Here is a 54,093-nt window from a genome sequence, read left to right as displayed (position 1 = left end):
TTGCCTTCTTTGTGATCTCTACCTCTTTCTTCTTAGTGAATCTATGAAACTCAAATCTTAGAGACTCGATTTCTACATTGATTTTCATAAAAATCAAGTCTTTAATACTCAAGTTGCTACAGTAAAATCGAGTCCCACGCACTCGAGATATTAGTTTCCTAAATAGTTTGAAAATTATGCTAGCTAACGAAATTATTTTCAAAATAGGTGTTATTTTGAAGAAAAAAAATCTTGCTAAAAGTGTTCTAGCCGTTAAAAATTCAAAAATATGCCAACGTGTGAAATGGAAAATAAAAGAAAAACGTTATTTTCATTTTTTTTTACTTCCGAAATTACCCTTAATTTAAATATAAGAAATGTCGTTAAAACTGTAAATAGAAAAAAAAAATTAAAAACAAGAAACTTATTGGTTAACTAAGGGCATGTTTGATGGTGGTGCAGTTCAAGTACTCTTGTTCAAAATGATATGAAAACTATAATTTAAAAAGTGTTGTAAAAAAAATACATATTTAAACTTTAAAGTGCTTATAATACAAAAAATTTGTTTCGTACAATATTTCAAATAACATATTTTAAAATAGGAAAAAATATAATTGTACATTTGGCATGTGCATGGTTTTTTTTTTTTTTTTTTGTTAAAAGTAATGAATAGAATGTTATTTTACGAAGAAAAAAAAAAAGAGAGAAGTACAAAGTGGTGGGCCGGTAGGAGAAAAAAAAAAAACTCTAGTCTTGTCAATAGGGTCCCACCATTTTCAACTAAAAAAAAAAAAAAAAAAACCACTCAGCAACGTTAAAAACTGGTATGGTGATTTTCCTATCAAAATAGTAGATTGATACAAAGTTCTTATAATAAAATAAATAAATAAAAAACTTTCCATTGTTATCAAAAGCTGCAAGACTTTAGACAAGTACAAATATCTCATGCATGTAAAACAAGAAGGCAATCAACGGGCTTATATATTGGCATAGTATGCCAAGAATATTTTGAGAAAGATGTCAAAACAATATTTGGGCCTACAAACCCATGTCACAATAAATTTCATTTGATAGACCTATCTCTCGTTCCTAATATAGATATCATCCTGCAAAAATAGAACGAGAAGTTTTGATAAGCAAACCAAATCTGCAATACTCCCAACACATTCTCCTTTAGCAGTTACATCACCAATGTTTTCTCCTTCATTAAAGGCTATGTAAATTGGTGTACGAGTTGACGTTGATATTTTTCAATATCATGAGCCCAAGCAAACTCAACCATGTTTGGATTCCTCTATCCAAGTTACATATGAATCAATATTCTTGGCACACTGCAGCCACATTCTTTACTACATTAGCAGTAGTATGCCAAGAATATTGATTCATATGTAACTTGGCTAGAGGAAAATCCAAGCATGGTTAAGTCTGCTTTGACTCATGATGTATCAATTTTAACTTCGTTTCAATAAAGTTACAATATTCTTATATATAAAAAAAAAAAAAAACTAAACTCTCGCACGTTACTTTTGTTTTTGTTCAAAATTATTAAAAGAAAAAAAAAAGGCAAAACTTTCGGAGCAAAACACCTTATGTTACTTATGTTTTTGTTCAAAATTGAAATAAGCCTATGTTCTAATTTTTTTTTCTTTTTTTTGGTGGAAGCCTGTGTTCCATTTGAACTTACACCTCACGTAAATGAACGTTACTTTTGTTTTTGTTCAAAATTGAAATAAGCATGTGTTCTATTTGAACTCAAATTACTTTTTTGTCTCAATACTTATCTTTATCCCATGTTTCCCATCCCATGCAGTTTTATTTAAAAAAAAAAAAAAAAAACTATTCATCATTCTCAATGAAAATAAAGTGAAGAAAACCTAGGGCTCATTTAGTAAGTGTGTTTAAATAACAGTTTTAAGTTTTTTTGAAAATACATGCGGGTGAAAAAGTGTATGAAAATGCGTGTAATATTGTTTAAAAACAAAAAACATGTATTTAAAATTATGTATCAAACAACCCCCTATGCTCCGTTCTCAATAAAAATAAAGTCAATTATTGCTTTTTTGACTTACAAAAATACCTTTAATTTAATTAACTTATCCTCTCTCTCTCTCTCTCTCTCTCTCTCTCTCTCTCTCTCTCTCTCTCTCTCTCTCTCTCTCTCTCTCTCTCTCTCTCTCTCTCTCTCTCTCTCTCTCTCTCTTGAAAGACTTATCGTTATTCCTAAAATATAAGAAATGGTTAAAACCATGATTTTCAGACCCGGGCCGGACCAAACCGTACGGTCCGACCTGAGTAACTGTTTGTAGACATCAAAATTTTTATGATGTATCCACAACCGTCCAATTGATCATGATTGAGTATCTTTGATCAAATTAATTTCCAATTGATAATGTGGACAACTAGCAAATGAAATCAAGTCATGTGGTAACATCAAATGAAGAAAGCCATGTGGCAACATCTAGGAAAAAAAAAAAGGACTCATATGGAAGGTTCTTTAAAATGGAAAACCAAATTAAATTCATAATTCATAATTAACTCTCAATAAATGCTGAGAGAAAATTCAAAATCAAATGCTATTGAGTTGCTTATGAATAAAGGCTTCTTCTATGAGAAAAGGACATAGAAACAAAGAGAGAAAAACTCTACTAACACTCTACAAAAATAAAGAGTCTTCTCTAAGTCCAAAAGAGCATCCTGGCTCCCTCAAAATCAAGCTCATTCCTACTTCTTCAAATCAAAGTAACTAGGGATTTTCCTTCAATTTTGGTTGAGATCAAGCCAATGGCCCTCAACTTCAAATCAAATACATCCAATCACACATCCAACTTGGAGACATCAAGGTACGATTAAAGATCAAACTTTATAGCCTTTCGGATCGTAAAGTTTCTTGGAGATTGAATCAGAGGAATTTTATTGTATTCTTTTATTGTAAGAGTCATACTAAGGATTGTACTCACATATATACAAATCAATATAAATTGAAAATTTGTTACAATATTTCCTAACTGTGTGATTTATCTTTTTACGAATTTTGTGTGTACAATCTAGATTTTTATTTTTTAGATAAGTGAATAGTAGAGAGTGTAGATAAGGTTAAAAATAAATAAATAAATAAATAAGGCACAATAAAAAATGTATTTACCACTAAGTTATCACTTGAAACCCTACATAAGCTCCTGATTTAAATAAACTTTATTTAACTTGGCTCTTCAAGAAAAATTTCTCACTCTTAATTTATGCTAGACATTAGTAAAATCAATGAATAATAGCTTATCCTATTCTAGGCTCGTGTTTTGCCAAGCTCTGAGAATGAAATTTGAAGTTACAAATACAATTTAGCTCTCTCACTCTTTTTATTTTTTTTATTATATATATATATATATATATGATTTTTTTAATAAGAGTTGCAAACCTTCATACATATACGACATCAAACATGCAATATTTCAATACCATCATAACAAGAAAGAAAGTTCAAAAGAAAAATTAAAGACAATGCAATGACAAAATATATAAGACCGTAATACATTACAAACATGGTAGATTTCCGTAGGTATGTATCTGCTAGAAAAGAAAAGAAAAAAAAAAAAAAAGAACTTCCTGGACGGAAATCTCTGAAGAAAATCTTGGATAAAATCCAGCTACTGCATTGCTTCATTTTCCACCTTTCTTCTTTCACTTTTACTGCTTTCTTCCAAAATTCTTGAGAAACCTCTACAACTTTTTTATGGTTAGGTTATTCCCAATAACAACCCCATTTATTAATCCACTCTCATATTCCATCATTATAACTACCCAATCAAATTTACTTGGGAAATTTGACCCTTCATCTTGTTTGGAATTCGGTGGTGGTTGTGTCAATGTCTTAGAAATTTTGCATTTCTTAGTCAAAGGCATACCACACAAACCTATGTTTCCCAAATATGAATCATTTCCAAAGGTAGAGAATTGTTGACCTTGTGGAATAGGCCCTGTAAGATGGTTATTTGAGGCATTGAAGAATTCAAGAAATGTGAGATGCAACAATTGCGGAGGAATCTCTCCTGATAGCCTATTTTGAGAAAAGTCCAAAGATTCAAGTTCCATTAAGTTCTCTAAGGAAGATGGTATAGGACCAGTGAGCATGTTGTTGGATACGTTGAGCAAATGAAGCCCCTTTAGATTTCCAATGACTTCTAAAATTTCTCCATCAAATTTATTGCTTGAGAGATCAATAGCTACAAGATGATCTTGGATCTTTTGATATAGTGTCTTGATGCCTTTGTTTGTCATTTCCAAGGTGTAACTAAAATCATTTACAAAAATGGAATAAGGTGATGGGGTGCTTGTGTCTGCAACCATATAAGCATTATCCTCGTCAAATGTCAAGTTGGCAACTTTCATGGAGGTCCAACTTTGGAAGTGCTCATATGGTAACTTACCTGTAAAGTTATTGAAAGAGACATCAATGATTTGCAACTTGGGGAAATCAAGACTGCTTTCAGGTTTCCCAATTGCACTATGGAACCCATTAGATTGCAGACTTAGGACCCTCAACCTTGGAAGCTTCCCCAACCAAGAGGGAAAAATGTCAGACAATCGATTGTTACCAAGAAGAAGAATCTCTAGCATTGTGCAGTTGGACAATGATCTTGGTACTTGCCCTTCTAATTGATTATAACTTACATCAATTGCTTTCAATCTACTTTGTTCCATGTAAATTCCAGGAAGAATTCCACGGAAATTGTTGCTTTGTAAATTCAATACTACCAAATCACTCAAATTGCTCAAGCATTTGGGAAGCATGCCCCCCAAGTTGTTGTGTGAGAGATCCAGTATTGCAATTGAGCTAAGATTGCAGAACAATGGTGAGATTTCTCCAGTCAATTTATTGTTTGTGATATTGTATTGGGCGATGGAAGGTGGAGGAATTGGAAGTGATCCTTGCAGCTTGTTGGAAGAGAGATCCAAATCAAGTAAATTGTCCCATGGAAGAATAGGCGGACTGTGGTTGAAAGACTCAAAATTTGTAAGGAAGTTGTGGGATAGATCCAACGAGAAGAGAGTTTGTTTCCCCATGTTGAAAAGCCAGTTTGGTATTTGACCCTGAATTTTATTGTTGGCGAGAGACAAAATCTTCAATTCTTGTTGGGAATGCAAGAAAATTGGAAATTCAGTCAAGTTACATGCATTCAAAGCTAAAATCTTAAGCTTTGGAGTACTGGTGTTGAAAGTCGAATTAATGGGGAATGATAAATGGAACCCTGAAAGTAGGAGTATAGTTAGTTTTTTTTTATTCAGAAGTAAGTCCAATTCTACTCTGCCACTAAGGTATTTGCCTCTTAGACTCACAGTCTCAAGATTCGGAAGTCTACAAATTGACTGTGGAATTGAACCATGGAATTTATTATCACTAAGGTCTATGTCAGTTAGTTGGGTAAGGTTTCCAAGCCAAGGTGGAATTTGACCAGTTAGTTGATTGTTATGTACCAAAAACTGGGTAAGCTGGGTCAGGTTCTTAAGAGACATGGGAATGTCACCATACAATCCGCAGCTGCTCAGGTCAAGAGATTTTAAAGAAGGCAAGTTGGCCAAGATGTGAGGTACCGGGGAAGATAAGTTCACCCTCCTGAGATGAAGAAGTTTGAGGCTGGTAAAGTTCTCAGCAACACTTTTTAGGCCGGGATTTTGGAGTTTCAATGGATTGAATGAGAGATCAAGGGAAACCAAGTTGGAGAGCTCAAAGATTTCTGGTGGAATTTGACCACTGAAGGCAGACATAGAGAGGTTGAGATATGTTAAGTTTGAGAGGTACCTGATGCTTGGGGGAATTTGAGAATAACTGAAGTCATTATCAGCGAGATTGAGCTTTTGAAGGTACACAAGGTGGAAAAGGCTGCTGCTAGAGTTGAAGGAGCCATACAGTTGACTGCTACTGAGGTCAAGGCCAATCACGTAACCTGTACCTCTATCACATAGGACACCATCCCATGAACAACAATCATTCCTTTCTCCAGAGTTCCAAGATGAAATCTTTGGATACGCAAAAGGATCAAAAGAAGCACTCACATCAATTTCAAGGCTTTGCTTTAATTGCAACAAGGCAGAACTCTCAAAATCTTTACACACTGGCTGAGTTGATAAAGAGGAACAACTATTTAGATAATGAAAAATCGACAAGAAGAAGAGCAAGCGCATAGATATCAAGAGACACATGGATGACCCCATATTAATATCTTGAACAAACTCTGTTAGCGCACTGATAATTTTGAAACTAGGAGTGAATTTCTTTTATAGACAAGATTCAGAGCTAGTGCAATTACATCATTGTACATGGATATTTTTTTTACATGTAAGCATTTATAAGTGCAATGGACCACCTAGTTGCCATGTTGACGGTGGTGGTCTCACGTAAAGAAAAAGCCAATATTTCTGTTAAGTCCCTCCAAAGTTAGGAAGATGTAACATATTATCCAACTTGGTTTCGCAATCTTGTCAGTTTTTTGTATTACACTAATAGAATCGTCAATAGTTTTAAAAATTTTAGTATTTAGAATTTTTTTTAAAAAACAATTTTATAGTATTTAACACGTTACTTTACAATAGGCTTAACATGATTTTTTTTTTACCACTTCATTAAAATATTATTTATTTATCATTTTTTATTTATTTTGAAAAAGAGTAGAGAGTGAGATCTGAGGGGAGACTGAAGGGAAAACAAAAATAATAAAAATTATTAGCAACTTCTTATAGTAATTTTATCCTTTTATTCTTTTTTTAGTGGTTTTGTGGCTAAAAAAAGCTTTTAGCATTATCCCACCTTTGAGGGTATGCTTTCACTTGGAAATATGCTACCCAATCTTATCTCAAACTGGTGGTGTTCATATCTCCAAATGAAAACCAACTTGTGGTGTTCTTATTTCAAACTTGAAGACTGGTGGAAGACTTGCAAAACACCACATAACTTGGGTTCTATGCAAAACCATTTTAAACGGAGGTCTAGTTTGAAATGAATATAGTCTTACTCTTAGAAGTAGGATCAACTTGCGTTATTTTAATTATACAACATTATCAGACAGAGAAAGGTCGAATATTATTGGAGTTTCAATTGATTGATAACAACATGAACGAAAAGGAATGCCCGGTTTCATTTTAATTTTTTTTTTCCTAACGCTTTCTTGAACTTTCTAAGCAAACATGCATAGCATTGTTTAAGCAGCCAGAATTCTTTTCACTCTGGACACCATCCCATGAACAATAATCGTTCCTTTCTCCAGACTTCCACGTTGAAATATTTGGCCAAGCAAAAGAGGAGCAACTATGTATGTAAGTGCACAATTGGACCTGGACCCAAAGACGATTACGGGCTCAGGCCCAATGAGCCTTAAACAATAAAATTTGGTAGATTGTGGGCTTGAAATCTAGGTTAGAAGTACTGAGGACTTGATAACAAGCTAAGATCTACAAATACTTGTAAACAACAAACAATAATTGTAAATAGACCTCATCGGACGTAAGCCGAGGACTATCTTTGTATTATTTATCTTTCTTTTCTAAAGATTACAAAAGATCCCCCCTTTCTTTGTTCTAGGTCCCCCCTTAAATACTTTTTTTTTTGATACTTTGTCCACGTGTTGCTCCAACCCCCTCCCCCCTAGATATTTCTTTTCTTAGTGCCTTTGAATAGTGACCAGAAGTTTCGGTTCTACTGTTCAGGGGTCACTTCCCCATTAATGCGGCCAGGGAGGTAGATATAGAGTCTTTAATGTGGAGGTGGCAGCCTTTGCATATGATATTTTCCTAACACTGGTGTGTCTACAACATTCAAGGACTCTCCCCTTTAACCATTAGTCTTTCCAGAGTTGTGCCTTGACCTTCATAATGAAGTTTTGAGTTATCTTGGATCTGTCCGAGAAGAAACTCGCCCTCGACTGTATCCTCGGACCCTCGGCGTATGGGCCAATTCGCAGAGCTAACAAATTCTTAGCTCAAGAACAAGTCGGCCCTCCATGCTACAGTCCAAAGGCCCATATGCTCACTTGGGTCCTTTTACTCCCCACAATGTAGATAATGAAACATCGAAAAAAAGAAGAAGAACGAGCGCATGGATATCTTGAAAACACTTCCTTAGCACTCTAATAATATATATATACATACATATATATATATATATATATATATATATATATATATATATTGGAAATGAACAATATATATATATATAGGTAAAAATACTGATAATTTAGAAACTTGGAATAAACTGTAGACAAAACTCACGGCTATTATGGATATGTGTGACACTCGCATTAATAAAATATCAATCTAAAAATTAAATCAAGTATTTTACTAATAATTAGGAATAAATAATAAATACTTTAAGTTATAGAATAAGAGTACATTGTGTGATGAATTATCGGTGTAAAAAAAGCCTAAATTATTATTAAATGATGAATTGAATTATTTAATTATAATTTAATTATAACACTTCTCCGTCCAATGATTCAAGTAAGTAGGACTCAACATGTGAAAAAAATTTGACTTTCAAATTACGGAGAGCAAATAGTTTGTTAACTCAAGACTACATACTTTAATATCTTGATTAATTATTAATTGTCTTAAAAGCTTAAACTATTAAAATAATAATAATAATTTTATCATGATTCTAAAGCTTGTGTGAGACGAAGTTTTCATCGAAACTAAAAATTATATTAGATTGTTAAAATAATATTATTTTTCCAAGAACAGATAAACTTCATACAACTCAATATTTAAATATCATTAAAAAAACCTTATGTACAATGACCAAAATATTGTACTGAGTTTTAGCCTTTTAAAAGAGTAATTATAATTGGAAATTGTTAGCTTTTGTTTGGGGAGATGTGATGCTACGTATGGAAAAGAAATGAAGCGAATGACATCCATCTGGGCCTACCTTTTCCAAGCAGCCCAATTTCATCGTATATGGAGAGAAATGTGTAACGGAGACTGATGAGACTGAGACCAACCGCCTTTTGTTTTTTACATTTCATTACTCTGAAAAATAAAAATAAAAATAAAAACAAAAACAAACTACATATTTCAGCCTTATTTTTTAGGCGTAAATGCACTTTTAATTTTTACATTTTGATGTTTTTTCAGTTTAGTTCCTACATTTTATTTTTACCACTTTTAGCCCCCTAAACCAATTAACGCGTGTTATTTTTATCCTTTTCGTCAATCAACTTACGGAAATTGCTGAGGTGGATACTAGAGGAATTAAAAAATTATAAAAAATGTCACATCACCATGACACATCAGCATCTTTTTTTTTATATAAATAATTTCTCAATTTTAACTAAAAAAAATAAAAACACAAACTCAAATTTAAAAACACAAAAACACAAACCCAGAAAATCAAACCAAAAACACGAATTCAAAATTAAACCCATTAACAAAATATCACTTCTTTCTCTCTCTTCTTTCAATCACATAGTCACTCTCACTCCTCTCTCTCATTTCTCATCTTCCTTTCTCTCTCCCCTCTCTCTGATTCGGTGGCTCTCTTAGATTGACGTGGACTGGAGATCGAAATCGGCAGCATGGACTGAAGATCGATGGCAACAGCATGGTGGTTTGGAGATCGGCGGTGACGGCATGGTGGTTTGGAGATTGGCAACGACGGCGTGGTGGTTTGGAGCTGCAGTGATGGTGGATTCTCTCTCTTTCTCTCATTCCAATCCTCTCTTTCTCTCACTCTGATTCTCTCTCTCAGATTGGATGTGGGTTTTGGTTTTGCTTTGAATTTTTGTTGTGGGTATTGATGCAAGATTCATGGTAGTGGCGATGGGGGATTGTTGTGTTGTTGGTGGGGATGGGTCACTATGGGTTTAAGGAGGTTGCTATTGATGTGGGTGGTGATTTGGTGGCAATGGGTCTGTGGGTGTTTTGATTCTCTCTCTCAAATTGGGTGTAAGTTTTGGTTCTGCTTTGAATTTTTGTTGTGGGTATCAGTGCATCTATAGGTTCATGGTGGTGGCAGTGGAGGGTTGCTGTGCAAGTTCAACTTTGTATTATTTTATTAAAAACTCAAACAAAACCCATTTTATTTTCACACACTTAATCCCTTGAGTTTTTGGGTTTTTGGGTTTTTAAGTGTTTGAGATTTCTAGGTTTTCTTTGATTTTATGATTTTGGCTATGAATCTTTGGGGAAGAACGAGGAAAACTTATGGGTTTTCAGCATTGGTCTTTGTTCTCTTCTCGAATTGCATTATTGATTTGATTTTAAGTGGGAAAGGAAGTTGATTCAATGAGTTTAATTTTGAATTCGTGTTATTGGGTCTGATTTTCTGGGTTTGTGTTCTCGTGTTTTTAAATTTGAGTTTGTGTTTTTAATTTTTTTTAGTTAAAATTGAGAAATTATTTATAAATATATATATATATATGCTGATGTGTCATGGTGATGTGGCATTTTTTATAATTTTTTAATTCCTCCAGCATCCACCTCAGCAATTTCCGTCGGTTGATTAATGGAAAGGACGAAAATAACATGCGTTAATTGGTTTAGGGATTAAAAGTGGTAAAAATAAAATGTAGGGACTAAAATGGAAAAACGTCAAAATGTAGAGACTAAAAGTGCATTTACGCCTATTCTTTATATCATATTTTAATTTAGTCTCTGACCTTTCAATTGTGTCAATTTAGTTTCTATCCTCTGTCATTATATTTTAAATGAAAATTGCTAACGTAACAAACAGCTAAAATAAAAAATTAGTTTTTGTTGATGTGATAATAAACCTTTTTTTTTTTTTTTACCATTTGTCATATCAGCAATTTTTATCTAATAAATAACGACAATGATTTAATCAATACAACACTATAAGGTTAGGAACTAAAGTAATACAATTAAAAATTTAATGACCAAAATAAAATATGGTATAAAAGATATGAATCAAATAGGTAGTTTACTCAATAAATAATAATAATTTTGCCAATTAGCTTTTTAATCCATTTATGATTTATCTACCACACGTAGGTATGATGGCATAAAAGATTAAAGGTATAAAAAATCTATATTTTTCTTTCCCTTTTTCTACGTTTGCAAACCAAACAAAAACGAAACGTATGGTTCTAAAAAAACAAACAAACAAAAGGAAAAATAAATATTTTTTTCCTTTTCTTTTTCCCTCTCTCCTTATTTTTAAGACATTTGTAAGAGGCTAGTGTGCACTACACATGCAAGGCACGTGCTGCTCCTTCAGTGAGAAAATTAATATAGATTTTTTTTTGTTGAACGATGGTGGTTGTTTTACAAGTCACTAATACTTTAAGAAGGCTGACGGGAGTATTGAACCTGTCAGCCACAGTCATGAGAACACCTCCATTGGACGCTCAAGGCCACACCCCATACATGACGAGGTTAGGCTGAAGTATTAGGTGACGGGGTCAAGACTGAAGGACCTAAGGTGACGGTCTTCCTAGGGACGTACGTAGGGTGACGACTTTAGCAGGTAAAAGCTAAGGTCGTCACCCAACCTTCATCCTTAACCTATTCTGTCCTCTACATACGTGAATATAAGGAAAGTTCTTGTGCTACACGCTCGGCCTTGGTCAAGAAGACTCCTATAAAGAAAAGAGCTCTAGATGATACACAAAATCCACAAACCACTCTCCTAGAAGGAAAGTACTTCCTCACCAAGGTGCTTATTTCGGATTCATACCACTATATATACCCCAAGGACCCTCATAAGCAAAAGTACGCACAATTATCCCAACTCTGGCACTCTAGGGTTGTTGAAAAGACTCTAACTTGACCATCGGAGGGTTTTTGGTCGGCACCACACCGGTGCTCTCTGTTCGGTCCTTTATTTTCTCTTCGCAGATTTTGCTTCGATCTGGAGAATCCTCGCGGCTTTACTGGTGATTTCTTCGGCATCATCAGTTGGCGCCGTCTGTGGGAAAGAACGAGAGCATAGAGAAGATTATTTAGCCTTTGCTCTATTCCTAAGACAAAAAGTTGCATGGTACTCACCAGATCAATGGCAACAACCAACAATCAAGGCGAAGAACCGCATGCCACAGCACTAGAAAGGCAAGTCCAAACGCTCGCGGCGGCAGTTGAGTGCCTCACCAAGCAGAATCATGATTTAGAAGAGCAACTATGACAAAGTAACGCACACCAAAGTGCACCAGAGGAAGACCAGGAAGGCGCTAGTCCGGAGGGGAGGAACGCGGTAGGGCCTGAGGGTAGCAACGCCCCGACTAGACCAGAGCGGCAAGAGACCAACCCGCCGTCTGTCTCAGACACATTACCGCCTCATATCGCAGCTGAGATGCAGCAAATGAGGGAACGTATGGACGTGATGATGAGCGCCCTGAGGGGACGAATCTCTAGCGACCTAGACGACCTAGTCCATAGAACAGATTCGCCCTTCACAGCACTCGTGAATTCATACCCTCTTCCTCCAAAGTTTTGCATGCCACACATCGAGAACTATGACGGATCCAAGGACCCTTTGGATCACTTGGAATCTTTCAGGACCCTAATGCATCTTCAGGGCGTGCCAGACGAAATCATGTGTAGGGCTTTCCTCACCACGCTGAAAGGACCTGCAAGGGACTGGTACAGCCGGCTGGCACCTAACTATATCAGCACTTTTAAGGAATTAGGCGCACAGTTTGTATCACACTTTATCGGGAGTCACCAGCATAAGAAATCTACTGCGTGTCTGTTGAACATCAAGCAGCGAGAGGACGAGACCTTAAGATCATACTTAGACCGAATCAACAAGGAATCCCTCTCGATAGACGAGGCCGATGACAAGATACTTGTGGCAGCATTCACGAACGGGCTACGGAAGGGTAAGTTCCTGTTTTCTCTATACAAGAATGACCCAAAGACTATGTCCGACGTGTTTTACAGGACGACGAAGTATATGAATGCAGAAGACGCGTTACTGGCCCGAGAGGACAAGCCCAGAAAGAGGGAGAGGCAGGAAGATGCACAACCGGACAGGGGACGAAAAATGGCAAGAACCGGAGAACGACGAGATGATCGACGACCCAAGCCGCCTACAGGAAGATTCACGAACTTCACTCCCCTAAACGCGCCCATCGACCAGGTACTAATGTAGATTAAAGATGAAGAAACTTTGGCCTTTCCTGGTAAATTGAAGGGAGATCCCAACAGGAGACCAAGAGACAAATACTGCCGTTTTCATCAAGATCATGGCCATGACACCACTGATTGCTATGACTTGAAACAGCAAATAAAAGCTCTTATTAGGAAAGGAAGGCTGTAGAGGTTCATCAATAAGGAGAGGGTGGACCCGCCACAAAATCAAGCCCCTCGTCGAAACAATGATCGCCTCAGGCAACCTGTAGGAGATATAAGGATGATTATAGGAGGCATCAGGATTGTCGGGTCATCCAAGAAAGCCCGAAAGACATACCTCAGAACGGTTCAGAACGTCCAGATGACAAGTCCCGCACTTGAAAGGTCGCGGATTGACAATCCCCCCATTGAATTTTCAGAAGGAGAAGCGCGGCGCCTTCATCATCCCCATGACGACACTTTGGTTGTCACCATACAAGCAGGAGACTATAACATACACCGAGTCCTCGTAGACAACGGTAGTTCAGCAGATATCCTTCACTATCCCGCTTTCCAATAGATGGGAATTGGAAGGGAACGACTAGTTCCGACTAACGCCCCGCTCGTTGGCTTTGGAGGAGCGAGGGTGCTTCCGCTTGGCGTTGTCACTTTGGCGGTTGCCATTGGAGACTACCCACAGCAAGTCACCTGAAATGTAACATTCCTCGTAGTTGATTGCTCGTCGGCTTACAATGCCATCATAGGACGTCCAACCCTCAACTCATGGAAAGCCGTGACCTCGACATACCATTTAATGATAAAATTCCCTACTGACCATAGAACTGGAGAATTGAGAGGAAATCAAGTATCCGCACGCGAATGTTATGTGGTCATGATGGAAATGGACAATCACATCTAGGCCATGAACATAGAAGAACGTCGGGTGGCGACAGAGCCTGCCAAGAGACTCGAAGACGTGCTTCTCGACGAAGCCCACCTGGAGCGAACGACCAAAATCGGCACCCTAGCTGACCCGACGGTATGTCAAGAACTCACGACCTTCTTGAAAGAAAACAGGGACGTGTTCGCATGGAGCCACGAAGACATGCCAGGAATCGATCCATCAGTCATGGTGCACAGGTTGAATGTGTCGCCATCTTTCCCGCCCGTCTGACAGAAGAAAAGAACCTTTGCCCAAGAAATAGATCAAGCAGTAGCAGAAGAAGTCCGCAAACTGCAAGAGGCGGAATTTATCAGGGAAGTGTACTACCTTGATTGGTTGGCAAACGTCGTGATGGTCAAAAAGAACAACGAAAAATGGAGGATGTGCGTCGACTTCACGGACTTAAACAAAGCATGCCCCAAGGATAGCTACCCCCTCCCGCGGGTTGACATCCTAATGGATTCTACGGCCAAACATCAGCTGCTGAGCTTCATGGATGCATTTTCTAGGTATAACCAAATTCGAATGGATGAAGCTGATCAAGAGAAGACTTCGTTCGTAACGAGCCAAGGCCTCTTTTGCTACAAGGTCATGCCCTTTGGACTGAAAAACGCTGGTGCTACCTATCAGAGGCTCATGAACAAGATGTTTGCACGACAGATCGGAAGAAACGTCCAAGTATATGTCGACGACATGCTGGTCAAAAGTCAAAGGGAAGAAGCTCATTTGGAGGATCTCAAGGAAACATTTGACACTCTTCGCTCCTACAACATGAAGCTCAATCCAAGCAAGTGTGCCTTTGGAGTGACGGTGGGAAAGTTCTTAGGGTACATGGTATCCCAAAGAGGTATCGAGGCCAACCCGGACAAGATTTAGGCCATTATGGGGATGGCCCCTCCTAAAAATATGAAGGAAGTACAAAGCCTCAATGGCAGGGTCACCGCACTTAGTAGATTCGTGTTGAAGGCGGCAGATAGATGTCTACCTTCCTTTCGAACATTGAAAAAATCCTTTGAATGGACGGCCGAATGTCAACAAGCGTTCGAGGATCTGAAGGTCTATCTCTCTTCACCGTCGTTACTAAGTCCCTCACAACCAGGAGAAGAACTGTTCCTCTATCTGGTCGTTTCCCCGGCAGCTGTCAGTGCGGCCTTAATCAGAGAAGACGACATGGTTCAACGGCCCGTGTACTACGCGAGCAAGGCACTGTACGGTGCAAAAGAGAGATACCCCCCCATGGAAAAACTTGCCTTTGCTTTGGTCACGGCGGCCCGCAAACTTAAGCCATATTTCCAAGCCTATACGATAGTCGTCCTAACGGACAAACCTTTGCGACGAGTGATGGGCAGCCTTGCGGCTGCCGGACGAATGGCATTGTGGTCGATAGAACTAAGCGAATTTGACATACAATATCGTCCCCGCACCGCCATCAAGGGACAAGCGGTTGCCGACTTCATTGTGGAGTTCACCAGCGCAGAAGGTGAAGAGGGAAAAAATCCCCAATGGAGCGTTTTCACTGACGGGTCGTCCAACAAAAAGGCTGGAGGGGTAGGGGTCGTACTTAAATCTCCGGAAGGCGACGAGCTCAAATGTATGATTCGCCTCAATTTTCCTACAACTAACAATGAAGCTGAGTATGAAGCCCTGATAGCAGGTTTAGACCTTGCCCAAGTGGTAGAGGCCGCGAACGTAGTTGTTCACTGCGACTCCCAAGTCATTACAAGCCAAGTAAACGGCGAGTACGAGTGTAAGGGCGAAAAAATGAAGAAGTACTGCGAGCAAGCGAAAAAGAGAATAGATGGGTTGCAGGCTAAAATAGTCCAAATTCCAAGAGGAGAAAACGAACATGCCGACCGTCTTTCCAAAGCCGCATCTGCAGAGTCTATGATCACCATTGACGGGGTACTTTCTTTTACTCAGCCCTCACCATTAATAGACATTGTCAACATACAGGAAATTGGTTCCGAGAACAATTGGACCACCCCTTTGATCTCCTACTTAAAAGATGGCACGCTGCCTAATGAGAAGGAGGCTGCAAGGAAGCTAAAGGCCCAGTCAGCGCGGTTTGTCTTGATAAAGGACGTCCTCTACAAGAGGGGCTTCTCTCGACCGTACTTAAGATGTATAGGCCCCGAAGAGGCAGACTATGTTATGAGAGAAGTACATGAGGGGATATGCGGCAACCACTCCGGATCACGGTCATTGGTACATAAGTTAATTCGAGCCGGATACTACTGGCCGACAATGCAAAGTGACGCCCAGGTTTATGTGAGAGCTTGCGACAAATGTCAAAGGTTCAACAATATCATTCGGCAGCCGGCGGAAGAATTGACCCCCATAACCGCCCCATGGCCATTCGCCCAGTGGGGGTTGGATATCATGGGACCATTTCCAATGGCAACAAGGCAGCTGAAGTTCCTCGTCGTCGGCATCGATTACTTCACCAAATGGGTTAAAGCTGAAGCCTTAGCCACAATCACTGAAAAGAATATAAGGAGTTTTGTATGGAAAAACATTATTTGCAGGTATGGAATTCCAAGAGTCTTAATTTCGGACAACGATAAACAATTTGACAACGACTCCTTCCGAGCCTTCTGTTTAGAGTTAGGAATCAAGAACCATTATTCCTCCCCAGCCCATCCTCAAGCAAACGAACAAGTTGAAGTCACCAACCGATCCTTGCTTCGAATCATCAAGACTCGGCTCGAAGGGGCAAAGGGCATATGGCCTGAGATGCTACCCAGCGTGTTATGGGCGTACAGAACGACAGTACGAACACCTACAAGAGAAACCCCTTTCCAGCTAACATACGGAAGTGAAGCGGTCATTCCAGCCGAGATAGGACTCATGAGTTATAGGGTGGACAACCACGACGAGGGAAGAAATGATCAAAAGCTACGTTTACAACTGGATCTAGTTGACGAAGTGAGGGCGGTGGCTAAACAGAGGCTCGTACGATACCAGGACCTCATGGCCAAGCATTACAACTCCCGAGTCAGGCACCGAGACTTCAAGGTCGGAGACCTCGTTTTAAGGAAAGTAATGGGCGCCGCCAGAGATCCCGCACAAGGAAAGCTTGGCCCAAACTGGGAAGGACCCTACAAGATTACATCATGGCTAAGGAAGGACACTTATTACTTAGAAACACTCGACGGGCAGAAGCTGCGACACCCATGGAATGCCGAGCATCTCAGAAAATACTACCAGTAAAAGATGGCAAAGCAAAGCACTACTCCTCATTACCAGTTTATGATCTTTAATTATTTGTCCTAGTTTATTCTTGTCTACAATATATTTTAAGCCCCAGGGGTTAAAAGTTTATCTTTTCTTTTTCGAACAAAGTTTTGCTTATGTATTCGTCATAATAAGAGGAGGTTTATTCAGAAAAGACTAGTGAGCCTATTATATTTTCAAGAAAACACTAAGTCCACAAAGTGGACGGCCTACTACTAAGTCCACACAGTGGACGGCCTTATGGCCAAGACCACAAAGTGGACGACCTACTACTAAGTCCACACAATGGACGCCCTTATGGCCAAGACCACAAAGTGGACGACCTACTACTAAGTCCACAAAATGGACGACCTACTTCCAAGTCCACAAAGTGGACGGCCTTATGGCCAAGTCCACAAAGTGGACAACCTACTTCCAAGTCCATAAAGTGGACAGCCTTATGACCAAGTCCACAAAGTGGACGACCTATTACTAATTCCACAAAGTAGACGACCTTATGGCCAAGTCCACAAAGTGGACGACCCACTACTAAGTCCACAAAGTGACGGTATTGTTGAACCTGTCACCATGTCAGAATGCAGATAAAGGTGACGGTATTGTTGAACCCGTCACCTTGTCATATTCAAAGTGACGGGTATATCGCAATCGCCTTAAAATAAGTTATTAACTAAGCTGACGGTATTGTTCATAAAAATGATGGGCGTATGACAAAATGGATAAATCGAACTAAATCAGCTAAGAAAGCTGACGCCATTAAAAAATGACATGGCATACAACTAAGTTTGATCCAACGACGTCGCCCATGAAACTGACAGAATGATAAAAACGACTCGAAGTTTCAGCTAAAAAGAAGCTGACGCCGTCACTACTTCAACAAAAAATTGAGAAAAACCCCGTCACCCATAAGCTGACGGGCTCATCACGAGCATGTGATTTTAACTTGGAATATATATAATGAAAAAATATATAAAAAAACACACATACTTGGAGTATAAAGTGACATATTAAGATTAACACAAACAATGTCTTTACAAAAGCCCAGAAAAACAAGCGTCAAGTACTACAGTTCGTCTACACTTTTCCTTAAAAAAAAAAGAATTTTTGCTAAGATTCATGAAATAGGGGGGTCTTGGGATCTTCCGTCGTCTTCGGCAGTAAAAGGCTGGGCGCAAGAGATAGAAGGGCTGACGACATTTGGATCATCACCATGAGGGTTTGCTGGAGTTAGAGTGACAGACTGATCTACGGCTGGCTGAGCGAGAACGACGATGTTATCCCTCTGATTATTGTCGTCAGCTTCCTCATTGACGGCATCACCTGCAGGGGTTGATGGGATGGACTCATCCATAGAAATCTTGGATAAATCCAAGTCAGGATGGACGGATTTTACTTGTCTCAAACAGTCTTCGAACCCGTCACCATAGTAGGCAGCGCAAGCGTCTATGAAGGATGACGAATCCTTAAACTCCGTCACAGCGTCGTTCCTAGCTGTCTCCACCTGGACTAGGATGGACTTCAGCTCCTTTTCCGCTGTCAACTTGGCTTCCTCTTCTAGTTTCCGTCGACGGGTTTCCTCCGTCAGTTTCTCCTTGAAATCCTTTAGCTCCGCGCCCAAGATACGGTTCGCATCCTTGTACTGCGCTTGACCGTCAGCCAGATACTTGATGCGCTCATGCAGACGGGCAATCACCCCCTCCTTGGCAGAGCACCTGTCTGACAGAGCCTTCATGCGAACCATAGCCTACATGGAAAAAGACAAAACAACGTTAGGATGTTAAGATTGGTCGGGCACCAAAGTAGAGAGCGAGGCTTACCCTAGTAAGGTCGAAAAGGCCTGACGCCCCTATCTCGTCAGTAGCCTGCTCAGCACAAGGGTCCATTTCTTCATCTTTCAAGATGGACTCCGTCACCTTTACAACATAGTCTTTATGGGTCTGTAGGCGGCGTACAGATCCTTGGGTGATGGGGCCTGACGAGGTCATTGGCCCTTTACCTGCTCCGTGGACGGACCTAGGAGGTGACGGCTTTCGTGAAGACTTGTCCCCGGGAGTTGGGGCAACCTTCTTTCTTGGACAGTCGTCCTTGCTGTCAGGTTTCCTCTTGGCCACAGCCCTCCCGACGGGCTTTGGGGCAGACGGTGGGGTCAACTCGCCCCTAGCCCTCTCTTGCTCTTTTTTCTTAGCCGCAGCGGCAGCTCGAACCCGTTGCTTAGCTGACTCCATTTCTGCAAAAATAAAGGTTAGAAAGAGATAGCGTCAGGATAAAGACAAGAAGTTAAAAGATACTCACGTCGACGGGAATAAGCGTTTAATTTGCAAGCTTCCTCCGTTGGTTCGAGACCACCACAATATAAATGAAGAGTATCTAATGTGATTAAGTCCCGACACTTTCTCTTGTCCAAAGGGATGGTCGTCACTCGACGAATAAAATCCTCTTGCTCCGCGGTAATGCGTGGACGATTGTTAGCTGCAATAAAAGATGACGGGTTAGAATACCAAATAGGTAGACGAAACGAGAAGGCTGACGGGATTAACCTGAATTTCTAACATGTGCCCATGTGTTATCAAAACCGTTGGGCATTGACTCCCATTCCTCCTGACGGCATACCCAATTTGTCCCTTCTACAAAGAAATATTTGCCCTTCCACTTCCTATTGGAATCGGGCATGTCTGACACCAATTTCAACTCCTTTTCCCTTACTGCAAAATGATACACTCCCTTTGATGAGGAGATGTGCTGAGGGTGATAGCACCAAAAGAACTCGTCCAGGGTTAGCTGACGGTTCCCACCACTCAGACGACCCCACAAGATCTCGGCACCAATAAAGGTTTGCCAGGCGTTAGGGGCAATCTAGCTGACGGATATTCCAAGGAAATTAGCTAGCTGACGATGCAACGCCATCAGCGGTAGCCTTAGCCCGGCCGCGAACATGGCATCATACATGCCGACGTCCGCGGTTCGTCCCAAATAACACCTCTCACCTTCCTCAGGAAGACAGATGGGAATGTCGTCTAGTATTTGGTAGCGAGTTCCGCAAACTCTTGAAAACATTCTTCGACATCGTCGGAAGAAACTCGTTGACGGACCATTCTGGGGGTAAGATGAAGGGACAATCATCACCAGAGGTTCCCGAGGTACTCTCTAAGGTTTCCTCGCCGCCGTCACTCTCACCCCCGTCACTGAAACTTCCTTTTTCATTAATCCTCTGGTCTCCGTCATCTATCTTTTCTTCTCCACCGTCGCCACTCACCTCACTTCCTCTAGAACTCCCTACTTCCCCGTCAGAAGGAGTTGATGATTCTCTTTCTAACAACCAGGATAGGCCCTCCGCGGGCTCACAGCCTGATTGGAAAATTTCGTCGTAACCCGCTCCGTCGCGGATCGACGATTGATCACTCGTCGTCTCCCTAGACATCTGACTACCTACAAATGATGGGTTTTTATTCTAAGATCCTAGGCAGACGACTTTACTAAAGGGCATTACTAGAAAAAGTAAAAAGTAAAGCGAGGGGAACTTACGAGTAAAAGGACGGCCTCAAGAAGCTGACGGCTGTATGGTTGACTGCGTGATAAGATCAGCAGTGACGTTCTCTTTCTTTCGGAATGAACAGGATGTGAGAAGTGAGGAAAAGGTGGAAAAATGAAATATATATAGGTGAAAGGGGGCACGAAAGACGAAGCGACACACTCATCCAGACACGGAGCCAATCAGTCCGAGCCATGTGTCCCACCATTTAATGAAGATGGCGCGAATTACCACGCTTAAATCGTTTCTCCAGTAACGTCAACTCCATAACCCGTCAGCCATAGCTGACGGAGTAATGGAGTGGGGGGCAGCTGATGGTGGTTGTTTTACAAGTCACTAATACTTTAAGAAGGCTAACAGGAGTATTGAACCCGTTAGCTACAGTCATGAGAACACCTCCTTTGGACGCTCAAGGCCACACCCCATACATGACGAGGTTAGGCTGAAGTATTAGGTGACAGGGTCAAGACTGAAGGACCTAAGGTGACGACCTTCCCAGGGACGTACGTAGGGTGACGATTGTATAAGAGACGTACGTAGGGTGACGACCTTAGCAGGTAAAAGCTAAGGTCGTCACCCAACCTTCATCCTTAACCTATTTTGTCCTCTACATACGTGAATATAAGGAAAGTTCTTACGCTACACGCTCGGCCTTGGTCAAGAAGACTCCTATAAGGAAAAAAGCTCTAGATGATACAAAAAATCCACAAACCACTCTCCTAGAAGGAAAGTACTTCCTCACCAAGGTGCTTATTTCGGATTCATACCACTATATATACCCCAAGGACCCTCATAAGCGAAGGTACGCACAATTATCCCAACTCTGGCACTCTAGGGTTGTTGAAAAGACTCTAACTTGACCGTCGGAGGGTTTTTGGCCGGAACCACACCGGTGCTCTCTGTTCGGTCCTTTATTTTCTCTTCGCAGGTTTTGCTTCAATCTGGAGAATCCTCGCAGCTTTACTGGTGATTTCTTCGGCATCATCATTGAAGATGTATGAAATCATGTACTTAAATTTAAAATAGTTATTTGAATATCTATTTAATATTTACTATGACAAATTCTTAGAAGCTATTTACTACATGTAATATTTACCCACCAAAAAAATGCTACAAGAAATGATAATGAATGTCATCATCTTTCCACAGTATTTAAATTTTCGTAATGAATGATGATATATGCTATAATTTTTTTGAAGATCTTCATCAAATTAAATGCTTGCAACCATCTACAATGAAGATTTTGTTATTCATACTTCATTCTTTATCATCTTATTTTATGAGTCTAACTACGATGTTTAGCTTACTTATTTTGAATGAACACCCTTTTAAGTTGGAAAAGAAATTTTTTTAAAAAAAGAACAAAATAACAAAAGACATTTGTCATCAAAGTTTCTATTAGATAAAATTATAAGTCAAGAAGATTTAAACCTAATAAATTAGTATTCTCTAGGTAACAAATTGAACACCATATATCATCATTCTAACTTTCCAAGCACGACTACCAGTCTACCACATAATATTCAAAATATAAGAAGAAATTTTTTGGGACATTAAAATTTAGTATGAGCATTTTAGACATTGCATAATGGAATATTTTAGGAATTATAAGATTTTTTTAGGGTTTAACTAAGAGAGTAACAGTAGAAGTATATGCTCAAATATAAAGGAGGAAATTATTCAACTTTAATTTCGGGGGGAATGAAACTACCCCAAACATAAAGGAAAAAAAGTACTACTTCGTCAATTTTTGTGTGTGCGTGTGTGTGTGTGTTTTTTAAACTTGAAACAATGTTTTAAAAAAATCAACCTAAAAAAATTACACATAAAACAATAAATTTTGGTTCAACAAATTGACTAAACCAAAAACGAAATCTAGGAACACAACAAAATATCACAATATTTTTACAATACCTTTATTTCTAGCTATGTGGGTTCTAATATGATATTTTATTATATTATTTTAGAGTAATGTTACATTCACAGCATTTCATAATAAATCGTAGGTGGTAAATTGCTACTAGTTTTAAATTGGGCTAACCACTTTTGACCGTGCATTAAAAAAAACAAATAACAAATAAAAAGTCAATTGAAGAAAATTGTACCTAAAACAATGAATTTTGGCTTACCAAATTTGACTAAACAAAAAAAGAAGCCTAGGAAGACAACAAAATGTCACACAAAAAAGAATCCTAGGAACACAACAAAATGTTACAACATTTTCGCAGTTTTTTTGTTTTATTTCTAGCTATGGAAGGTCTCAGTTTGATATTATTATTTTATTTTTTATATCCACAACATTTTCACAATTAATTTTAGGTGAAAAATTATTACTGGTTTTAAAATTATACATTAAAAAAAAAAAAAAAAAAAGACAACACAAGAAAGTTGTCTATAAAACCGTGAATTTTGGCTCACCCAATTTGACTATATCAAAAAAGAAGTCTAAGAATTAACAAAATATCACACTATTTTCACAATACCTTCATTTTTAGGATCCTAATAGATATTTTTTATTTTATTTGAGAGAAATGTTACATCCATAACATTTTTAGAACAAATTTTAAATGACAAGTTGTTATTGGTTTTGAACTAAGCTCACTACTGATATCACTTTTTTATCCATCAAAAATACCTTGCCGCATAAAATTTTTTGTGAAATTATAGTGAAAATGTTGTGGACATAGCATTGCTCCTTAATTTTAAAATCAAGCTATTTTTTACTTAATATTTTAGAAAATATCAAATATGTCATATTGTTATTCTCTCAATTAAACCTTAATAAAAGCTTATGATTTTTAAAATATTTATTGTGTAATGTCTAAAATACTCCCACTAAATTTTAACATTCCTAAAATTCTCCTCACGTATCTTGAGTTTTAGATGGTAGTAATTCTCAGTCTCTTATTTTATTATTTTATTTTGACCTTTAAAAAATTGACACCTCAATAATTGTGAAAAAGTATTGTAAGAATGTATTGTGTCAGTGTGACTGTGTATGTACATATAAATACTTAAAAGAAAAGACAAAAAGAGCACAAGCAAAATCAGCATACGGTGGAAAAAGAAAAAAGAAAAGAAAAAAAAGAGGCCCACGAACGGTGCAGATTGTCAAATAATTGTGAAAATATTATAAGAATTTGTTAAATCAATGTAATTGAATATATATATATATATATAATAATAATTATTTAAAAGAAAAGGCACAAAACAAACCAGGAAAAAAAAAAAAAGAAGGGGAAAGCCAATGCATAGTGCAAGTTGAACAAACCAAAAAATATTGTAAGAATGTGTTGTGTCAATGTAACTGTGTATACACATATAAGTATTTAAAAGAAAAGACAAAAATAGCACAAGCAAAATCAACATACGGTGAAAAAAGAAAAAGAAAAAGAGAGGCCCATGAATGGTGCAGATTGTCAAATAATTGTGAAATATTGTAAAAATTTGTTAAGACGATGTAATTGAATATATATATATATATATATATATATATATATATATATATATATATATATATAACAAATATTTAAAAGAAAAGACAAAAAAGAAAAAGCACAAAACATACTGGGGAAAAAAAAAGGCCGATGAACGGTGCAAATTGTCAAATAATTGTGAAAATATTGTAAAAATTTGTTAGGTTGATGTAATTGAATATGTACATATAAATAATAAATATTTAAAAACAAAAAACAAAAAACAAAAAGCACAAAACAAACCAGCAAAAAAAAAAAAAAAAAAAAGCCTGATGAATAGTAAGGGTTAAACAAACCAAATGTATAGTGCAAAAACACTGTACGCGCATACGCACTTTTATTGTAAGAATTTGTTAAGTCAATATAATTGAATACGTACATATAAATAATAAATATTTAAAAGAAAAGACAAAAAACAAAAAGCACAAAACAAACTGGCAAAAAAAAAAAGCTGATGAATGGTGCAAATTGTCAAATAATTGTGAAATTATTGTAAAAATTTGTCATGTCGATGTAATTGAATATGTACATATAAATAATAAATATTTAAAAGAAAAGACAAAAAACAAAAAGCACAAAACAAACAGGCAGAAGAAGAAGAGAAAAAAAAAAAAGCCTAAATGAACAATAAGGGTTGAACAAACCAAATGTACAGTGCAAAAACACTGATGCGCATTCATGCTTTTATATATAAGACTAGTTAGGGTAGCACGTGCAAGACACATGCTTACCGTGGAAAAAAAAAAGTAGTAATTAAGATTAATTCTAGATTTTATTTGTATCACAAAACAAAGATATGAATCATTTGATTTTTAAAGTATATAGAGATTTATATTAATCAAAAGAGATATTAATTTTAAGAATTTTGATAATTATATCGTAAAAAGTTAATCTCATTTACTTAAAAATTTTGATCAACCACAAAGTTAGGATAGCTATTTAACATATAAATATTTATTTAACTATAATATTTACTTGCTAAAGACAATATATCTACTCTCTAAAAACTTCTAAGAATGATAACGAATATCATTATCTTCCAACAATAAACAATTGAGTTTTGCTAAAAAATTGATAAAAAGAAAATAAAGATAACAAAAGGCATGTGGCATCGAATTTTTCATTAGATAAATTATAAGTTTTGAAAATTTAAACCTAGAAAATCAACATTCTTTAGAAAACAAATAAAAAACCTAATATCATCATTTTAACTTTCTAAGAATTTTTATCATTTAAAACTCGAAATACGTAAAGAAAATTTTTAGGATGTTAAAATTTAGCGAGAGTAATTTAGACATTACACAATAAAATATTTTAAGAATCATAAATTTTCACTAGGATTTAACTGAGAGAAAAACAATATGACATATTTGCTCTTTTCCAAAATATTAAGGGAAAAATTGATTATTTTAAAGTTTAAGGAAGAATTCTAAACTACCCCAAACATAAAGGATGAAAAATGCTTTTTTCCGAAGTTTTTGTTTTTGTTTTTGTGTGTAAAACTATGTGTTTTTACTTAAAATAGTGTGTAAAGAAAAAAAAATACAAAAAGTCAACTCAAGAAAATTGTATATGGAATAGTGAATTTTGGTTCAGCAAAGTTGATTAAACCAACAAAAAATTTCTAAAAACACAACAGAATGACGCAACATTTTCATAATATTTTTATAATTTTGTTATATTTTATTTTAACTTGTAAAGAATTTACAACTCAGTAGTTTTGAGAATATTGTGACAATATCAAGATGTCTTACCATTTTTCACACAAAAAAATGTTATGTCCATGACATTTTTACAATAAATCATAAGTAGTAGGTTACTACAAGTTTAAAAGTGTATTAGTTCAGCAAAGTATTATACTAGTGAGTCAGTTTGTATAGTTCAATAACTTTATATTTTGTGGAGGATATTAAGTAATTTCCATGATTGATTATAGGTTCTATTTAAGAGTGTTTTGAGGCTTTTTGGAGGTTGTTTCGGTTGGATTTTCAGAGTGATTCAAGTGTTGTAAGTAATTATGCATAATATGCACAATTTTGTTCATTAGGTTCTTAGAAGTCAAAGGTTTTCAAAAGTTATGTTTTTAAGCTTACGTTTTCTAAAGTTTATCCAAAGCATTTTTACACTATTGAAAGAGAAACTTCAACTTTTAAACAATGTTTTAAAGAGAAACTTCGAATTTTAAATAATGTTTTGAATATCCAAATCTCATTTAAAAGATGATTTATAAACTAAACTATTTTCCAAAAAGAATTGAGTTTTAATGTAAGTTTTCTAAAAAAGTTCTTGTTCTTTAAATTTGTGTAAAACCAAGTGATTTCAAAGTCATATTCCTATTTTTCAAATGGCATTTAAGACGTTTCTTTTAGCAAATTGAATTTTCAAATTTACCCACGAGTTGTAAAATACTTGTATAAACTTCTCAGTTCCTACTCATTTCCTAAGAGAGTCAAACATCATTTGATTTGTGCTTCAATTTGATATTGTGATATTCGATATGCCTTTATTGTTAGAATAATTTGATATTGTGATATTCTTAAGAGAGTCAAGCATCATTTGATTTGTGCTTCAATTTGATATTGTGATATTCGATATGCCTTTATTGTTAGAATAATTTTTAATATTAAGAAAATTATTCTATTTGTATAAACTTTGTTTTGTGGTATGTGAATAAAAATAAGTGTTTTTAGAATTTATCAGGTATATGTGTAAGCTCGCTCACAGGGTTATATGTAAGAATAAGTGTTGATCCCTCACCTGCAGCGGTTAAATGTTGGTATCCGCTCACAAGATTGTATGTGATATGTGTATATGTGACACTGTGCTCTTATCAATTATGTGTGTGTTTTCGAACGATTTTAAGATGTGATTAAATATGTATTAAGTAATTCATTATATGTTTTGGAATAATTATTTTTGATATCATTGAATGAGTTTGGGAAAAATCAAAATACTCGTGCTTTGCTTGACTCTATTCTGTTGTGTATTATGTATATTGCTTACTAGATGTCTGGCTCACCCTATCAATTATAATTTTTAGATTAAAGTTTAGTTGGAGAACAGAACCTTTGGGTTGCTTCGTAAGGTACAAGGTAGAGTGTTGGAGTTTTTAGGCAAAGTCAATAATACTTGAAGTCTTAAATGATTATTAGTTATTTTTATTCCGCTTTAGATCTCATAGTATTTTGGAGATTATTCTAAATTGTGGATTTTAGTATTGTAAAAGATTTATTAAGAGCATTGGTTATTTGGAATTTTATTGAATTATGTTTAAATTAATTATGTTTATTGAGTTTTGTAAGATAAGCAAGTTAGTTATGCATCTAAATTCATATTCCATGGATTTGGGTCATGACACTAAGAACAATTCAAGAACTCATTAAGAAATCTATTCTAGTTTTGAATTCTAAATGATCCTGCATCACCACTAGTTATTTTATGTTCACTTCCACAACTTTTGGTTTCATCTCCTTGCTAGGATATAAACTTGTCAATCACAAAACTTGAAATTGTCTTCGAAAGTTAAATATGAAAACGCTACGACCAAATAGTCTACCAAATTAGTAAAAATCCCCAATGTATGAGACTTCACATTCGCAAACCCACAATTATTTCCCAAATAGACATTAATAAACACCAAGCTTCCTTTAAATTAGACCGAAATTCACTAAACCCATATATTCATTCTCAATGTTAAATTTCAAACTTGCAGAGCAAACCCCAAACTCTAATCTCAACTTCCCCTAAACTTTCCAATACATAAATCCCAAAGGGCATTGTGATTCAATCCTTTCTACTATGTAAACCCCTTTCATTCACAAAACTTGAAACTATCTTCAAATGTAAAATACCAAACGTTAAGACCAAGTTATTTTTTAATACCAATCCCACCACCAATAGACTGCCAAATCAGTTAAATCTCCAATCTATGATCCCGCATTCACAAACAAATACACATTTAAAAACATCAAGCCACTTCTAAATTAGACCAAATTCCTTGAACTCACAATTCATTCTCAATGATAAATTTCAAAATGCATAGAAAATCTCAAACTCTTAGGGTCTGTTTGGTTATAGGAGTGGAAAAGTGGGAGGATGGAAAATTGTGGGAGGATGGAAAAGTGGGAGGATAGAAAATATTTGGTTTTCCCTCTTGTGTGTTTGGTTGGAGGGGTGGAAAAGTGGGATGGTGGAAAACTCTTTTGTTTGGTTATAGAGAAAAATGAAAGGATGGAAAATGCAATTTATATAAATTGACTATTATACCCTTCTTACATAATATGTGAGGGGTAAGTGAGAGGGTATTTGTATAAAATGGATTTCTTATCTCTTTTCTCTTCTTATTTTCCTCTCAATTTGGGAGGATAAAAAAAGTGGACCCAGTAAGGAATAAGACAAGAGGAAGGTAAGAAATATCTAAGGGAAAACTGCTACCATCGCATTAAATACTTTGTAGCTAACTTTCTAGCCACATTAATGTGAATGTGATGCCTGAACAGTGATATTCAGCCTTACAACTACCTCTAAAAATTTCAGGAATGTGCTGATGGGACAATGATTAAAGCTAGCCATTTGATCTACACGCGGAGGGCTGAGATGGAGCAAAGGAGGGTAATATAAAGAAGAAAAACCCCATTACAAGGGGATCATCTGAGAATCTATAGAGAAAACATTGTAGTACAAAGAACTAAAATTGTAATCAAGTCTGAAAGTAATATATTCAAGAACTACTTTCCTCGAACTTGGCCGAGGAAGATTTTCTTTGCATAAAACTTATTTTTCTTTGCTTTCTTACCATCCTCAATCCATTGTGGGCGTTGTTTAATTCATTGAAGTCTGATGTTCAGCCCACTCTCTACAAATTCTTTGTACTGGGCTCTTTAGGCCTTAATCCTTTCACCTTTTGGGCTTAGGATCCAAAACTTGCCCTTACAATATATATATATATATATATATATATATATATATATATATATATATATATATATATATATATATATATATATATATATATAACTAAAGTTTTTGACTTTTTGTTAACCTCTCCAGAGCTTGCCACATCATTATCATTTTTTAAAAAACAATTTTCCATATCATTATTCATTTAAAATTCTTTTCACCAATATTTTTTTATTAATTCATCTCCCAAACCTTAAAGCTCACGCAAGTCCTCTCTCTCTTTCTCCGATTTCTTTCTAATAAAACCCTAAACAGCTAAACTGATTGGCTGACCACCACAATCAATGTCTTCCACGATCTCTCTTTACTTTCAATCTCTCTGTATTTTAGCCATAATCACCAAACCATAGAAAGAGGCCTCTTTCTTTAGAAAACCCTAAAGAACTGTATTTGAGCCATGACCACTAAACCATAGAAACTATTATTAAAACTATTAGGGACATATTTATGTAATTGGCTAATCCTTTGACAAAACGTACTTTACTTGTAATTTGGTAGATTTAGGATATGTTTAGTACTTCAAGAAACAAGTGTTCAAGTTAAGTATTGAAGCTATGCAAATCTGACCAAGAAACAAGTGAAAAAAGTGTTGTTCATTAAAATTCAACAGAAGTCTCGACAGATTCATTTCTATCGAGATTTAATGTTGAAGCTTGACACAAGCTTGACACAAGCTATATCTGTCAGGATTTACGAAATTAGACTTTTCAGATTTGATTACACGTATATTCCAATGTATTTGTGTAGGGTTTCTTTTCTCACAACCCTAGATATATGTAAGGATTATTTTAAGGGCTGGCATAGAGTGATGCAAGAATAATACATGCATTGTGTGACCGAAGGCAGAAATGGCTCTAATTCATTATTCTTTCTGTAGAAGCTACTGTATCTTTACGCCAAGGGTTTTGTGACCAATGAGCTTCTTGATCTTCATTGTTGATGAACTGAAGAAGTTTGCCGTTAACAATCTTCTTCAAGTTGGTGAGTTAGTCACGTACTGTGATTCGTGTATCATTGGTTAGTCACGTATTGAGACTCGTGCATTGAACAGAGAGATTGCCGCTACAATACAAGTCCAATTGGATATTGAAGTAAGGGTTCAACTGTAAGTTGGCATTTCGGGATAGGCCAAATGGTTTGGTAAGATTCTTTATACTTGTAACCACTTCTGATTAATAATAGTAGATTTTCAAGAGTGGTGACCTTAAATTCACCCTGTAGGGTTTTGCCTTGGTGATTTTCCCTATTCATAAACAAATCACCTGTGTCAAATTTATTTTCCGCTGCATTTAGTTATTTTGTGATTTGTTTGCGCTGTTATGCCATTGCATGTAATTTGACTAATTAATTAACTTTGGTAATTAATTAATTTGCAAGGGATCAATTTATTTTAACCCAACAAAAGCCTCAATTAGCACACAACGCCAAACTATTACGTGCAAATAGTAGTAGACACACAGAGAGACGGTTGAAAAATGAAATAGTTATTGATGAGTAGCACACACACAGAGTTACTGATCTTTTCTCTCTCTTTAGTCTCTCACATAGTCACTCTCATCTCCTCTCCCTCCCTCCAAAACGTCCCAAGCCCTTCTCTCTCTAGCTTCTCAACAATGCACGGTACCAGATCTCTATCACCACCACTCCCACATGGCAACCTTAAAAACGCTTTGCGCAAGTTCACGTACTGGATCTTTGGCTTCTATGTTGGTACTATTACGCGAGTTCACTTGCGTTATGGAGAAGCTTGAGGTGAGGATCGTTGAACAGCTTTGTATGTAGTGGGGTTTGAGAATCCTATATGGGAGGATCCGACCTGGTTTTGTTTACTTATATGGATTACTGAAGGGGTACCCAGTAGTAAACCGGTGTTATTGGGTGGGTTTTACTCGTATGTTGTAGGGCTACAACATCAAATCAGGTGCTGAATTTACTGGGTATTTCAATGGGTTTACTGGGTATGTTTAATGGATTTTCTGGTTCTTTTTTTTTTTTTTTTTTAATTTGGGTTTTTGGTTCCGATGGGATTTTGGTGGGCAGTGGTAGCGTGGTGGGCATGGTGGTGGTGTGGTGGTGATTGGGTTGTGTGGTTGTTGAGAGAGTGATAGAGAGAGAGAGAGAGAGAGAGAGAGAGAGATGAGAGATAGATAAATTTTTTTTATTGTATAATTTATATTATTTTAATGTGTTGTTTTGTAAAATAAAAGTTGGGATGTTAGGTATATTGTAAAATTGTATGGTATAATAGGTAAAGTAACTTTTGTGATGGTAAAATAGAATAGTTTGAAGATATGAGATGTGAATGTTCTAATGAATTGTTTAGAAGGCAACGAAAAGGTTTGAAGTTTTGCAATTTGTGACATATGTTTTATTATTTATTATTTATCCATATTGATTGTTTGGCTGTGTTATGGTCAAGGGTGAAAGGTTTTTATTTGAATACTTTGTCTTGGCTTTTGGATTCTTTGGGCATAGTTTGATATGATTAGGCAAGGTAGCTGTGCAGAATCCACTATGCCATTTAGAGTACCTAATATGTACATTTTTTATTGCATAATGTATTTGATTTATGTATAGGAACTAAAGGTAGTAGCATTTAATGTTGAGCTAAAGCACTAGAAGGAGGTCATAGCATTGATGAATAGCTACAAGATTTGAAAGTGATTGAAGGTACTCCCTTTCTTCATCTTTCTTGCTTCTATAAATTGTATTTGGAGGTTGCCTTGGACCTAGCCAATGCACCACTCAAAAATTTCTTTAAGATTTTTTGCATTATTTCTAATAACTTTTAAAAATTAGGAAGGATTAGGATCTTTATAGACTGATCTCAGAATCCCAAATTTTTGTTAGGTAAATCAATTGATTAACTAGAGGTTTTTGTGTAGATTATTGTGTAGAAGTTTATGAAATGACAGTTGGATATAGGGAAAACAGAGAGACTGCATAGGAATGGCGAATTAGTTGTTTTTATTTATTTATTTGATTGATTGTATTGAAGTTTGTCTATTTATGTATTTGAATCAATTCGTGGACCTAAATTTCAGTTTGTATTGTATATTTGTAATACATACATGCATGTGATTATAGTTTGTCAACGAGAGCATGAGCTCACCCTTATTGTAGAGTTACTCTTTATTGTTCCTTATAATTTAGCTGCCTTTAAATTCCAAGCTCCTAGATTAGTAACTGAGTCTTTTTTTTTTCTCCCCCAACAAATGGTCATTGCATGAGCTTTTATAGGTGTAGGCGAAGCCAAGTGTCCCTATCATCTTCCTCAAAAAAAAAAAAAAAGGGTCCCAATCATTGAGTTCTAACTTATAAGTCTGCTGGCTTGTATTTTCTAAATCAGTTTTATGTGCCCATAGGCAATGTTATCCTTACACTTTGGCACAATCCAATCGTACACATATAACACTAATGGAAATCAATAGATTTTACCGCTTCTACCAAAAAATAACTTTTCTTCACCTTAGCAGACATGACTTAGTATTCGTTTGGAAACAGCTTATTTAGTAGAAATTGAAATTTTTTTTGCTAAAAGTAGGTAAAAGTTAGTTGAATAATACAGTGAGACCCATGAATAGTACCAAAAAGTACAGTGAGACCTATGAATAGTAGAAAACTAAGTTGAAATTTCTAGCTTGTCCCAAACGGACACTTAGGGTGTGTTTGTTTGGAGGTGAAATATGGTGAATGAAAAATTTTGGAGAGAAAATGGGAAGGAAAACTTTTTTAAAGTATGTTTGGTTGGATAAGGAGAAAAGAAAATAAATGGTGGGGCTAGGTGTTTTCTTCCCGAACCCACCAAAATGTTTTCTTCTCAAAATGGGGAGAAAAATGAGTGTGGATGAATTTTTTATTGATTGACAAAAATGCCTTGAGTAGTAACGTTCTTTATTTATTTATTTATTTTTCAAGTTGCCTTTATTATTATTTTTTTTTTACTAGAAAACTTCTTCAAGTTGCCTTGATTGACAAGAAAACTTCTTCAAGGTGACTTTTTTTTTTTTTTTTTTTTTTCCTGTGCATTAACATTGCCTCTATTTTTTTTTTCTTTTGATTTTCTAAGGCCTGGGTGTGTCCCTTTTTTTTTTTTTGGTAGTAACGGTGCCTCTTTTTTTTTTTTTTTTTTTAATTCTTTCAATTTTCTAGGGCCTAAGCGTGATAGTTTTTTTTTTTTAACTAAACATGATTTTTTTTGGGACATGATTTTTATTTTTTTAATAAATTTGGGTGATTGCTTTTTTTTTTTTTGTGTGTGGTTATTTGTTACTTTAATATTTTAATTGGGCATCATTATTTAATAAGAGTATATGAGTAAATTTATTCAAACTCATTTTTTCCACTCCTCCACTTTTCCACTCCCAACCAAATAAAAAGGAGAACTAATAAAATCTTTTCTATCCTCCCACTTTTCCATCCTCCCACCATTTTCTATCCTTCCACTTTTTCATCCCTCCAACCAAACGGACCCTTAGTGTCTATTTGGAAACTATTTATTTAGCTGAAACTGAAAAATTTTTGCTGAAAGTATTGTAAATAAAGCTAAAAGGTAGCTAAAATAGTACAATGAAACTCATAAATAATACTAAAAAGTTTAATGGGATCCATGAATAATAGCAAAAATAAACTAAATAATAGCAAAAATAAATTAAATAATAATAAAAAACTGGCTTTTTAAGTTAATACCACACACATTTAACTAAAGAAATTTTCAAATTACTTTCACATGATAAGTGGTCTACCAATAACCCAATTTTTTTATTTAGAAAAAAAAAAAAAAAATCTCATCTCATCTTTTGCCTTTCTCTCTCCACGACGGTGTTGGATGTTGCGTTATTTGTGTCCAACGGGAACTTCCTCATGTGGGACCCACACATCTGTGGGTCCCACATGTTGTAAAAGGTTGTCATGAGATTCATATATTCCCAAATTTAAGGCTCCGTTTGGTACACCTACTCAAATACATGTTTTCAGTTTTCAAACAACATTACACGTATTTTTACAAACTTTTTCACCTACATGTATTTTTGCACATGTTTTCAAACACGTGTTTTCAATTTTTAAGTACATGTACCAAACACTCCCTAAATCATCAATGAAGAAACTTGTACCAAATAAAGCATTTAATAAATGTTTCTTTCTCATAAAAGGACAGACCAAAATCAATATCTATTAAAAAAAAAAAAAGGACCGACCAAAATCTCAGAAACACCATAAAATAAACTACAATGCAAGAATAAAGACCGGCTCTCATAGTAGCTCAATGGTTTGTATACTTATTACAAGTACCCAGCCTTGGGTTCGATGGCTGATGAGTAGAGAGAGAGCAATGCAAGTATAAACATGAAGATCCATAGGATCATTAGCATCATGTTTCTAAAAATTTTATTAAAAAAATAAAAACTTACAAATTGATATGACAATAAAATGATACTTCAACAAAAGAATAAACGAGTAGAGAGAGAGCAATGCAAGTATAAACATGAAGATCCATAGGATCATTAGCATCATGATTTTAAAAAATTTATTAAAAAAAAAAAACTTACAAACTGATATGACAATAAAATAATACTTCAACAAAAGAATAAACAAGTAATGAATTAATTTTTGTGATGGTTGACATATCAATTTATAAGTTCTATGTAATAAAAATTTAAATATACTAACATTATTCAAATATTTTAGGCATTTTTAATTTTAAGAGTGGGGAAAAATATGTACACTAACTCACATTTTTTTAATTTTTAATTTTTAATTTAAAAAATAAAAACCATACCGGCCCCAAATTTGGGGGCCTAAGCCCTTAGGCCAGGGCCTAAATGACCTAGGTCTAGGGCGGGCCCGGATTAATGCAAGTCCTTCATATCATTCCAATTCCAATTAAAGAGTTGCCCCTCATATATTATAGCTGCTGGAATGGGTTTGCAATTGAGTAATTCTGGCGGATGAAGTTATTGGGCCTGAAATTCCTTCTTCTGTTCGAAACCCAAATTACCTTCCCTGCGCCTACACTAAAAAGCCCACGAATGCATCTACCTGAAACAATAGTACTACTACTACTACAAGGTCAAATCGACATGTAGCCCATAAATACAATATAAATTACAATCTAAAATTTTGATTTTGAACACAACGGCTAGGATACTAAGAGTTAATAGTGAGAGTTACATTTTGGAAGAGACAGTATAATTTTCAAGGGCCAGTAATAAAATTGTTGTTACTCTTACATTCATCAAACTTTCTTTGTTAAAATTGTAGTTGCTAATGAGAAAATTAACAATGTTAGTAGCTTCTTAACCAAATTTAAGGAAGCCCGCGCTGTGGTGAGAGAAGCTGATTTGATGTTAAATGCTTTGCTGAAAGCAAATGAGAGTGCAAAACAATTGACTGGTATGTGGAAGCAAAGTGGTGAGGAGTTGGTGGTAGAGAGAGCAAGCTTGATTGAAAAAGCTGCACAACTTATCAATACGTTTGAAAGGAGAGAGCGAATTACTGGAGGATCAAATCCGATATGGTTTGGCAGAGATAGCAAACTTTTTTTCTTTGCCTGAAGAGTGTTTTTTGTAAATGCAAAAAACTGTGGATGAGAGGTTCAACATGATATATTGTGATGCCTTATCTATGGCAGAGGAGATGTTGGACTTACTTAGAAACTCAAGATCGTTGCTAGAAGATATTTCATATTTGCACTGAGAGAGTGGAGAAGGAACTAACTTTGTTTGCGTTGTACCGGTTCCATGTAGGAGAGATTATTAGCAAACTCCCATATTTGAATGCACATCACGGTATGTATCCGTTCAAACATCAACAATGCCATCCAGTAAGAAATTTGCAAACTAATTGCTCTAGCGGTAAGGATGACATTACTAGTGAGAGAATCATGGATCAAGGAGATGGCAGTGAAATAGTCAGAAAGTAGGAACAGGAAGAACTGGAATTATCTGGTGACAATCTCATATATGAGAACTTGGCACTTATTAATGAATTGAAATTGGAAGAAGTTTTATTAGAAGGTTTGCTTTTTTATTTTACCTTGTTGCAGGAATCAGCCTCCACTACAAAGGACCTCAGACGAAACTAAAAAGCTAATATTTTCTTTAAGCCAAGTTCGACATGAGCTTGAGATGAAAACAAGTTAGCTTGATGAGTTCCTGGTTGAATATAGAAAACTTGAAGGTCATCTAGTTGATATTGAAAAGGCTTTGTTTATAGCTGATACTGACATTTGACTATTGTGAAGATCAAACAATACGAGTACTCTCTGAACTTGAATTGCATCCTGAAGCCCAGGCATCCCAGTACCAGCAAAAGGTAATACAGGACATGCACACTAAACTTAAAATAGCATGATATCAGTTTGATTTAAATCTTCGAGAATGTATCTTAGTATTCAAAAGGGATCCCCCTGTACCAATATCTCATATGCTTGTTAGTCAGAGAACAACCAGTTCCAAATTACAGATTTGTTTCAGTAGCTTCTATGTTTCTAAGTGTGGAGGCCTGGATTGCTTAGGAAGACCTAGGTGGGATTTAATCTTTCTAACCTAAGAACCCTTCAAGAACTCATCAAGAAATCTATTCTAGTTTTGAATTCTAAAAGATGTTGCATCACCAAATTAGTAAAAATCCCCAATGTATTGAGACTTCACATTCGCAGACTCACAATTATTTCCCAAATAGACATTAATAAACACCAAGCTTCCTTTAAATCAGACCAAAATTCACTGAACCCATATATTCATTCTCAATGTTAAATTTCAAACTTGCAGAGAAAACCCCAAACTCTAATCTCAATTCACAAACCCACCATGAATCAACCTATTCCACTTCTCAACTTCCCCTAAACTTTCCAATACACAAATCCCAAAGGGCATTGTGATTCAATCCTTTCTACTATGTAAACCCCTTTCATTCACAAAACCCAAAACTATCTTCCAATGTAAAATACCAAAACATTAAGACCAAGTTATTTTTTAATACCAATCCCACCACCAATAGGCTGCCAAATCAGTAAAAATCTCCGATGTATGATCCCGCATTCACAAAAAAATACGCATTTAAAAACATCAAGCCACTTCTAAATTAGACCCAAATTCCTTGAACCCACAATTCATTCTCAATGATAAATTTCAAATTTGCATAGAAAATCTCAAACTCTCAATCTCAATGCACTAACCCACCATGAAATAAATCATAAATAAAAAAAATCAGACCCATTTCTCAGTTTCCCCTAAACTTCCAACTACACAATCTCAAAAAATTCATTGTTATTCAATCTAAAGAAAATAAATATAAAACTAGCCAACTTGTAATGTAATACCATAATGTTATCATTAAGATTCTTCATTAAAACAATTAAATTCAACAAAACCAACATTTAAATTTAATCAGGAGCAAAGCCAAAATAGCACGAATCTAGCAACCAATGCATTCATAGATAGAACTTAATACAGCCATCAAAAATTATTTCCATTCCAATTTAGCAGAGAACAAAAACAACATTATCAAACTATACCAAAAAAAAAAAAAAAAGTTGTGTAATATCAAGCACTTTGACTTGGTCCTTATAATTAAACACAACATTTTATTTTTTTTGGATAACCTAACTAATCTAAACACTACATGATCAAACAAAATTAAACAACATGATTTTTTTTTTTTTTTTTTCTCACCATGAGTGGGCTTGACAGGTGGAGTTAGTTAGACACGTAGGATTTTTCTGTTGGTTAGTTGACGGTAATGACCATATTAAAAATGTTTTTCTTTTTTTAGGGATGACATTAATAATGAAATCAATTTTGAGACCAAAATGGGAATTAACCCAAAATGTAGGGATCAAAATGCTTTTTTGTCGGCCAAAGAATTATGCCAACCCAGTTTTCCAAAAGCAAAGAATATCATGCCAGAACAAAATGGAACTATATTATGACACGAAGAGCACTACCAAGTGAACACAGATCAGATTTCGATACACAAAAGAGGACGTCCACAACATCTTGATTTTGCTACTTCATTCCCAATTCTGCAAGACTCAAATCCTATTAATTGTCAATTAAACTGGATATCATTAACTCAAAAATACCAATTTAGTAGTTTTAGAGTAGGCAGGATTCAAAGCCAATTTTACCATTTGATCTATAACAAGAGCCGACTCTAAGTCTAAGGTAAGCTAACTGTAATGTAACACCAAAATGTAATCTTTAAGATTCTTCATCAAAACAAATAAATTTCAACATAACCATGTATGAATTATGAAAATGGCATGAAAGGCAGTGCGACCCTATGACTCTGGCAACCAATGCATCACTATAAAGATTGAAGAATGAATTGAGGAGAGCAATCTTAAGACTATATTAATTACAATTCAGCAGTTCAGTCAAGCGAACTTTCCCGTTATTCAAGGAATCAAGAGATTCACACATTAAAAAAAAGAATGTATCTATATAAAACTAGAAGAAAGTTTCAGAAGCCAGCAGCTTCAGAAGCCAACGCAACCTACTCGAGAAGCTGTGCCTCTACATCTCCGTATAAACATATTCTACGCCCTTATCGTCTCCTAGTCCAAACCTCCTCTTGAAGCTCGGCATCAAGAATGCCAGCAGTACTTTGATGTCCAAGTAATCGGCTGCCTTAACCAGCTCAACGATGCTCTTGTCGTTCTCGTCATCCAAAATCAACTCCGCTACTCGTTCAAATAAATGAAGCAGAGTCGACGGAGGGAGTATCAAGTGGAGACTCAGGCTTTTCTCGCAGTAGTGGATGACACGGCCAAGAACGGAGCCGGACACGTTTAGCAGAGGGATCGCGGTGCTCTCCAAATCGGTGCTGTCTTCGAGGAAGAACTTCACTACGCCGAACTCCATCACCATGGCTTTCTTCACCATGAATAGCTTGTCGTCAGCGGATTTCAGCGTTATCTTCATCGTGCTCGTTGCGGTAGAGTTTAGGATTGCGTCTTGGTTCGCCATTGCTGCTCAGTAAAGTTAACGGGGAACTGAGTATTTAGATTTATCGCAAATATATAAATTTGCCAATAAACTTCCTGTCTAAGATCTTCTCTTCTAATGAATTTTCCAATTATTCCGATTCTTTAATTCAGTGAGGGAGGTGAACAGAGCTTGGTGATTAAGAAACTTGAATATAAAAAATCAAATAAAGTGAATTTAAAGATTAAAAAAAGAAAAAACTCATATACATAAAGTAGTAAAGACAAAAGAAAAAGAAAATAATCACATACAAAGAGGTAATACGAAAACTGAGAATGTTGAGATGTGAGTAATGAAGTGAAAAATAATATGGCTTAAAATGATAATAAAAAAGAGAAAAATAGATACTATTAATGATGGGTTATAATGAGACTGACGAAACTACTTTCCTTGGACGACCTCAGGAAACACCTTCGTCCACGTACAAAGCGGCATGGACGAGAGCAGACAAGTCATTAATAAGAGGATTTAATGCCTCGGACAGTTACTAACTAGCTGTTAGATCGTTAAAGCCTCATCAAGACCTGCATTAATAAGCCCTAAGGCGTTACATGAAGAGTATTAAAATCACAATCAAGGCCTCAATGGCTAGAAACCACAAAGCTATATATACACACTCATTAGAAGTGCAGAAGGTACATAATTCTTACCCAAAAAATACTTTTATACTTCTCATTTCTCTTAAAACATTTCTACATACTGACTTTGGCATCGGAGATGTTATAGCAGACACCACACAGGTGACCATCCTAGGAGAGTCTTTGTCTCATTTTGTAGGAGTAGTGATGATGGTTCAACACCATTTGGATGAACCAATTTGACTGACGATTTACACACCATCAGTTTGGCGCCGTCTATGGGGAAAAAGAACATTTTCGCACTAAGTTTGGAGAATATAGTTTCAGTCATTCTCTAAGTTCAGATGGAGTCCAACTAAGACCCTGCGACATTGGCCCTGCAAATCCAAGCACTCACAGCTAGCATGGAAGAACTCACCAGACAAAACTAGGAGATGAGGCAGCAGCTCCAGCGGGAAGCCAATCGATCTAGAGACAATTAAGAAGACGAGGGGGATAGCTAGAGACAAAGCTATCAAAGGTCAGCCATACCAGATGAATCGAGCTCAAAGCTTCTTCGAGAAATGAAGAAGGAAATGGACAAACTAAGGAACGCTATCAAAGAAAAAACAAATTGAAGCTTGGACAGGATGGTCAGGACGACAGATTCCCCCTTCACGGTAGCAGTTTTTGAGTGCCCAGTATCGTCAAAATTTCGCCTACCTCAGCTTGAACAGTTTGACGGGCTTAAGGATCCCTTGGACCATCTCAACACTTTCAAGATGACACTGGGTCTCCAACAACCCCCTGACGAAATACCGTGCCGCTCTTTCCTTACTACTCTCGAGGGAGCTGTGAGGGAATGGTTCACGAAGCTACCCTCATCGTCAATTGATAGTTTCGAGCAGTTGAGCAGCTCCTTCCTGCGACACTTCATTAGAAAACAATGCCCGAGGAGGCCAGCAGACCACTTACTCACCATCAAATAGGGAGAGAAGGAGACCCTGAGGTCGTACGTGAAGTGCTTTACCCGCGAGACTTTGGAGGTAGACGAAGCTGATGACAAGGTGCAGCTAACAACCTTTAAAGCCGGATTGAAATCCAAGGAATTCGTGGTCTCACTCGAAAAAATCCTCCAAAAACGATGGCCAAGATGCTTCTGAAAGCACAAAAGTACATGAACGCCGAAGATGCTTTAGCCACGATAAAAGATGAAGGGAAAGCCAGCGAGAAAGGAAGGAAAAAGGATGACCGGAGAGGACGAAAAGGGAATGCTTAGATCGTCTGACTAACGACGAGGGTAAAAGGAAAGACTAGAAAGCTCCTCGAACGATAAAATTCATTCCTTTAGTTATGCTTGTTGACAAAATTCTAGCGCAAATTAAAGATGAGTACTACCTCAAATGGCCTAGGCCATTACATTTGTCACCTAACGTACGTGATAGGAAGAAGTACTACTGTTTCCGCAAGGATTATGGCCATTACACAGAGGGTTGCAAAGACCTGAAGGAACAGATAGAGGAGCTCATACAAAAAGGGAAACTATAACAGTTTGTAAAGAAGGGAGAGCCCAATAGGACCAGGGACGATGACAAGGGAAATTGTGAAGCCTCACCAAAGGATGAGGATTGCATGTCCCAACGTCCACCAAGCGTGATCGGGGAGATAAAGACGATCACAGGTGGGCCATCCATAGGAGGGTCGTTTAAATCCCTCAAGAAGTCATATCAAAGACAGGTGAATAGCGTCCACAGGATACCTCCCTTAAAACAGATATGAACAAACAAGGATATGTTTTTCTCTGAAGAAGACGCTAGAGAAGTGAAGCAACCTTGTGACGACTCCTTGGTCATAATACTTACGATAGAAGGGTTCAACACCAGGAGGATCCTCGTGGATAATGACAACTCTGCGGATATCATCTACCTCTCCGCTTTTCAATAGTTGAAGCTAGACCCTAAAAGACTGCGCCCTTTTGAGTCCTCACTTGTTAGCTTCAGTGGGGACAGGGTGTATCCCAAAGGCATAATGACATTGACAATCACAATAGGATCTTACCCCCGACAACTAACTCGTCAGTTGGATTTCCTGGTGGTAGCCTGTCCCTTTTCATACAACGTAATCATAGGAAGGCCCACACTTAACCGCTTTGAGGCAGCCATTTCCACGTACTGCATGAAGGTGAAATTCCCAACGAAAAATGGTGTAGGCGAAGTAAAGGGAGATCAAGTTCTGGCCAGGGAATGCTACCAGGCTGTGTTAGCTATAAGAGAAAACCATATGTGGATGATCGAGGAGAAGGAAGAAGACAAAGTGGAAGGCCTAGAGATAGTGGAGTTGGTCGAAGGAGAAGAAGCAAAGACGACCAGAATAGGGACGGCTTTGAGGCCCGAAATGAGGACAAGACTCATTTGGTTCCTTAAAGAAAACATGGATGTCTTCGCATGGAGTCACGAAGACATGCCAAGTATATCCCCAAAGGTCATCTAGCATAGGCTAAATATGGACCCTGAGAAAAAGCCCATCCAACAAAGGCGACGGGTTTTCGCTCCAGAACGGAACCAAGTAATTACAGACGAGGTTAACAAGTTGTTATCAGCAGGTTTTATTTGAGAGGTGTACTACCCAGATTGGCTCGCCAATGTCGTCCTAGTGAAGAAAGCAAATGAAAAATGGAGAATATGCGTGGACTTCACAGATCTAAATAGAGCCTGCCCAAAAGACAGTTTCCCTCTGCCTAGGATAGACCAGCTAGTAGATTCTACAGCAGAGCACAAATTACTGACGTTCATGGATGCATTCTCGGGATATAATCAAATAAAGATGGCTGAAGAAGACCAGGAGAAAACTACTTTTATCATGAGCGAAGGCCTCTATTACTATAAGGTAATGCCCTTTGGACTGAAAAACGCAAGAGCAACCTACCAGAGGTTAGTGAATAAAATGTTCAGCAAGTAGATCGGAAGAAACATGGAAGTATATGTGGATGACATGCTCTCAAGAGTAAAAAGGAACTTGCTCACTTGGACGATTTCAAAGAAACATTCGACACATTCAGGTAGACCAGATGAAGTTGAACCCCAGTAAGTGTGCCTTTGGAGTAGCCTCAAGGAAGTTCTTGGGATTCACGGTGTCCCAAAAGGGGATAGAAGCAAACCTAGAGAAGGTACGAGCCATACTTGACATGATGTCACCTAAGATCGTCAAAGAAGTACAGAAGCTTACTGGAAGGATAGCAGCACTCAACAGGTTCATCTCTAAAGCGACGGACAAATGCTTACCCTTCTTCAAGACATTAAAACAAGCATTTGGTTGGATTGACGAATGCGAGGTAGCTTTTCAAGAGCTCATGTATTACTTAAGCAACCCACCTCTCCTGAGTCTGCCCAAAGAGGGGGAAGACCTGTATTTATACTTGGCAGTATCAGCCACAGCCATCATCGCAGCTTTGATTCGAGAAGAGGGAAGGAAACAACTAACAGTTTACTACATCAGCCAAGCTTTCTAGGGGGCAGAATCCAGGTATCCAATGATTTAAAAGATTGCGTTCGCGTTGATAGTAGCTTTGAGAAAATTGCGACCTTATTTTCAGGCAAACCCCATCTTAGTACTGACGAACCAACCCATTAAGAAGTCCATGAACAAGCCTGAGGTAGTAGGTAGAATGATCTAGTGGGCAATCTAGCTTAGCTAGTTCGACATTGAGTACCACCTCAGGATAACCATTAAAGCGCAGGCACTGGCGGATTTCATTGCTGAATTTACAGTCCTCGATAAGGATAGTATGAACGAAAAGGTAAAATGGACGATTCAGACTAACGGTTCGTCAGTACAAAAATGAGGCAGAGTAAGGGTTATCATCATTACCCCAAAGGAAAGACACTAAAGTATGGAGTTCAGTTAGCGTTCCTGGCCACTAATAACAAAGCAGAATATGAGGGAGTACTGACGGGTTTAAGGGTCGCGAAGGCTCTATGAATAAAAAATATACTCCTTTAGAGTGATTCCAAACTCGTCATAGGTCAAATAAAGAGGGAGTTAGAAGCGAAAGAGGGGAGGATGCAAAAGTACTTGAAGTTGACAAAGCTTCTGGTACAGGAGTTCGACCAAGTGGAATTCACACAGATCCCCAAAAGCCAGAATATGGTGGCAGACGAGCTGGTAAGGCAGTCATCGTCAATAGCAAGGCTAATAGATACAGATTTGGAAATTGAAGTCCAGAAGAACCCCAGCATTGAAGAAGTCTTTACTTTCGCAATCTATAGCACAAGCAACTGGATGACCCTAATCATATCTTTCCTTCAAGATGCTTTCGTAGGATGCCGAGGAGGCCAGAAAAGTCAGGAAAAGAGCAGCTAGATTCACGATCCTAAATGACACCTTGTACAAGAAAGGCTTTTCCATGCCGTACTTGAAGTGCATCAACGAAGAAGAGGCCAAATACAACATGGAGAAGATCCATGAAGGGATTTGTGGAGACCATGTAGGCCTTAGATCCTTCGTAAGCAAAGTTATCAGAACATGTTACTTCTGGCCTACTCTGCAGGTGGACGTGAGGGAGCTCATCAAGAAATGCGACAAATGCCAGAGGTTTGAGAATGTTCAACGTCTTCCAGCAGAGAAGTTGACGACGATAGCCTCCCCATGGCCATTTGCACAATGGGGGATTGACATCATTGGCCCATTTCCCCGAGGTAAGAGGCAAGTAAAGTTTCTACTAGTCTCTATTGACTACTTCACAAAATGGGTTGAAGCAGAGACATTATCAACCATCACTGAAGCAAAAATCCAGAGCTTCGTGTGGAAGAACATAATTTGTAGGTTCGGGATTCCACGGATGATTGTATCAGACAACGGACGGTAATTTGACAATCAAGGCTTCAGGGATTTTTGCTCAAGCCTAGGGATCAAGAACCAATACTCATCCCCAAGACACCTATAAACGAATGGACAAACGGAGGTGACTAATTGAACACTGCTCAAGATCATCAAAACTAGGTTGAACGATGCTAAGGGAGCCTGGCCGAAGGAATTACCCAATGTCTTGTGGGCTTATAGGACTACAGCCAAAACCCTGACAGGAGAAACCCCCTTCAGACTCACTTATGGCACTAAGACAGTAATCTCAGTCGAGGTGGGAATAACCAACATAAGATGAGGAACGTTCCACGAAGTAGGCAACGATGATAAACTAAAGATCAACCTGGATTGCTTAGACGAGATCAAAGACGAAGCTTCCAGCAGAATGACGAAATATCAGCAGAAAGACGAAATATCAGCAGAAAATGGCTGAGTACTACAACAAGAGAGTGAAGCTTAGACGACTTGACATAAGAAACCTTGTCCTGTGTAAAGCACCCCAGCAACCAAAGACTCGGCCCAAGGGAAACTCGGCCCAACCTAGGAAGGACCCTACCAGGTCGTCCATTACTACAGACACGGCAGTTACTACCTGGAGACCTCAAACGGGCAGAGATTGCCACGACCATGGAACATTGAGCACCTGAAGAAGTACCATCAATAGATGTAAAAAATAATTGTATTCATTTTTAAAAGTAATAAAAGGACTATTCAACCAATGACTTAGTGCGAACATACCTAGCAATTTAAAAGCCAACAAATTGGCTAAGTAACAAGATTCTGCTCTGATGAATGTAAGTTACTGACGAAGTCAAAGAATGACAAGATCCCTTAAATGGGTGTAAGTCACAAAAATTGGCTAAGTAACAAAATTCTGTTATGATAGATGTAAGTTACTAACGAAGTTAAAGAATGACAAGATCTCTTAAATGGGTGTAAGTCACAAAAATTGGCTAAGTAACAAGATTTTGCATAGACGGATGTAAGTTACTAACAAAGCCAAGAATGACAAGATCTCTTTAATGGGTGTAAGTCACAAAAATTGGCTAAGTAACAAGATTCTGCATAGACGGATGTAAGTTACCGACAAAGCCAAGAATGACAAGATCCTTTAAATGGGTGTAAGTCACAAAAATTGACTAAGTAACAAAATTCCACATAGACGGATGTAAGTTACTGACGAAGCCAAGAATGACAAAATCCCTTCACTGGGTGTAAGTCAAAGAAAATTGGCTAAGTAACAAGATTCTGCATAGACGGATGTAAGTTACTGACGGATCAAGACCCCCTCATCAAGTATGAGTCAGCAAAAATTCTAGCTAAGTAACATCAGTGTAAGTTACTGACGCATAGAGATGAAGCTGACAGAGACCACACACATTCACTAAGTATTATGCAAGGACGGAGCAGAAACAAGTAAGTACTAAATTATGATTAAAGGCCCAAAAACAATGGGCAGCTAGCATTATATCAACATTATAATTAAAAGCCCATAAACATTGGGCAAAAACATTGTTCTTAAAGTAAAATGAAAACATTGTTTTGAAACTAGAATTGAAAAGCCCAAAACACGTTGGGCACCCAAAAAAAAAAAAAAAAAAAAAATATATATATATATATATATATATAAAAAGAAACCACAAAGAAAAAGCAAATAAAGCAGGTTCAAGCATCAATAACAGGTTGAGGGAGAGCACTCGCAAGAGCATCATCCTTAGGAGCCGTGGGCTGGGAGGCTTCGTCAACTGCCATTTCCTTATCCACCTCTTTCAAATCCAAATTCTCTAGATCCATTCTAGTGGGGTGCTTGGCAAGGTACCGCCTCAAGAGCTCAAAACCTTTGAAGTACCAGCTGAAGAGGATGGTGTTGTACTCCTTCGTTGTTTGAAAGGCCTCCATGGACTTAGCAGCAATCGTCTTGAATTTTTCCTTCGCGGCTAAAAGCTGCTTGTCCTTCTCTGAGACTGACTGTTTCTCCACCCTCAGCTCGTTAGAGAGGCCCTTAACCTGCTCCTTGACAGTGTTAGCCTCACCCATAGCAGTAATCAGTTCCTTCTTTAGTTTGGAGTTTTCTGCCTCCAAAACCTCCACCTGGGATGCTGTCGACACCACCTTCGCCTCTTGGGTAAGGAACTCTGAGGTAATGTGAAGGTTCTCCTCCAGTACCTACAAAAAAAGAAGATGAAAAGAGGAACTAGACCTCAAGACAATACAAAAAAAAAAAGGGATGAATTTGCACAAGTACACTACCAGGACGAGCTTGTGGAGATGACAACCCACAACCTCGGGGGGGGACGTGCCTGAGAACACTTTCATCTCCTCAGTAGTAAAAGTCTCTTGTGCCCTTGCCAGCGCGACCCCAACATCATCCCAAAAACTGGACGAACGAGAGTCAGCCTTATCCTTCCCCTTGTCACCAGTTCGCAGCCTCTTTCGTTGGGGATGATCTCTTCGACCGAGGTTGCTGGGGAGGCTGTCCTCGTCGTCTCAATCCCGGGGGTGGCTAGGGTACTTGGAGTGACGGAGGCCCCCTTATCCGTCACACGTATATCCCTGGTCCCAAGGTTGGAAAGGGGCTCGTTCCTCTTGGCCCTCATTTGTGCCTACATCCCCTGATTAAACTTCGTCGTTATCCCTGAAAAAGAAAAACACTTGTAAAAAAAAAAAAGAAGGGAGCAGGAAGAAAGGTGAAGAAAGGTCAACATGGACGAACTCAACAAACACTTACTCTTATTTTGTTCAATTTCTATATTGCGCAAAACGAAGGCAGAGGGCTCTAGACCAAGATAGTGAAAAGCTAGAGTCCACGGGTCAACAAGATCGTCAAAATCTTCTATCGTCCTCATGTATGCGATGACCGCTTCAACACGCTGCCTATATCTGCTTTTAAGCTTTGGCCGCCTCTTAATTGTACATGAAATAGCAGACAAGGAAGTTAGTAGTGACAAAATGTGAGCCAAAAGGAAAAAATAATAAATTGATAATGTTGACGAATGATTGGTGGAAAGTCAACGCACCTAGACTCGGGGTTCCCCACCGACGGAGCAACCTAGGGACGTCTCCCCAAACCTCGCAAGAGGGGGTCTCCCACTCATCCTCGGAGACGAAAAAGAATTGGGACTTCCAGTACTGGAATGACGAGGGCAAGTCCTTGACGATCCTAGCTTCCCTGACCCAAGGCACTAGCTCGTAGTACCTGTACTCCTTGGACTCTTTCAAACGATACAAGTAGACAAGTTCATCCACCTTAATCATATCTCCGTCGATAGCGGCCAACCATATCTCCATACATCTGACCACTATCCTCCAAGAATTGGGCATAAGTTGCCCAGGAGAAATCTTGAAATGGTTCAAAAGCTCCATGATAAAGGGATGGACCGGGAATCTGAGCCAGTTCAGGAAGGTAGCCTCATAGAAGCATACCTCCCTAGGTGAGAAGTGACAAGCTCGTTCATCCTCACGAGGAAGACGAACCATAACCCTATCAGGGAATTGGAATCTACACCTAAATCTGGAGAGTGTCTCATCGTCTAAATCACACACCTCCCTAAGGGCACGGAAAGCCCTAACCTCGCAAGGGACGGAGATGGCGGTATCTTCTTCCATTGGGTTGTAGCTAGACGATAACCCAGTCTCAAGCTCACTCGACCTTACATCAGACATTATCCCTCGTTCTCTCATCCAACCCTCAAACCAGTCAATTGATTGACAAAGCAAGGGGAGCAGGTCACCCAACACAATGCCTAAACTACTACTCTCAAAAACAAAATTCTCAACCAAAGGGAAAAAGGCACAGGAGGCACCTAAAGAAGCCCCCAAATGCGCAAAAAAGAAGGACACTGAGGGGCAAGATACCTTAACCTCAGAGCTACTAACCATGAAAACCAGAAAACGAAGAAGGATAGAAGAATCCTAATAAAAAAAAAGGGGGGGGGGGAAGAAAAAATCAGAAATCAAATTCTATTCACTCAACGCCATAGAAAAGCAAAGGAAAAGAGAGAAGATAAGCATACCTTGAAAGGAGCAACCATGGAATGCAAAGGCTTAAACCACAAAACGCGAAAAGCTTAAGGAGAATCGTAGGAGCAAATTGGGGAAGAAGATACATAGGGCAATGATTGAGAGGGTTGGAAAAAGTGAAGGGGAAAGAGGAAAGGGAGAAAATTTAAAAACTAGGCACAAAAAACTGAAATTCAGCAAGAAAACCAAGAGTTACCCAATTGAGGCATAATTGCACTATCCAGAACACGCCATGTGGCCACGATGCGTGTGGCGCCACCACTACGCATTAAATGTGGAACAAAACCCCAAGAGCCACTTTTGGTCAGAAAACCTTTCATTCTCCGTTGGTCGTCCTGACACACCACGACAACCACAGAACCTGGGGTAGGGGCAGCTGATGGGACTGACGAAACCACTTTCCTTAGACGACCTCGTGAAACACCTTCGTCCACCTACAAAGCGATATGGACGAGGGCAAACAAGTCATTAATAAGAGAATTCAATGCCTCGGACAGTTACTAGCTAGCTGTCAAACCGTTGGAGCCTTATCAAGACCTGCATTAATAAGCCATAAGGCGTTACAAGAAGAGCATTAAAACCACAATTAAGGCCCCAACAGCTAGAAACCACAAAGCTATATATTCACACTCATTAGAAGGGCAAAAGGTACATAATTCTTACCCAAAAAATACTTTTACGCTTCTCATTTCTCTCAAAAGATTTCTATATATTGACTTTGGCATCGGAGATGTTGTGGCAGGCACCACACCGGTGACCATCTTAGGATAGCCTTTGTCCCATTGCAGGAGTAGTGATGAGGCTTCAACACCATCTAGACGAACCAATTTGACTGACGATTTACACATCATCAGGCTATGTTAATGGATGTCTTAGGGCAATTGTTAATAAATTATAATAGAAAAGTTTTGATATGAGGTTTATGAGAAATATAAAAAATTGTCCACAAAATTAATTACTTTATCATTTTCCTATGAAAAGATTTCTAAAAATAATTCCCACAATTTATTTTGGCAGTTAGCACTTAGTAGTATTAATACGTGCAATGCATGAAAAAATTTATCAGCTTAAACATAAAATACAATACTATCAAAAAGATATTGTTATATCCATTGAACCATTACAATTTTTTTTTATTAGTATTAGTATTTATAAAAGATATAATGTTATTATTAATTCTCAAAAGTAAGAGTACAAAAGTATAGAAAGTTGGTGCCTACCTGCTTAGTATATTGATAGAACTAAAGGAGACAACAATATAACAGGTGTTATGCTATGAATATACACTCTAGATATCAAATCAGCTATACAGTCAATTTGATTCAGGATTGCTACTTTCATTCCAAGAGTTCGGGTGTAGAAGAAAGTCCATAAAGCTGTGCTTGTTGGGCAAGGGTGAGCTCATGCTCTCATTGACAAACTATAATCACATGCATATATGTATTACAAATATACAATCCAAACTGAAATTTAGGACCACGAATTGAGTCAAATGCATAAATAGACAAACTTCAATACAATCAATCAAAAAAAAAAAAAAACTAATTCGCCATTTAATGCAATCTCTCAGTTTTCCCTATATCCAACTGCATGGACGGAGCCATGTTTGGATTCCCCCCCCCCCCCCACCCATTTAAAAAAAATTATTATTATATATATTAGGTACTAATTTTAGCAATTTTATTTTAGAAAATTACACTTTTGCTCCCTTAAAAATATCATTGATTCTTTTAAGAGTATTGTTATAGTCACAAATCTTTCTATAACATTTTTACAGACAGTTAAGGTAACAAATTTTTATTGGTTTGCATTTGGGCTCACCACTTACATTATTAGCAATTTATAAAAAGGTTTGTAGTTCAAACATTTTCCACATTTTAAAGACCATTAAAAAATATTTATATGTCTAAAATCTAAAAAAGAAATATACAAGCCCAAAAAAATTAGTACAACAACAAAAATTATCAATAGTAAAACTATAAAAAAAAAAAAATTAAGCTTGGTCAACCAATTTTACTTAAAACAAAAAACTGACCCTTTAAAAAAATTTAAACAACTAGTAGCTAAGTGACTAAGTAGCAACAAAGTTGAAGGCCGAAGTCATTGCACACAATCAACAGCAGAGCCGCCCCCCCTAACTCTAAGTTCTGGCTCCGTCCCTGTCCAATTGTCATTTCATAAACTTCTACACGGTAATCTACACAAAAACCTCTAGTCAGTCAATTAATTTACCTAACAAAATTTTGGGATTTTGAAATCCTTCTATGAAGATCCTAATCCTTAATAATTTTTAAAAGGTATTAGAAATAATGCAAAAAAATCTTAAAGAAATTTTTGAGTGGTGCGTTGGCTAGGTCCAAGGCAACCTCCAAATACAATTTATAGAAGCAAGAAAGATAGAGAAAAGGAGTACCTTCAATCGCTTTTAAATCTTGTAGCTATTCATCAATGCTATGACCTCCTTCTAGTGCTTTAGCTCAATATTAGATGCTGCTACCTTTAGTTCCTATACGTAAATCAAATACACTCTATGCAATAAAAAATGTACATATTAAGTACTCTAAATGGCATGGTGGATTCTACACAGCCACCTTGCCTAATCATATCAAACCATGGCTAAAGGATCCAAAAGCCAAGACAAAGTATTCAGATAAAAAACCTTTCACCCTTGACCGTAACACAGCCAAATAATCAATATGGATAAATAATAAATAATAAAACACATGTCACAAATTGCAAAACTTCAAAGCTTTTTGTTGCCTTCTAAACAATTCATTAGAGCATTCACATCTCATATCTTCTCAAGTTATTCTATTTTACCATCACAAAAGTTACTTTATCTATAATACCATACACTTTTACAATATACTCAACATCCCAACTTTTATTTTACAATACAACACATTAAAATAATATAAAGTATACAATAAAATAATAAAAAATTATCTCTCTCTCCCCTCTCTCTCTCTCTCTCATTTATGTCTTGCCTCTTTGTCACTCTCTTAACAACCACACAACCCAATCACCACCACACCACCACCATGCCCACCATGCCACTACTGCCCACCAAAATCCCATTGAAACCAAAAACCCAAATTAAAAATTAAAAAAAAAAAAAACCAGCAAATCCATTAAACATTGGCCTAGCAAATCCATTAAAATACCTAGCAAATCCAGCACCTGATTTGATGCTGTAGCCCTACAATATACTGGTAAAACCCACCTGATAACACCAGTTTATTACCGGGTACACCTTCAGTAATCCACATAAGTGAACAAAACCGGGTAGGATCCTCCTTTATAGGATTCTCTAACCCCACTACATACAAAGCAGTTCAACAATCCTCATCGCAAGATTCTCCATAACGCAAGTGAACTCATGCAACGGTACCAGCGTAGAAGCCAGAGATCCGGTACGTGAACTTGCGCAAAGCGTTTTTTAGGTTGCCATGTGGGAGTGGTGGTGATAGAGATCCAGTACTGTGCATTGTTAAGAAGCTAGAGAGAGATGTGAGAGAGAGGGGCTTGGAACGTTCTAGAGAGAGGGAGAGGAGATGAGAGTGACTGTGTGAGACATTAAAGAGAGAAAAATGATCAGTAACTCTGTGTGTTTCCTTCTCATCAATAACTAATTCATTTTTCAACCGTCTCTCTGTGTGTCTGCTACTATTTGCACGAAATAATTTGGTGTTGCGTGCTAATTGAGGTTTTAATAATAGTTTCTATGGTTTAGTGGTCGTGGCTTAAATACAGTTCTTTAGGGTTTTCCAAAGAAAGAGGCCTTTTTCTATGGTTTGGTGATTGTGGCTTGAATACAGAGAGATTGAAAGTTAAGAGAGACCGCGGAAGACATTGATTGTGGTGGTGAGCTAATCAGTTTAATTGTTTAGGGTTTTATTAGAAAGAAATCGGAGAAAGAGAGAGAGGACTTGCATGAGCTTTAAGGTTTGGGAGATGAATTAATAAAAAAAATATTGGTGAAAAGAATTTTAAATAAAATAATGATGTGGAAAATTGTTTTTAAAAAATGATGATGATGTGGCAAGGTCTAGAGAGGTCAACAAAAAGTCAAAGGTTTCAGTTATATATATATATATATAGAGAGAGAGAGAGAGAGAGAGAGAGAGAGAGAGAGATATTAGCAAATCCTTCCAAGATTTAGTAGAGTTTAAATCACATTAATAAATTGACTCTCTATACAAAAAAAAAAAAATCACATTAATAAAATGTCACTGATAAAATTATTATTAGCAAATGTTTCTTAGGCTTATCTATTTAACTTTGTTTTCTTGTTGCTGGGTTGCTTTGCACAACAACCTATTTGTATTAAATAGATTTATTTATATAAAAAATTATATATTTTATGAGTATGTATTATCTTGGATACATATGAACACACACACACACACACATATATATATATATATATATATATATATATATATATATATATATTGTGAATGGACATTTAACAAAAAAGAGTGCATATTTGTTTGCTCCCTAAATAACTATATTATACTAGGTTCATTATTGGATGACTGGACACACACACACACACACACATATATATATATATATATATATATAGAGAGAGAGAGAGAGAGAGAGAGAGAGAGAGAGAGAGAGAGATGGGTTTAAGTTGCACCTGGTGTAACTCCTTTAGAGTTACATATTTTTTGTACCATAGATTTCTAATAAATCCAACGGTTGAAAAAATAGCATTAAATGATTAAGAATTTTCACCTTATTTACCTAATTAATAACATATTTTCTCTATCCTCGTTTACTACTTTCCATAGTAGATTGGCAGTTTCAATATATAGCAAAACTGACTTTTGCGGCCTCTCCCCTTTGAGATCCGGGCCAATGTAAGTACCCAGGATGAAGTACAAGAGGAAAAGCTGATTATCATCTAGTATATGACTTTGTACATTGTTAGATTCTAATCCCCCAGAAGTAATAGGTTCGGCAACCTGAGATGAGCCATCCATTGCCACTAGTGACGTAATAAATCAGAGGTCAGCATAAAAATGCCACAAAGATTATTAGAATTGAACAAGACAACAAGACCCAATGATTTTAGTTATAAAAAAGAGTTTAACAAAAAGCATGGCATCAATAGATGAGATGAAATACATGCAAGTAAAGTTACTAGAAAGAGTTTAGCGTTGAGGCTCCTGTGTTCTTCACTAAATTCTTTGTCCTATATAGTAAACTCTGCAACATTTGAGGGAACGTAATGCACAATACCATGACTTAAGGGTACTATATTTTATGGAATCTATAAAAATCCCTTTCAAATGATTAATATCTTCAAAAATTCAATCTTTGTTAGGAAAAACATGCTGCATTGTCCAATAACATAAAGAATGGAAACCAAATTTATATTTTCATAGGTCATCAGAGAAAAAGGGGAAGAAGGTGCAGCCGATCTTAGAGAATCATTTTAAGATCTTGACAAAGGCCAGTAGTCCAAACACTGTTAAAGAAAAGAACAGCT

The 54,093-nt window shown here is 37.2% G+C and overlaps 3 protein-coding genes across 3 annotated transcripts; 1 reads left to right on the top strand and 2 right to left on the bottom strand.

Annotated features, from left to right (window-relative positions):
- Positions 1 to 3,465: 3,465 nt before the first annotated feature.
- Positions 3,466 to 6,198, bottom strand: LOC142629718 (receptor-like protein 54). The gene has a single exon (XM_075803758.1). The coding sequence runs from the start codon at positions 6,184 to 6,186 to the stop codon at positions 3,694 to 3,696; it is 2,493 nt and encodes an 830-aa protein (XP_075659873.1). The 5' UTR covers positions 6,187 to 6,198; the 3' UTR covers positions 3,466 to 3,693.
- Positions 6,199 to 14,878: 8,680 nt separating this feature from the next.
- Positions 14,879 to 16,536, top strand: LOC142628620 (uncharacterized). Its single transcript, XM_075802677.1, has 2 exons — positions 14,879 to 16,177; positions 16,498 to 16,536. Exons 1-2 carry the CDS (start codon positions 14,879 to 14,881, stop codon positions 16,534 to 16,536), a joined length of 1,338 nt encoding a protein of 445 aa, XP_075658792.1.
- A 22,149-nt stretch (positions 16,537 to 38,685) lies between these two features.
- On the bottom strand, positions 38,686 to 39,138 carry LOC142628619 (SKP1-like protein 14). The gene has a single exon (XM_075802676.1). The coding sequence runs from the start codon at positions 39,136 to 39,138 to the stop codon at positions 38,686 to 38,688; it is 453 nt and encodes a 150-aa protein (XP_075658791.1).
- Between the last annotated feature and the right edge of the window lie 14,955 nt (positions 39,139 to 54,093).

The sequence above is a fragment of the Castanea sativa genome, chromosome 3 (genome assembly GCF_040712315.1).
Source record: "Castanea sativa cultivar Marrone di Chiusa Pesio chromosome 3, ASM4071231v1".
NCBI lineage: Eukaryota > Viridiplantae > Streptophyta > Magnoliopsida > Fagales > Fagaceae > Castanea > Castanea sativa.
Note: the sequence above shows the minus strand (reverse complement) of the source record. Positions and strands in the feature narration are given on the sequence as shown.

What these genes read in the sequence shown, in the direction of transcription:
- LOC142629718 (XM_075803758.1), bottom strand. Translation starts at nt 6,186, where the DNA reads ATGGGGTCATCCATGTGTCTCTTGATATCTATGCGCTTGCTCTTCTTC.
- LOC142628620 (XM_075802677.1), top strand. Translation starts at nt 14,879, where the DNA reads ATGAAGGAAGTACAAAGCCTCAATGGCAGGGTCACCGCACTTAGTAGA. An exon ending in ACTCCGGATCACGGTCATTG is followed by an intron (nt 16,178 to 16,497) that starts GTACATAAGTTA and finishes CATTATTTGCAG; the next exon opens with GTATGGAATTCCAAGAGTCT.
- LOC142628619 (XM_075802676.1), bottom strand. Translation starts at nt 39,138, where the DNA reads ATGGCGAACCAAGACGCAATCCTAAACTCTACCGCAACGAGCACGATG.